General features: G+C 38.8%; 1 protein-coding gene across 2 annotated transcripts; it reads right to left on the bottom strand.

Moving 5' to 3' along the window:
* Positions 1–3,647: 3,647 nt before the first annotated feature.
* KIF5B (kinesin family member 5B) lies at positions 3,648–39,294 on the bottom strand. Of its 2 annotated transcripts, none has more exons than XM_035545564.1 (26): positions 38,882–39,294; positions 30,154–30,241; positions 28,878–28,951; positions 28,160–28,264; positions 27,755–27,803; positions 27,383–27,438; positions 27,192–27,279; positions 25,743–25,867; positions 24,264–24,368; positions 23,703–23,848; positions 21,594–21,742; positions 20,318–20,511; positions 19,456–19,524; positions 18,170–18,376; positions 16,881–17,024; positions 15,882–16,070; positions 14,895–15,012; positions 14,498–14,559; positions 14,296–14,405; positions 13,824–13,925; positions 11,805–11,865; positions 11,639–11,710; positions 11,400–11,504; positions 10,547–10,763; positions 8,617–8,749; positions 3,648–6,189 (listed from the first exon to the last, which is right to left on the bottom strand). In XM_035545564.1, exons 1-26 carry the CDS (start codon positions 39,005–39,007, stop codon positions 6,183–6,185), a joined length of 2,901 nt encoding a protein of 966 aa, XP_035401457.1. In that variant the 5' UTR covers positions 39,008–39,294; the 3' UTR covers positions 3,648–6,182. The 2 variants fall into 2 exon arrangements, with proteins under 2 accessions (XP_035401457.1, XP_035401458.1); XM_035545565.2 differs by having other exon boundaries at positions 15,882–16,067; positions 38,882–39,275.
* Between the last annotated feature and the right edge of the window lie 21,654 nt (positions 39,295–60,948).

Here is a 60,948-nt window from a genome sequence, read left to right as displayed (position 1 = left end):
ATTCAAACACTTTGCATCTCTGATTAGCCCATAACAGGCAAAGCACTTGTTTGCTGCCATATTGTCACTGAATTATCCTGCGCTGGAACTGGATGCCACTGCTTGTCACCATGGGAATGAAACATTAATTTTATGCTATCTGCATTTATTACACAGCCCATTGTATGGGCTGCCAAGGGAAACTGACAGTCCTCTAAAATAATGAGTGTGGGGGAAGGAATCCATTTCTCATCAGGAATGACTCTTCCCACCTCTCTCATGCTGCTCATGTGTCTGTGGATCAATGGAGACAAGTCAGCTGGAGATGAGAGAGGAATACAAAAATGTCTCAGAGCTTCACCTGTGAGTGCATTTGACAATGATTCACCCATTGCACAGATGAGAGTTCTGAGTTTCTGCATCTTATATCACTGCTTTGCAGCTCAAAGATACGAAATCGTGTGATGTTTCCAAATATGTTCCTGCAAAAATTGTTTAAATAAGGAGCAGAAAATGCCTAGAAGAATACTGCAGTGCTTATTCAGAAACACAATATGCAGCTTTTCACAATATTTTAATGTCAAGATTCAATTCTATGCACCTCTGTGGGACAGAAGACTTTTACAGTCATCACTTTACATAGAGCAGCGTTGAAAGAGACACACAGGGGCTGCTCCTGGAGCATTTATTTGTGACAAATGGCACTTGTTCTGCATGACAACAGTAGAGCTAGTTGAAAAAAAGAAATAGCATAAGTATGAATTCTGCAGGTTTGAGTTAAGTGACTCTGTAAAGGTCACACATCAGGGGATCTGCCTGACGCTGCACCTCTAGAAAGCCAATAGGGTTTCTCCCCACAGGTGGGGCGAAGGCATCAAGGGTAGCAACTGGCTGCACAACAGCCCTGCAGAAAAGGACATGGGGAGTTGTATTAGGTTTATATGGCAAGGTTTTGGTTGTGGGCGGCTGCAGGGGTGGCCTCTGTGAGCCCTGCAGCTGCCCCATGTCAGAGCAGAGCCAGCTCCAGCCGGCTCCAAAGGGGACCTGCCACTGGCCAGAGCCGAGCCAGTGAGTCATGTTGGTTGGGCCTCTGGGAGAGCGGATTGAAGGAAGGGGAAAAAAAATCAAACTGCTGTGCTATAGCCGGAGCTGCAGCCCGTGGAGAGGAGCCCACGCAGGAGCAGGGGTCTGGGGGGAGCTGCCGCCCACCCGTGGGGGACCCGTGCTGCAGCAGTTTGCTCCTGGGGGATGGACCCCGTGGTACGGAGCCGTGTGGGAGCAGTTCTTGAAGAGCTGCTGCCTGTGGGCAGCCCCCGCAGGCTCAGCTCGGGAAGGACGGCATCCCGTGGGAGGGACCCCACGGGGAGCAGGGGCAGAGAGGGACCATGAGGGGGCGGTGGAGACGAAGCGTCAGGGACTGACCGCAGCCCCCATTCCCTGTTCCCTGCTCCACTCGGGGAGGAGGTAGAAGCGGGTGTCGTGCTGGAGCTGCTGCTCGCCCCATCGGGGTGAAGCCACCACGGGGCTGGGGAGGACACGAAGCTCTGCATGAGTGAGCAGAGGGTGAAGACCAGGCCGGCTGCCAGCTGAGCTGGCCCAGGAGGCCGGTGGCAGAGGCCGGAGGAAGGCGGTGGTCCCCGCGCTCAGCGCCGAGGAGGCCAGGCCCTGTTTTCTGTCCCCTGCTGGAGCCTTCCCGGGCTCAGCTGCGCTGACAGCGGATTTATGCGGAGACCTTTGCGGGACGGGAGGGCAGGCACAAAGCCCAGCGCAAACCGCCGCCATCCAGCCGGGCACCGCGGACTGAGGCCGAAGCCGCCGGGGCTGCGGGCGGGGGCCGGGAGGCGCCGGGTGGGCGCCGCGCTCCCCCTGGCGGCACCGGGGGCGCCCCCGGAGATGGCGGCGGGCGTTTGGTGTCCGGACCTCAGCCCCAGCCTCAGCAGCCTCGCTGAGCTAATTAATTAATTCCCTTTTTAACACTGCTGCCGACACAAAGCCCAGCCAAGCACCCACCAAACAGTGTGAGTGGCTCCACAGCCATCTCCAACGCGGTGTTACCAGCTACAAGGCGTATTCTCCCGATAACCCCACACATGCAGAAAAGTCCGAGTTCACTTTCTGAACATTATCAGGGGCCCCTGGTAGGAGCTACTCGAAGAGAGGCCGCAGGGATGGCTCGCTGAGAGCTTGCTGCGGGGGGCACTTAGGAGTCCTCCACACCCAGTCTTCTGCATTCAGGAATGCCGAGAATTTGGGTTCTGCTGCTCTCCTTACTTGGTGGAGGTACTTATCAAAACTTCCCCCAGTTTCTTAGGTAGAAAATATGTGGTAGATTTAGCTTGATTCAGTAATATCAAAATGCCTGGTATACACGGGTATGACAGACTCCATGATGATCCTTATCTTCAAGGTATCCACGTCACAGATCTGCCACACCATGCTGCGTGGCCCTCCACCCACCCTTTTTTTCCCCTAGACAGCCATCACCCTCTTATCTTCCTTTTCAAAAATAAACTAAATACTGCCTTATACAACAGTCTCATCCACATGTATTACATTTTTCTTCAAATAATCTTTCCTCTCCCCATTACACTGCATAGCCTAGTCGATTGGTACCCTCTGCATTTTCAACTCTCAGAACAAGAGACTAAAAGCAGTTAAAGTTAAAACTGCACTCCTCCCAGTCCCACTTCACTTGCCCCTTCTCCCCCAGGAAAGATTGGCTGAAAAAGGGCTACTAAGATGGTGAAGGGCCTAGAGGGGAAGACGTATGAGGAGCGGCTGAGGTCACTGGGCCTGTTCAGCCTGGAAAAGAGGAGGCTGAGGGGAGACCTCATCATGGTCTACAGCTTCCTCACGAGGGGGAGTGGAGGGGCAGGCGCCGATCTATTCTCTTTAGTCACCAGTGACAGGACCCGCGGAAACGGTGTCAGGCTGAGGCAGGGGAGGTTTAGGCTAGACATCAGGAAGAGGTTCTTCGCTGAGGGGGTGGTCGCACACTGGAACAGGCTCCCCAGCGAAGCAGTCACTGCACCAAGCCTGTTGGAGTTTAAGAAGCATTTGACTTAGTCACATGGTCTGAATTTTTGGGTAGACCTGTGTGGTGCCAGGAGTTGGACTCAATGATCCATATGTGACCCTTCCAACTCAAGATATTCTGTAATTCTAGAATAAAGTGATTAAGGGAGGGAAAAGAGGGGAAGCTTAAGAAGATGAATCAGCTCAGAACCACACAGGCAAAAATCCTGATATATTCAGTCTTTATTAGTGATTTTTCAGATGTGTTTGCTGTGTCCCTTGGCAATGTGATGGATTTAAGTGATTCAAGAGAGCTTTACGTGTAGCATACCTTATATACAGTGATGCAATTTGACATTTACAAAAAAACAGTATTACAGCTTCTTGGTTCATTCAAAAGGGACGCTATCCCCAGCCCCTGGTTATAACAAACTTGGACAGACTTTGGGCATGTCCCTGTCCCTCCCTCAGCTTAGGCTGGGTCAATGAATGCCTGAGCAGGTTGTAGCTTGCAGATTTACTTGTTGTAACTGCAGATTTACAATGATCACAATTTAAGCAAAGATAGCTGGTCAGGAAACAAGTAAAAAGAATAAATAAATAAATCAGGACAATTTGACACACTGATGTCAAGACTGAATAAATACACAAAATTCAAAGATTTTTCTTCTCTTTATTTAAACACAAATACATTTACAGCATGCAGGTAAGTTAAAACTATATGGCGTCTTCCCCAAACCAATTGTTTTAAATGCATCTTAAGTGTACTGAAGTTAATTCATATTCCACAGGTAGACTTGTCCTCTCATGTCAAATTTAGAATTACGCACAGTAGTGAGTCAGCATTTAAGTTATGTAAATAATTTAGTTGTTCACCAGAAATAAATATTATTTCACTGAGTTCCTATCCTAAACCATCTTTAAAAAAAATATGATCTAGAGGAACATAAAAGTAAGAACCAAAGACTGCAAGTTGAAACAGCAGTGTTGAACATTCCCTGTATAGACTGAATATTAATTTACAAAAAACAGTAATTGTCCTGTCCAGCTGACCTACGACAGTCAAACCAGAAAACAAAAAGTATATATCTTATTTAACACTTTAAGAGGCAGTTCTTGGTAAACTTCATAAAATGTTTAAAATAAAAAAGTTTAAATATAAAAAGGTACACTGAGCTACAAGTTATCATTTCTTTATTTTAAACAGGAATTTTCAGCACCAAAACCCACGATAACTACCTACAGGAATAAAACCCCCATTCACAGGCATGAGAAAAAAATCCTGCTTCATTTGAATGCATTTTAAAGAAAGTGGGGTTTTGTTTTTGATTGTAAATTAAAAAAATCAAGGCCTGAAAACCTGCAGTTAACGTTGAGGAAGATAGACAGTATTGTTTCCATTATGAGAAATTTCAGTTGAAATAGTTTTTGCTGTTCCTTTTCTTTCTGCAGAGTGCTGTCTTTAGACATGCTGTAAAACAACTGCAAGTTTGGAGTGTTTGGCAGTCTTAATGAACAAAACAGTCTTAAAAGCTGAAAACTCCCAAATACTGAGATTTCCGACTGAAACACTCAACCATTAAAAATATCAAACTATTAAAAATTCAGTCTACTGTAGATATAGAAAACAAGTGGTTCAAGGTCTAAAATCTGACTACACTCCATCATAATATAAATGCTTTGTCTATTTATAATATAAAAGTTGAAAGTGATTTGCTGCCTGAATAGTTATAGAATCTCTACCGTTTCCAAAACAACTGATGAGTACCCATCAAAAAATTCAAACTAACACACAAAGTGGTATTAACAGGGCCTGGAAAGCTATCTAAATTCTTTCGGCAACATTAAATTCCTTCTTTCTCAAAGACCTGGAAACTAGTTTCTATCCAGAAGGAGGCTAAAAATTATAGTGGCTAAACCCTATAAATAAGTTAGGCAAATTATACTAGAAAAACCTAAACCCCAGATTCTGCTCAGTGGAAGTATTGGAGCTCAAAAACAAAAAAAAAAACATTTCATTTCATTAGCCACTTTAGAGGACTTTATTGCAAAGAGAAGAAAAATATTCAACAACTACTACTTTGGACATTTCATATACCTACTTACAAACGGATTACAAATACAATTCACTATAGTGCTTTATTTATTTTTATTTTAAACACACCTCTGGGATTTCCAGATCCATAGTTTTAAAGAGCTGTATCCTTTATAAGGTGTATCTGAAATTGTTGCTGAAATTAATTTTAATTGAAAGTTAAAACTTTAGCCGAAAATTCCAGTACTGTGTATGCAGTGGAATATCAAATTAAATTTTAGATTGTGCTCATTTCACTATTTTACAACAGCGAAAGTGAACCATCACAGATGTAGACAAATGGATAAACAGGCTCATCAGAATGAAGCAGAATGTTTTCACTCTACCAGACTATACTGTGTGTAGAATCAGGAACAGGACAGATGAGATAATCCATTGCCAGAGTCTTTTGTAAACTTCAGTTTACTCTTATTACTGTACAATATTTAACTCTAAATAACCCGATAAACGGGCATTTAATCAGATAACAGTTACACAGCCTTGTTCATATTGAACTCTTTAGTTCTGTGGTGCAGCGCTCGCAGTGCCTTATGGCAGTTGTCGTAAGCACACTTCAGTATTCTTACACTGTACAACGAAATTTAGTTCCAATGCTCTATGTAGCATTCCAAAAGAAAACCATAATGTAATGTAGAGTGCTGTTCTAATTCAGTGGGACATGTAGTGTTATGTGAAGTGATAAAAATGAAAATATACTTAAACACTGTTGCACATTCCCTAAGACAATGAAATGTACACAAATTAAGCTAGAAAAATTGAACTAAGATTTTCTTAATGTACATTCAGCTTGGCACAGTGCAAACTAAATTTAAGACATGAAAGACAAACCGTGTAATGAGCAGAGCTACACTTTAACTAACATGTCATTTTTCAAGACGCCAAAATTGCACTCTAGTTTGTTTTTTGGGGGGAATATGGGCAGGGGGTAGGAAATCAGTTAGCAGAATTTGTAGAAGGGGAAAAGAGCTGTACAGGCCAGGTATAATTTATACATTTTCAAAAAATAATCCTACAGTCCCCAAAGGGAGAGATTATTGTCATGGAATGACTCCCTCTATACGATATCCAAGCCTCCTCACGCTGCATTTACCGTTCAGCAACTGTAAATGAGAAAAATAAAGAAGTGTTTGTACCTCATAAACAAAGAAAGCCAAGCTATTTATATTTACAGTAGATCACATTCATTATTTACATCGCTTTTAAGAGCTCAGTTCTCAAACCACTTAGATAAATGCTAACACATCTGCTTCAGAATAAGACATTATGCAATGCTGGAAGCATTTAAGCAATGCTGGCTGTTACCAATACAAATTTACACCAAGATAAGCTGACTAATGCAATCAAGACCAGATACCCAAAGCAGTGAACATTATAATCAAGCCAATTACAACCCATCTCCATTTCTTACAACATTGCTACTTTTCCAGGGAAGGGGGAGAACTGCCTGGGTACCACGTACCCACCTAACACCTGCTGCAAAGTATTGCCTTGGCTCTTTTGGGAAGGTGAGCTGGGAATGAAAAGATCATTTGGCATTAATTACGCTAAAAATGTCTGATCTATGTGAGGAAATAACAGCTTTTTTTTTTTTAAAACATTTCCAGAATAATTAGTTAAATGGAGGTCTCCAAGTGTTAAACAGCACACCATGCTTCTACTGTACCAAAACTCCTACCCTAACCAGAAACTCCGATGCTTAGTATCTGTATTAATCCTCAGAAAAAAAGATATAATAGACACTACTACAGAGAAAAATGCTACTGACTGGTTACCTAAGTATTCACAAACTCAGAAGATACTTATATTTAATAATAAAATGAAGTTCAACAAAGTTTTGTTCCCATACTTCCATAAGGGAGAGATTCTTCCAAAACCAAAAATGAGACAGTTCGAATAAAGACAGAGCAATGAGCTTCATTTAAGTGCTAAACTCAGCTTGATTCTACAGCAGTGGGTAATGTGCCAATGCCAGTAGTAGGAAAGCTTTACAACTGCTTAAGGGATCCTGTACATATATAATGTAGTGGGGTTTCTGTTATTGTTGTTTTGTTGTTTGTTTTAAAAAGGGACTTTAGCCAATACTTATTTTTCACTCCCAGATGATTAATCTACAAATAGTCCAGAAGTCAAAGTGCTAAGTCTCCTACTTAAAATCCCAGTGGCCAACAGCGAAAGCTCCTTCTCCAAAGCAAGATACAAGCTCAAAATTGAGTTAGTTATCGCTGATTATATCAGCAATAAGTACTCTTAAAGACGTATAAGACTAAATAGACTCTTTTGCTGGAGTTGTAGGCAACATTATTTTAGCATGAGTTTCCACACGCTTTAGACATCTAAAAACATATTAAGTCAATCACACCTTCATATGCCTCTGCATTGGACAGCGGAGCTAGACTGATTTCATAGTTGAAGTAGCTGCAAGATTACATTCACCTTGTCAAAATAATAATCAGATGTTCATGAATTGCCAGCTGCTTGGTCATTCATATTAAACCTTATTCAAGGTTAAAGTACATAGCACTTCAACCTCTACTTTAAGAGAGGCTACTGAGCAGAACCAGGTACCCTAACTAGTTCTACGGCCTGATTTTCTTCACTAAATTGGATGGAAAACTTTGAAAAGACATTCAGCTAATAAAAATAAATGAATACAAGATTAATAAGGTGCTCTGGTGCACTTCAAAAAAAAAGGTGGCCCAGGATTTAAGCACCACACAATCGATTACTTTAGGATTATTTTCAAACTGAAGATGCAGATAACCTTAACTAAGAATTTCTAGAAGGCATTCATATTACAACACTCAAAAGTGAAGATGATGACAGACGATGCAGTAAAGCATTACTCTTGGGTAACTAACAGACCAACTACAACGCAGACATTAATTAAAAGACTTGATTCTGCAAGTAACTTACGTATATTAAGTACCTGACTCAGTGTAATGATTTATGAGATTAAAGAGAGATTATGAGACATACTTAAGAGGTATTCCCCATTTTTAAAGTGCACATATTGATTCCAATTAGCATAACTGTATTTTAATTAGGCAACAATTAAAGTTTACTGGATAAAGACATGAATTTTTCCGTTAAATGCTTCCAAACTACAGACACGTGAAACAGTGCACAAAGTTAGTAAGAACAACATAAGAATAGGGTCACTTTTTTTTATTTCATTGCTGAATGCTTTTTGAAGGGAACCATTAAAAAATACTAGCGAGACAAAATAAATTTGAACTCTCCAAACTCTTCTCAAAAATTAGCTATTTGCTGTGGCTGATAACGATATCCAATCGACTGTTTTTACATTTTGTTCTACTTCATCGTAACTCAACAGCTACCATTTTACAATAAATGCCAGTTTTCGAACAAAACCAACAGAGTTAGTGAGGTGCATTGTTCCTCTAGCTATAAATTCCTGAAATAAGTTAATTTGGTTACTCAAGTGATTTTATACAACAGAATGGACTGTAATAATACTAACAAAGAGTGGTCACACACTTAAAACAAATCCTACAAGCCAAACTTACACTTTGTCCTGCCGTCCTCCACCTCCACGCAGTGCAACTGGCTGGCTGTTTTGAGTGAACGCACCTCCCCCACGAATTGCACTTGGATGAGTTGGAGAAGCTGCTGGATGCTGGCCAGGACGGATAGGCTTAGCTGCACAAAACAAGACATGAATTGCAGATATGTACATAGCAATTTCATCTTTCATTATTCAAATTTACTAATGATTCATTTTACAGTGGCCTAGAAGTAATAATCAAAATTGAATGCACTTTGAATTAGAGGAAAACAAGCTTAGGAGATGGTATTCCAAGAACCTGTCAGATTAGTATCAAATATAATCAGCTCTGAAAAATAGACAAGGTTTTCCTTTTATTGTCCCTACTAGTGTTAAAGCTAACAAAGTTTCTGATAATGATTTTCCCCACATGTATTATCTACCCCACCTAATGTATTTCTTTGTAAGAGTCCTATTTCTTGTCAGTAAGAACTCAGACAATTCACCACTCGAGGTTGTGTTATGTTCCTACAAAGAACCATTATATCCTGCTGTTTCTCTCACACCTCCTCAATGATATGTCATTAGTTTATTTTGCTCTACAAGCTAGTTATTTTGCTCTATGAGCAGTTCTGCATACTGGTTACTCCACAAATAAACACCACTCCATCAAATACTTACCAGCATATATTATGTAATTTGCTATACTTTGGAATTCAAGTAGTTTTGACAGGAAATTCACAAGCTGCATATGCTTTCATAAATTGCTTTCAGTCAGTTTTGCACTAGCTCTTAACAAGACATACACAACTATATAACCGTAAGAGTTCCGCCACGTTTAACAGAAAATACATAAACAGATATTAAACTACAGGTAGCAACTACAGAGAAACTTCTCAACTTCTGCCTTGCAGCAAACTAATCTCCTGGAACACGTGTTCAACCAGACACTTACGTACAGGAAGCTTTATACCTGTGGTAAACTCACTAGAGAATTGTTTGTTGTCTTAGAGATCACTTGACAGAAAGATAAAGCAGGAATGCATCAGTTTTTGAGCTGCCACTTGAGGAGACCAAAAAACCCATACCAAAAGCCCTCCCAAAAAAAACAAAAAACGTTTTAGTCTGGAACAGCTCTTTACAAACCTATGGAATACAAGCAAAATTCAACTCCAATGTTCATTTCAGCTGAATCAGAATTTAAGGTAAGTATGTTGATTACTGAAGTCCTGATACAGGTGGATCCCATAATTACTGGTACAACAAAAACATTGTAACAGGCACAGGTAAGTCCTTCACAGGTCCCACACCCTCCTGGTCCTCAGTACTTGACAGCATAATAGCAGGTGGAAAGGAGGACCAAGAGTATGACTGCATTCCACCACACAAACTCTACTAGCTATCATTTTTGTTGGCTAAGAAGGGCTACTGAATATTACATGTTTTGGAACAAAGAACCAAAAATACTAGATTAAGGATTTTTGGATGTTAGTTGGGGGTTTCTGTCTGCTCCCTCCCAACCAAGATCTAAAGAAAGCAAGACAGTTTTTGTTGTTGTTCGTGAAGGCAATGACAATCTCTCACATTGCCTTGAAGCACCTACTTAGTCTTAGGAATTCTTATGAAATAATGTTACAGAGCTAAGACTCTGTATTCAGCGTATTGTTTTGTTCTAGGAAACAACACACATACAGGACAGAATCCTAGGTAAGACTTTCCCAGCTTGTAGAAAAGTCCAGCTATCAGAAGTCGGTCATAGAAGAGACCCATTTAATAAGAAGCACACAACAAAATGCGCACACAGTCTGACTAACCACAATATAACTCGTGGTTGAAAATACACCATGTTCATGCAAGTGAATACAACTATGGTTGAAAAACACACACATAAGAAGATAAAAAAAATCAGGAGAGAGAGAAATGTTTTAGGAGCCAAGGGATTCTCTACTAACCAATTTGTGCAGAGTGTCCTCGTCTGGCCATGTTTTTGGATCTTACAGCTTCCTTTATACGGTCTACTTCCTGCTGATACCGCTTGCGATCACGAGACGCATTCTCTTTGGCTTCCTTCAGTGCAGACTCCAAAGCTTTAACTCTTTCAGCTGTAGCCCTAAGTCGCTTCTCCAGTTTAGGAAGTTCACAGCGAAGATCTGCATTATCACGTACCAGCTACAAAAATTGAATCTATTATTTTCTTGGTGTCTCTCTCCATGGGGAGAACCAACCAACCAAAAACCCCCACAGGCTACTGCATATATACTAATGTGATAAAGTTTCATTGTATATATATATTACAGCATCACATTACTGTATCTGTATATTTATGTGTGTATATATATAAATATAACTGTATATACAGTATAGTCGGGCTACTATACTATGCATACTTAAGCTTCTAGTAAGTCCAATAGCTCAGCACTAAGATTATCATTTGAAAGCCCGTTACTGTGGAAGGGCACACTATCCAACATAGGCACTTGAAGACTACATTCTTATTTAGTCAGAGGGAAACAGGCAGGCATCCCTCAAATTGGAACAGTAACTCTAAATGCTAACTTTTGATCTTCCTTGATTTTAATGCAACTATTTTGTTATATACCCACATGCACTTAAAATGTCTATTAAATGAGTCTATAGGAAAACTTTAGTCTATTGTTTTATATCCAGAAATGCATTCCAGACATGAAAATATTTGATTATAGAACAGTTACTTTATGACCAATAGTTTTTCGGTCACTTCCATAATAACAAAGCTTAAGTAGCTTATCTGTTTTTAATTAAACTTGAAATTAAGCCTCATTGTACCTGCTTGTGAACCTTTGTAAGCTGTTCAAGATTATTCTCAAGGAAAGAAATCTTCTGTTTCTGTGCAGCACTGCCTCCTGTATCATCTGAGTCAATCTCGGCACTCTGCAGTAACAAAGGCAGAGGGAGGAAGAAAAGATGCTGAATACAAATCTGAACTTACGTGTTAAGTTGAGTTTTAAACTGAAATTTACACAACAATCTCAAAGACACCAAGTTTCTTTACAGTATCACTTTACCTTTTTCACTCTAGTGGCCAGATCTTGAACAAACAGCTTCCGAAGATTGTGGAGAGTCTGAAGTTCTTTAGCCTACAGTTAAGGAGGAGGGAAAAGACAAGAGTTATTTCTGAAGGAAAAAAGTAAGTATTGACATTTACTTTGGAAAGTATTCTGACTAACTTACCACAGTCTCTTCCAAACCCTTTAAATCTTGCCTCGCTTGTTCCCGCCTGTCCTGCATAACCCTAAAAGAGAATATATTCAACCTGAAGCATCTGAGCAAAACTGGAAATGTTTTAGGAGACTAGAGAGTGGTAAACACTATATGGTATAAATAGAAAATGTCTTTTTCAGCTGAAGTCCTCAATTAAGGGTATCACCAATGGATGACAACACTCAAATCCACATGAGGTGGGGGAGAAAGTTGCAGGAAGAAAAAAGAGGTAGTACTTTTAACACTGAAGGAATACAAACACGTACTTTCAGCTACATAAATTACGAATTTCTAAAATGGTTAAAGAAAGATTTTCAGAATCATGTTCAGGAATGTTTGGGAAAAATCTTATCCTGCAAAATGCTCTTAGCTTTGACCAACTGTGAAAGTGTTAATTAGTACCAAGGGATGGCCTTAGGATTATTATTTTTTTTTTTTGTTCCACCACCTCATCCCCATTACATTTGCCAAAGTTTGCATCATAAGCAGTGGAATCTCAGTTTCCAGGAATATAACCTAATGACACTACTTTTCAGAGCTGCTGTCTTCCTATTTAATGGGAAAGCACTGACTGCACCGCTAATGTTCTCTCAGAATTACATTGCAGTGCATGTCTTACTCTGACAGGACACAGGGAAGGGATTTGGACTTCTCTTTTTATGAATCAAGGTCAGAAAAAGGCGACCATGGACTGGATGAAAACGAGCCAACTCCTATTAAGTGGCCAGAATATTTGAGCCTCTTTTCCTCTTGAAAATTCTCCTCATCCAGTTATGTTACCAGACCACAGTTAAATGATTAAACATCTGAGGCAATAAAACATTCTGAAGAATGTCATTATCCATTTTCCAGACCTCACTGGAAAAGTCCTTTGCCATGCACATTTATGATATACAACGGAAAATAACTGGATTGAAGGGGGAGGACATTTTTAATGCTTCTTACGGGTCTTTGGAAGAGCAAGGTTTCTAACACAGCACGTGCCTTTAAGGGATTAACGCGCGCTCTCTCTCTCTCTCTCTATATATATATATATATACACACACACATTTTAGCCTGCAAAATGAAATGAAAACCACAAGTGCATTTATCAAATCTTGTAAGACAAGAAAATCTATTGTAATGGACACTGAGTAGCATAAGAATAAATGAGAATAAGATGGATTCACAAGACCAAAGCACTATTAAAATTTAAGTCACTTAAACCAACGTTGTATTTCATAGTAAGCCTACTGAAAAGAATGTGTTATTGGTTACTCGTACAGACCAATCAAGCCTGATTGTGTGAACTTTATGATTAAAAACCTGAAAGTTGTCAGGTGCTTCTAAAGAAAAACTATGTGCTTTTGAAAAAGTTAAGTATTCTTAACCTCTGTAAAGGTAAGTTTATATATGCCAGAAATGGGGTGCTACTGATAGTCTAGTAAAATTTATAGATTATGGTGAAATTTCTTGAAGTTCATAACTGCTTTTCAGCTTGACCTGTGGAAGCTTACCCACAAGTGGAATTCAATTTTAAGTTTTGCATTAACATTTCAGTCTCTATTTCAAGAAAATACATTATTTAGTTACTACATGAAGTACACAGCTGTTGAATCTCAACAACAGGCCAGTTTGAACCACCTGACTAGTTAAATTGCACAGAACCACAAAGAATAATGAAAACGTTGTAAAGTCAAGGTAAACCTCTTCCAGTCCTAGAGCATGCAAAACTTAGCTTTAAAAATGAAAAAGTTAATTGCTCCAGCTTGTAGGATATTAACACAACGAGATTGATTTGGCCTTTGTATATCTTTCATTATTTTAGTTCCAATTTTATATGCTAAGGCAGTGAAAAACGTTTTTAAAAAGTTGTTCAAGAAGGCGCTGGAGCCTCTCTTTAATAAGAATATCATATAGTGAAAGGGACTTCATCATCCTATCAGGTCACTTGTTTTAAAAATACAAATGTTCCCACACACATTTGTTTTATGCTTGATTATCACTTACGTAAGTTCATGGAGTTTTCTACTTTTTTCCTGATCAGTTGCTTTCAACTTCTCGTGCTCAACTCTAAGACGTTCTTGTTCAAGCATCATCTTCTGATTTTGGCTGAAGACAAAAGTAAATGTTAGGTGTGTTTTTAAAAGGACAGGAAAGAATAGGGAACAGAGCTGCACATCTTTGTGATATCTAATGAAATTAATCTAAAGCAGAAGAGACCTTTGCCTTCTCGCTCTCACCAGAAGCATCAAACAGAAGCCCACTAAGCTGCAATCCAAATCAAATTGTCAACACTTAGTAACCAAGGCTTCTGATACATTGTGATGGGTCAGTTGATTGAAACAAACCACATCCAGTAAAGCAACACTAACCACATACTGCTGGAGAAAACCTTAGCCACTTCCTTCCCACCCTACCATGCTTCTGTACTTGCACAGTTCAGATATTTCGCAGTACCAAAATGATGACAATTGCTTACTCTTGGAGTTCAGTGATAAGTTTCTCCTTTGCATCAACTTCATCTCTTAGGCTACTGATTTGTTTCTGATGTGTCTCACGATGGCTCTGAATCTGCTGTTCCACAGCTTGCTATTGTAAATAAAACAACCAAACATGTATTATATGCTTTCAGAAGTTGTTATACTTCATTTTGTTTAAGGAAACAAATTAAGTTAACTTACCTTGACTTCATTTGCAGTTTGAACCTTATTTAAGTGCTCTTTCTCCATCTCATGGACTTTTTCTAGTAGGAACAGGGGAGAAACGACATTTCAGTCAAGTAACTTCCATCTTCCCTATAATCGCCTAGTAATTCCCTCAGCCCAACACTTTAAAATCTGGAAAAAGTTATCTACCTGTCCCCACACGTACCAGCTGAATCAGCAGCATCTTGAATTTGATCATATCCTTAGCACTTCAAACAGCAAATATGCTTTTCTATTGACTAATTCTGTATGTTCAGTAGCAAAATGCTATCCTGGAGCTCTTCTCTTCAACCCAGACAGAAGGATTTCCTATTTATTATTACGTATTTAAACTTGGATGGGGCATGGACAGACTATAAAAAGCTATGCCTACCCTGTGCTCTAAGTTGAACTAGTTCTTCGTTAAGGGAATCCACAGACTCTTCCAGCTGTCTCTTCTTCTGTTCCACATTCTGAAGATATTCAGTCAACGACTTGATCTTGGCCTCATGCTTGTAGAGAAGAAAGATTCATTTACTTCAGAACTAGGTACCATGGAATTACTTCTGCATAAACACTTTATACTTCTTTTTAAAGAAGTAACCTGATCTCAAAACAAAAATGGTGCCAACTAAACTTTCTAAGAAGAATATGACTACTTGAGTAGATCTGTAATGTGGCTTGTAAGACAACGTCTTAAATTCATGCCATTCAATGAAATGAAGTAATTTTTTTGCTGGGAGAATAAATGCTTTTGAATGTTAAACACTATCAGAGGAAAGTGACTCACTGTATTTAGAAAACAGTACTGAAATACACATTTTCTGATATAAAAGATGACCATCTGTATGGTCAATATAGAGAAAATAATAATACCAAAATATAGAGAAATTAAGTTGTGTATGTAGGTCACAATTTTGGTAATTGTTCAAGAAGATCAGCAATGTGACTTCAATCACAGTGAAACGGCTGATCAGGCATTAGAAGCAAGTTTCATCTGCTATGCAAACCTACTGTAATACCACTGTGCTAATGCTACCTCTCCCACTTTCAGCTTGCTGCATTGGAGCAGAGTACAAGACAGTGCCTTCTGTAAGATTTGTATTTGTACAGGATCCTGTGACAGAGAACATACACACACTAGTATTTAATACAATTGCTGCAAAAGCATTATCAGGCTGCAGACATTGCAGAAATTCTGCCATCCTGTCATATAGTTACTCAGAAGGACCCAAACTGAAAATTCAGGACACAGCCAAGTCCTGTGGCTGTTCAAACGCAACTTACTTTGTTAGGTGTCAAAAACGTTACTGCAATTTTCTCCCCTTACAGGTTAATGGGATTCAAAAGAACATTTAGGAAGAACTCAAGAAATATTTACCTGTGAAATACGGAGCTGACAGGCAGCTAACTCCTTTTCATTTTCTTCCATTTTCTTATTGCTTTCAGCTTGTGTGCCTTCTAACTGTTTGCATCGTTTTACCATTGTTTTTACTTCTGATTTCATTTTGCTGATGTACAGTCTTGCAACCGTGAATTCTTCATCTATCATGCCAGTTCCCTCAGGCTGCTGAAAATTGTAGAATCACATTTAGAAAGCTTAGATACAGAAACAGAATTAAAGATGAGGTGGAACAACTTAGTGCCTAGCATCCCTACACCCACCCACCCCAGCTGGTAATCAGAGTACTTGGGCACCAAAACATAGCTTCACATTACCTAACATTATTCACATCTGCTGGGGAACTTAAATGAATAGCCAATGAATAACCTGGAAGTACAGCACACTTAAAAGATTACCTTCAATACCCCTTACGAGCTTAACACTTACAGACCTGACTCAGCCATTTATAACTTGTATCTGCAGGTTATAATCAATAAGTAATGACTGGTATAATAAACCCTTGAAAATAACTACTAGCTGTTGTGTCGTTCCCCTCCCCCTGTCCAAATGCTTTTGTTTGCACAAAGGTAGCGAGTTGCTTACAACACTGCTTATGTTCCTGTCCTACAGTCATTTTCTCGATTTATCTTTTATTTCAGTTCCATGTTCCATTTTTAAGGTAATTAACATCTTGATTGCCACTGCAAGTCCAAGATGATGCAGTTGAAACCGTCATGTGAAATGGTTCTAACAACAGTATGAATGAAAACACTACTTCAGAAATCATATCTGCTCTATCTTGTCTGTGCGCAATCAATTTCTATTTGGGACTTAGTAAGCCACAGTAGAAGCAAGGAATGACCTTATGCCCAAATTACTAATGCGTATGAGGGTTACTATGGTAGTTATTTTTACTGTACTAAGAAAACTGACCCTACCCATCCGTAATGTATGTGTCTGTGTGTGGCATTAAAAGTTTCATCAACTAAACCTTACCTTGACATCATTATTTCCTACTGCAATTCCTATTTCTGCAAGATCTTTTAGTAAGGAGGCCATCATCTCTGTTGCTCGTTTTTTCTGATGGTTAGTCATTTCTTTAAGTTTTTGAAGCTCTGCATCTATACTGGCTAAAGTGACCTACAGTAAAAGTAGTTGTATTTTAGTAAACAATACACATCTTTAAAACTAGTTTCATATTATTTAAAATAGCAATAGATATTTGCTACATTAAAACAACTACTGAAGTATCACATTGTTTTCAAAGAACATGTTTCAAAAAAATTTAACCGAAGTAAATATTCCACACAGTAAATACATAGAAGTTCTACAATGACACTATTTCTGAAAGAAAAGTTGCATACTGTGGACAGAGGCCTTCAGCTCACAAAATGTAATCTTACAACTCAGCAACAAAATTTATGTCAACTTTGTTAAGCAGTATTCAGAGTTATACTGGGTTAAATATTGCAGAGGATTGCATTTATAGGAAAAAAGGTACGTGGACAACAAGTCCGACACTTTTTGCTATATTGCTATATTTGTAGAGCTCTTAACTCTCTCCTGCTTGGAAATTAAAATATGACACCTAATTCTGAGTGTCCATAAGCACTGCAGTTACTCTAGAGTAGACTTACAGTTGGTTTGAGCTGCTGTGCTTGCAGTGGCTGCAGCTAAAGCAGCTTGCAAACACAGAAGTTGGTGGCTCTTTGCTGATCAGTTTTAAAAAACACATCTGAAGTTCTACAGCAGGAGAGTTCCAGCTAGTGATACAAAAGGATAGTTACTGCTTGGGTTAGCTGTGACAGACTGAGAACATTGAACTGTCTTTACTTTTATATCCATCTCTCAGTTCTGTCAGCTTGCATCAGCATTAAAACTGTGCAATAATCTTGGAATGTTATTGAAAGAACTAGCACAGTTGCCATGGATAGTTTCACTAGACCTGTAAAGATTAGGTGGCATGAAATAAACTGTCAGAGCAAAGATGGAGAAGACGGAAACAGATTTTGATGGGGCAAGAAACCTTTCGGGCCACATCAGCCAGGAAAGAATTCTCAGAGGTTTATACAAGGGAAATGAAGGGGAAAAAGAAAGCCGTATAAAAATTTTATCAGTCACTTAAGTCATCAAATGAGTTTTCTGGTATGAAACAGGTTTTAGAATTAAACTCACTTTCCCTCGTGAAAACCTTTAAATGACTCCAAGCAAGAAATACAGCTTGGAGATACAAAGCAAGAATTCTTTTATTGAAGACTCAGCAATTTCTTGACCCCTTTTCTTACCGATTTTTGATTGAGTTCATCACTAAGCAGTTCATACTCCTTTGCCTTATCTTCTACTTCCTGAGATTTCTGATCATAATTGACAGCTAATTCTTCAAGGGCTTGTAGCACCTCTTTCACTTCCTCTTTAGAGGCATCATTTTCAGCCTGAAGGCGATTCAGTTCTGCTTGCAGGTTGTCTTGGTCCCGTCTGGTTGATGCTAAAAGCTACAACATTGATAGAGATTTGTTTAAAACAAGTCATTACCATCAAGAACACTGCATGAACAAGTAAAATCTTAGTAATGCTTTCAACTACTGTAACTGCCTATATCTACATTTTTATGATGTCTAGCATAACAAAACAAGGACACCGAGGACAGAAAGCGAGGTACACTTATACAGAATTCCTCAGCTTCTGAAGTCTTTGCAAAATGGAAATGATTACGGACGAAGGCACTTAAGACCAGCAACTGGAAACGTGTATGGAAAACTGCAAAAAGGTCACCGAACACTACTCAAGTCTGAAATTGTCAGCAGGCTAGGGATTAAACTTTCAGCACTTTAACACCGTTAGTTGCTGACAAATAGCTAGAACAAAACGAGGAGTTGATAAAGACGCAGGTTTATTTATTTAAGTAAAGAGTAAATAACAGCTCCAACTTCCTGAGTCCTTAACCCATTTTCTTCTTGCCCTATACACCAAGATTTTTTTTCATTTTATTTTTTAGACTTCGTAAACAGAATTATTTGCTCCGATATCTTGGCTAACTGAAATTGCTAGGTACTTTCCCATATAATTAAGTTATATCACTGACAGCATGCACATACAAATGGTTCAAATATTCTAGCAAGTGCAGACTGAAGTAGCACTGAGATACTTCTCTTTTTATTAGGGACAATGAAATTCCACGCATATCCCCGCCCACCATCTGTCAGTACAGCAATATTGACCAGAGTAAACCACAAAACGTATTTCTTAACGGTAAACCAAGGTATCTTTAGTTTTGACAAACTGCTAGCTTTGTAAGAAGGAAACAGGAGCCAGTGTCTTTATATAAAAGATTTCAGTTCCTTCTGCCTTCATGGATACTCAAACCTGGCTACATTTGATTCAGCTTACTCAAGAAGCACAGCATGAGTAGGAAGAATGAATAAGCAGATCATTTCGAGTCTGATTTAAAGAAAACTATTATACAGTAATAATCAACCATCTTACTCCCTAGGCATAAACTACAACCTATTCAGAACATGTCCAAAAGAAAAGTCAATGAAAAGCAGTATAAAGATGCAAAAACAAAACTCACCTCCTCCTGATCCAACATTTGTGTTTTCAGTTTTTCTACTAGTTGGCTCTGCTGATTAATTTCTTCATCCTGCAGTTGAATTAAGACTGTGTTCAATACACTGACAAATACCACTGAGAAAAAATAATCTAAGAGAAGGCAGCATCAGGCATCTAACCTTTCTATATTCTGAGACAATTAGACAACTCAAAGCAATAAACTTAAGAAATATTTTTGAATCACAGGCTGACCCATTTAGTATCTTAACATATACACCAAGTATAAAACATGCTTCAAGGACAAAATTCTTATGTCTGTGCTTTTACAAGTCTTCTCCAAGTTGTTCCAGCTTCCATTAAATAAATCAGATATAATTTAAAGATTTTTTTTCCATATTTAGTACTACTGCTTATGTTTGAAACTATGTTCAATGTATGCATATCTTATTTGAAAGTAAGGGGTTTTACTTCCGAATACCTTTTTTATTCCTTTTTTACTCATTATTTTCCTCCTTTTGGTATAGAGTTAATCCAAACTATCAGCTTGGAATGGCATACACCCAGAAAGCAGAAAAGCTATTGAAGATTCTCATGAGCTCTTCCTTCTTATTTTTCTATCTTTTTCCCCCCCATATGCACTTTTGCATTCAGTACACTTTTTAGTACTTTCAGCAAAGTGGGGAAAGGATGCTCACTTAGTACCAGATCAAGCAATTTTGATATTTCTTAATCAGAACTTCAGAAATAGAATAAGCACTCCTGGCAAATATTTAAACAAGCTGTGCTAACAAATGAAGACTGACAAATTAAGCATTACATAACGTAGCTCAAGAAGGATTTTCAAGATGTCTTACATTAAATAAGAATGAATAAGAATGGCATACCTTGTCATCCAGTTGTTTGTATAGTTTGGCAATTTCCTCCTCACATTTTCTTCTCTCAGCATCAGTGAAATTGCCAGTTACTCCAATTGTGGTTGCTGGTTTATCATTAACAATAGTAATATCCTTGTCCACTGCAAAAGCTTCTAAGTTGGCCTTCTCCTTGTCGAACTGTTCATCAACAGGTACAGTCTCCCCTTAAATAAAGAAATACAAAGCATTTTTACTTTGATAGGTAGCCATCTTTACTGCTAAACTGATCTACTACTTCCTGTTTAAGAGTATTTGTTCAGTTACACTTTTATCCCTTTATGTTCATTACCCCTTTTCTGATGAGAACACTTGTCTAACTTTGCATAAAAAATGCCACACATTAGTTAAGGCACTTCTCTGGTAAACTAACCAAATTCTTTAGTGCCTAATTACAAAACACTTTATGCAGTCCTTGGATGATATGGGCTCTTTCCAACATTCCAGTATCTTGTGTCAATATTCTTAAAGCATTATACTTAACTTTTCAGGTGTGGCCTCACACCATCTCTACACAAGACATTAAAAGAAAAAAAAAATCACATCTCTCTCAACTTAAGTGAGACCATTTTTTTTTTTAAATTTACTTTAAGATGTGGTGCAGGAGTTGTCTGCATGATTGCAGAGACATCTTCTAAAGCTGCAAACTCCAGAACATATCTGTAAATAGTTTCCATGTTTCTCTTTTCCTGAATTTATGGTTTCATAATTAACTTCCATTTTGCCAGACACTTCAATCAAAAAGAACTCAATCATTCAGAGAGGATGGGCACACATTATCTACTGTTAGCACTATTTTTTTTTGCCTACAGAAGTGTAGGAGCTATAAACAAGAACAAAACCTTATGAGACTGATGTGAATTAGAAAGAAAACTTTCATCAGTATCTGCAGTTATAATTTTATATATATATATATATATATATATATATATATATATATATATGTATTTGGGACGTATGTATGAGGAATGATATGCATTTTTAATAGTTTACCTAGGTCCAGTTCTTCTAGTAAATCAAGCATTGAAAAAGCTAATACCAACATACTTTCAGACATATTTACCAGTATGTGATTATTAAAAGCTGTTCCAGTGAAAAACAGAAAGCTCCAATGTCAACCTAACATCCTCAACTTAATATCCTAGCATTAATATTCTTATTTCTGTCTGACATGGGGTTCTTCAGTACTTTTGGTATCCTAAAGACCGAGTATCAGCTTTTCTGAAGTTTGCATAGAATTTCTTCTTACCATTCCGCCATCTGTTGAGTTCATTTTCTAGCCACTGTATGGTGTTACGTAGAGTCTTGTTTTTCTCTTTTTCTTTCTCATACTTTTTCTTCCATTGTTCTGCAGTGAGCTCGACATTGACACAAACTGTGTTCTTAATGGTCTTTGCTCTGCATAGGAAGACAGACTTCTGAAACTGCGTGTTTGTTTTTTAATTATTATTTGAAAAAAGAATGTAAGGCTTTTAAGTGAAACTTTCACATATTGCTGGTAAATGTGTAAACAACTTCTACCTCTTCCAAAAGGTTGTCTCTGCTCTGTGCCAACTCAATATTCTTTCAGTTGAATAGATACAACCATTAATGGACAGAGTAATACAATAAGCTTTGAGAAGACTGAAAAATCTCAAGCTCGTTGAGTTAGAAAAGATTCAGCTGTATACTTTCACCAGAGTTGGGACAGTGCACATCTTTGAATGAAGGGCAGCATTTACCGTATCTAAAAATACATTTCTCCAACATAACATAATACTTTTTTTAGGGTATAAATAATTTATTTTAAGGAACTGCTCATTTCAACTAAAAATCCAGTGACTAGATCTCCACTAACCAAAAGAGGTATATGAGTTGTAAAGTTCAAATGCATTTAATTCAGGCGACACACGGTCAGGTAAATCTCATCCAAATGCATCAGCTCTGGAGACAAAACTACAAGCACTAATACAACTATGTGAAGTTAACACGTAGCTTGTACATCAGTGCTGTACCTTGCTTATCTCAGTAACTCTTACGTATAGCCTTCTACCACCAAATAGCCCCCTCCCCAAAGATGAAAACAGAAGAAAGCTTAATGGTAGTTAGGAATGCGCCCCAGCATCCAGTATTATGACTCCTATAAGCATCTTTTGCAAAGTCTCATTGGGACCAATTATTACTGAAAGGCATAATTTCCTGCTAAGTTACGTAATATTTACTTAACCTTCAGTTACTACTCCTGAGGGTTTCACCATAAACTGAACATCCCCAGAAGGCTGAGATAATATACCAGACTAATTATGGTGACTGATATAGAAATACACTCCTGCAGCTCCTCCGGAAGTCAAAAGCAAGGAACAGTGAATCTACAGAGCTACAGTTGGAAGACATTTCCTGATATCTCATGCTAGAAATACTACGAGGGAAGGACTTCCTAGATTCCAGCAGACCAAACAAGAATTCCACTCCTACAGAATACAGTCATTACTAACACAGCTATTAAGTGCCTATATTCTGCCAGATTTTAAGGAGTTCTAAAGTCATCTAGTCTACTTTCCATTAGCAAAGTCTCTGAAAAGTTGAAAACTGTATTGTTGAACTAAAATGAAAGAGGTAAGCTAACAAAAAAACAGATGAAGTAAATGAAATGCTGATAGCTTTTGTAATCTGCTCCAGTAAATGCCATGATTAAATCTAGCATTCAGAAACTGGAATATTAAGGTGGAACGTTAACAAAAGTGTGGCAAAGACGACACACCTAACCAAATATCAGATTTTGAATAGGTACTTAAAAATTCAGTTACAAATTACATAGGAATTTACAAGTTACAAGTATTAACTCAAATGTTACTAGAATGCTAAGACAGGAAACAGACTAGAAAATGTAATTCAGTACACTATCAAAGAAAGGGCAGCAGACAACAGGCTCTGCCTTATATCTTCCTAACTCCAAGACTATACATTAAACTGCATTTTGAGCCAAACTATATGTGGTTCTTCTTGAAACAGCGGCTTCAGGATCCTGTGCAGTTTAAAGATTTTTATATAGATCACAACACTTAGCCACGTGTGCACTGCACTGAAGAATTAAGGAAAGTAAACACTAATTAATTAGGTTTAGGAATCTTGACTGAGTAGCAGTAAATTCTGCATTTATTTCTGAGTTTAGTGAGAACAAAGTATTGAGCTACACTTACATGTGCAATCAATTAGCAGTTAAGATCTCAAACTACATGTTTTTTAAGAATGGACTTTGTTTATTTTTAGAGGTTTACTTTATCAGTTGTTGTTAGGCAGGATACACATACACAATGCACACTGCGCTTGCTTTTCTTGTGAAATTCTGTTTCTTGTCCCTCTTAAGTCATTTACTCACCTTTGGCCAAAGAGAAGAGTAGATTTAGTTTCAGATTCATTGTATGAAGACGGAGAACAGCAAATAACAATAGTGGTTCTGCAATTACCACCTAGTGAATCTTGAAGGATTCTAGTCATCTTGCTATCACGATATGGAACATAAGTCTACCAAGAAAACAGTTAAATGAATCAGTTACAGTTTTTCAGACATGTTATTTAATTTGTTGAAGAGCTATGTTTTATCTAGGTATAGCCTCATTAGAAAGATTAAATTCTACTTTAATTCATAAAGCATGCAGTTTTATGAATTCATGAAGTTTGTACAGGATGACAAAATCTTTTCACATTTGTTAACTTCCTGAGTACAAATAAATTTTTTGGTGTGTTTAGGTCCCTTAAATACAACTTTTTTATTCATCAGTGACAACACAGTACAAGAGTAACATTTGTTTGCAATGTATTGGTGTAACTGGATTAGTTTAAGAGACTCCACACACATCACTGAGATCAGTGAAGAAATTCTTTATAGTATATTGTACAGATACAAGCCTTTAACCTTGAAGCATAAAAAAACACTTACACTGCTTTCAGCCAAAGCTGAGATGACATTTCCAAGAGCAGATAAAGACTTGTTGATGTTCTTAGCTTCATCCAACACAGCACCTTCTGCTCCAGTTTTACTAACCTATACAATATTTTAGTAAGTTACTAGATACATCTGCAAGAAAATCTTCCACATTTAATACAAAACTTGAATAATTTCCTCACTTTTAAGTCAGTCTTCCTTACTTATAAGGCTTATGTATTCATAAGCCAGCTGCATTAGAATAAGCAAATTATTCCTCAAACCCCATCCCTGATTCACCCTTAGTCCAGTGGTCAACCTTAAAAAACAAGCCAAATGCCCATGAAAAACACTACCACACAACCCACGCTGAATATAGCAGGGCATCTTATTAGCAAGAAAACCAAAACAAAGCCTTATGAGAACACAGACTTTAAATGATGAATTTGACCTACAGGAACGCTCTAGGAACTTCTGTAGGCATCAGCAAAAACGTGGAAAAAAGTTATGTCCCGACAATTCTATTTAACTTAGCTCTTCTGCCTCACAGCCGAATTTGACTCATGGTTCTATAACCCTGCTTTTACTATTCTTCTCATCAAGCTGTGATCATGAACACAAATAAACAATTCTATTTGCTTATGGTTAAGGTAACCCAAAACAAGGCATGAAAAACTCATTTCTTTCAAGAGGACTTGCAAAATTGCAAAACAAAAGTTTGTAATATATGTTGAAAGGAACAAGGCTACAGAGAATGGAGATCTGCATCAGGAATGCAGCCTGATCCTTTAAAGTTTGTTTTCACTTTAGTACTTCCAGTTTCATTCTTATTAAAAAAAACTAAAACAGATGACCACGAAGAAACATTCAGAATAAAGAAAGGATCAAAGATGACAATGTTATAGAACAATGTCAAAGGCAACACTAAGCAGGACAGACTGGAGACAAATAAGAATAATCCCAGAAGGAAAGAAGGAATAACATCAAAAATTTAGGTCTTAAAAAGGTAAGTTACAGTAAGAAGGGTAACAGTAGTATAGAATAAGCAACATGGTACGTGATGTTTCCTTCCCTTCTTTAAACCACTAACACAGGAAAGCAATCTGTCATTTTAATGTTCATCAGAATTTCAAAATAAGGAACTTGGTACCACTACAAAAGAAAATGTAGATATCCCATATCCATAAATACCCTTTTGACTCCAGTACCTGTCTAGCCAACACACCTATACTGTTTTTCTTGCTCTCAGATACTGAGATTGAACTCTAGCCTACTTCACCACCCTGTTCCATATTTACAAGCCCTCACTCCAGAAATGCAAATATGCTTAGAGGTAGTATTTAACAGCCAGTAAAGACTAGGACCCCATTTCAAGATCAAAGTTAAAAAACAATTCACAGATGACAACTGAACAGTCAGTATTACATTACTGGAAAGTGTTCAATTGTGAAAAATAGATCATTCTTTAAAGCTGGAAAAGGAATGTAACGTTACCTTTTCACTACCTGCCAAATCCACAAGGTAAAGCTTTCCACTTAGCTTCTGTTCTGTTTGAGTATTCTCTTGTTTTACATTAATAAGAAAAATACTATGACTTCGAGAGCTGTGTTCATTCATATCTATAAGAAGAAATACATAAATTGTCAAAAATACTTGTACAACCACTCTAACTTCACTAAATAGTATCTTCCCAACAGAGAAGCAAGGAATTTAAAGCAAATGAAACTGTACGCAGTATTCTCCCCACGACAGTAGAGGCAGCAAGCAATGGTACCACCTAAGTGAGTAACAAAGATCCAGTCTCCGTTGGGCTTCTATTAATACCACAAACATGCTGATAAGGTTGGCTAGCCTGTCAACTATGGATGTCACACTTAATATACCGTATTAGAGCAAAAGGCACACATTCACTATGATACCACAGCACTTTGTTTGCAGTATATTGCATTTAATAGTTTCATGAAAATTTGAACTAGATGGCCAAATTCTCTCATCTCTTTCTGGTTTAAATACTTACTGCCCCCCTCTACTGTGAGGCATGCAGGGTAAAAACTCATATTGAACCTGAATTATTTTAAATCATTAACAAAATCTAAGCTGACTGCAATCTAAATGATGATGTTTGTCTACTTCTTCCTTTTAACTGTAAACCTTTCATAGGCTTAAAAGGACCAGCTAACTGATGCCACAGAAGCAGCTCAACATGAAAGAACACCCTTCTTTACAGATTTCTGCTATTTCTCTGTTGCTTAGCCTGGTCCCCATTTCAGAAGCTGACCACCTACGAGCAATAAAGCAAAAGAGAACTTTTGCATTATCAGATTTTTTTTAATTCCCAATTCTGAACCAAAGAAATGGGATTATTTTTTTTTTACTGCATGTTCTTTCTTCTCCTAAATAAATGGGAAGAATAACTGACAAACCTCCGTCATTTTCTAATCCTGATTCTTATGGAGTTCGAAGACCTATGACGTGACTCCTTGCAACTCAGCTGCATGCCTCAGGCCAAAAAGCTTCGGACAAAGGGATGCTGCTTAAATCTGCAGCGTGTCTGAATATATATTCTGATCAGCTCTTCTTAGAAGTTGCAACAAAATTGACGAACTGTAGTTGAGCCACTGTGCCTTACTTGCAGATACATAGGTTAATTGTAACTCCCCAAGCTGGTATTCTGCACTATTCCTAACACAGAACTAAACTTTTTCCTCTAATGATTCAGAGCTCTTCACTGATCACTTAACTTCTCTTCCCAATCCAAGCCTAAGTAATAGCATCTAACAAGAAACAAATTGAAAGACTTGTTTCTTAAGAGACATGCCGAAACTGCTTGCATTAGACCTTTAAAACACCATGATTTAGTTCACCATTTTAGTCTTCCCCACTTTTTGAGATATACCAGAAGGCAAACAATAAAGCACTAAAGGAGATAAGGATAACACTTACTTGTAACTGCTACATGTCGGTTTGACTTTCCTTCATCTATAGTATCCATAACTTCTTCTGGACTACATACAAAACGCTCTGTGCAACCCTTTAAAAAACAGCAAAACAAAGGGTAAAGTACCAACAAGCCAGAAGTAAAAGGTGTACACTAGAAGAGTAAGAGACCAAAATGGTATCAGACCGACACTAACCTTTACATAGGGAACTCTATTTTTGTCTTCATGAACAGAAAGATTGGTCTTTGAAACTGGAAGAGAAAAAGTTCTAAAGCTAAGGCATCTATGATTTTTTTTGCAAAACAAATGAGACATTTACTACAAGTCACAGATGTTATTTTTCAGCAACTTTTCAAAACTAAACATACATTAAACAACCACTACTTCAGCTTTAGTTGCATCATACAGATTAGCTGCATGCTTTCTCATTTTGATGTACCTCTAACATACAGGTTACTATTAGCACACCGCATATTTATCTTAGTATCACACTACAGCTTTTTTTTTTTTTTTAAACATTTCTCTCCAGACAGATTTACTTGCTATGTTCAATAATAGAAGGCTTACCATCCAAAAGGTCCCTTATTTTATCCAAGTATATTTCAAAATATGACACCTAGAAGTGTGGAGGGAAATAAAGATACAGCATAAGAAAGCAAAAAACACTTAACTTTTCAACCACAGAGATCCAGTATGATTATTATGAACTAAAATACACCTTTAGGAAGAAAATATTTTGATCAAAAGCTTCAAGCACTATCAGCACTTCCACTGGTTATCAAGATAACTACCATCAACATTTAATGGAAACGAGATTGAAGTGTTAACTCAGTTCTTTAAGAAGTGCCAGTTACTTCTGAAATAACATTTAGATTTTCCAAGTTACAGGCATTCAAAACAGATACAGAACATCCATTTAACCAGACTACTTCTAGCTGTAAGAGATTAAATAATTAACACAGGAAAGTTTACCTTAATATGAAATTCAAGATTCTCATCCATAGAGTAAATATAATTAAAAATGTCTTGCACTATTCTTGGAATAATTCCCATTCCATCTGGGTCGTGAAGCTTCCCCTTATTAGAAAGGAAAACAACAAAACATTCATACTTAATCCAACAGCACCACGTACTTGAAGGAGAAACAAAAAGTCAGACAAGCTAATTTTAAAATGCTGGCAGGTACAGTGTACTTATGTTATCTGTAGAGGAAATGTTTGACTTGCCATTTAGGCCCAGCTTTTGCCAGGAGCGAAAAGATCAGCTTCAGAAGTCTCCCAAACAGCTAAAAAGTGAGAAATCCACCACGAACAATATTCATGTGTTTCTAAAGCCAGCTACTGAGGGCTGAATAAATACAGTAATTGCCATTCCCAGTCCTGAAAAACATTTTGGGTATCAAAATGTTGCAATGGAAAGAAAAAGAAAAAGAAAAGGAAAGATCTGGATGCCCCATCTCTGCAAGTGTTCAAGGTTAGGTTGGACAGGGCTTTGGGCAACCTGATCTATTGGAAGATTTCCATGCCTGTGGCAGGGGGAGCTGACACTAGATGGGTCTTTAAAGGTTCCTTCCAACCCAAACCATTCTGATTCTACAAGAACAAGTTGACATCTCTCTAGGAAAATAAGATTATTGTGGTGAAAATAGATGACAGTGATATTAAGATAAAATTATTTCAAGATTTCTTACTTCCATAGTGTGTGTCTTTCCAGATGATGTTTGCCCGTAAGCAAATATTGTACCATTGTATCCCTCAAGTACATCTAGAGGGAAAGAGTATTTTCATTAGGGTTAATTTCCTTTAGAAGAAGGAAAGTCAAATGAAATAGAAACAGAAGCAGACAGTTTCTAATACATTTATCAAGTTAAATCATTCCATGTTTGGGAACTCAGTGTGAGATGGGGACGATGTTCCTCCCTACCCCTTTAAAAGTACAAAGCCACCACTGACTCCATTTTAGAAGTTTACTCTATTAGATTCCTTCAGCCATAAAAATCCAAGATTTCAGAGTCAGGAACAAAAAGGAAATCAATACCACTGCTGGGTTGAACAGATTGCCTTTGACAAATCAGAGGAAGAAATCATACATTAGAATGTTACAGCATTTGCTGCCTTCACAGTAAAGTTTAAGTGTCGGATCGTTAAGGCAATAGGCTATGCCCTAAGTTTCAAGCACCTTACTCTTCAGCCATAGGTTCGTATTTTACATCATGAATGAACCAACCTGAAGTTTTAAATTGAGGGGTAAGGCCGTTTTGTTTGTTTATTTAAAAGTCAGTTACTGTGGAATCACATCCAACAAGCAAACAAAGGGAAACAAAGATTAGATTTTTAGATGGAGGAAGAGGAGCAAAGGGGCTGGGTACAATTCTTCGTTAACTCCATTTTTTAAGGAACAAACTTCTGATCTAATCCTGATTACTATTTAACTCACTGAAGAGTTAATGTTTGCAGGAGCATGGATTTTTAACAGCAGTTTACTTTTCTGATGATTAATACGAGTCTGAAAAAGAATCACATCAAAAGTCTTCTTTAAACTGTGTATTAAATAAAAAAAGCTAAGAAAAGATCAATAATCTACACATGGTTTCTCAAGTTTCCTTTCATCTTATATTCCTCCAAACTAAAACAATTGTAGGATGTTTTCCAATATCAATAAATAAAAAAAAGCTACAAGTTATTTTCAAACAAAAGACACTTTTATTAATTTCATGCCAATTATTTTGAACAATCTTTTGCAGAGATTTTTAAAAATATAACGACAGGTAAATATTATCAAACATTGCAAACAACTGAAACAGCATTTTTTAGCGCTGACATAACAGCTCGACTACAGGATGATTTTATACTGTTATGAACCGTGTTGGCTCTTATTAAATAATCTGAAGGTAAAAGGAAGCAAGAGAAGTATTAATTTTCAACATCAAAATCCACGCAAATATGACACAGTTTGTTCCACCTTACCTTTGACAATCTTTTTAGCACAATCATTGTATACTTGTTCCTGTGATGTGTTTGACTGGAATACACGGTCAAATATATATGGCTTGGACTGTAGAAAGAGACACAGAAGAATTACTTAAAAAAAATCCTGTAAGTACAACTGAAAGGTGTTTGTTCATATAGTTTAGAAGTAGCCTATTCGGTCTCAGTCCAATCTTATGTTTTATTTTAAGCACTTCAAGGCTGTAGTGAGGAAATCGGCTTATGTATGTGTATGTGTTGCCTAACTCATCTCACGCTTGCCTACAAATAAGGCCTTGAATTAAATATATTTGGTTTCAAAGTGCAACCTAAAGAGTTCTCCAAAACTACCCTGCCATATGACTTCAACTTACTTGATTTACGATGTAAACCAATGCCTAGTCTGTACATCTGAGAACCCTTTATTGTCTTCCTTATTCTCTTCCACTCCTCTGGTAGTGTGTTTACTCTGGTAAACCCAAATTACCGAGAACAACTTACACCACATCACACAGAATAGCTGTCGTCATAATATTTGTTAAAAACCTCAAACCAAAAGAAACACTGAGATCACCTACAGTCAGCACAAGAACTATTTCTCCATACACAATAACCCTACAATAAAGCTCCATAAACAGAAGGAAAAGGCCATTTTGGGGGAAGGAAACCTTTCACAGAAGACTCATTTCAGAAGACCCCAGAAGAGGAAGCTCTGACATAGCTTTCTGAGAGGAATGTTGGATTTTTATAACAATTATAACCAGCTGACAGACCATTAGGATATGAATTATTATGCTGATCTTAAGCTGAAATTTTCATAGCATTTTTGGACCTTGATTTAGCATCTCCGCAGATAGCTGAGGTTTACACAGGTTCTAAATCAGTTTCTACTGCTAAGTTCACTGTAACTGATAAGTGCTCCATTTTGCCTAAATTTAATTCATCAACATCCTTTCCCTCCCCCAAGGATACTCTGGAACTGCCTCCCTGGCAGAGAAACAAGTCTAGTTTCCATCTTTCACCCACCCACCACATTCCCCAGCCTGACCTTCCATTTGCCTTTTAATAACATCTAGCAGAACACCAAACAAAGCTTGTTAGATCCAACGCGTATCCATCTGCTTAGAGGGCTTGAATTCAGATAGATGAACTCCCTCTTGGAAAAAAGAAAATAATTACAGAGTTCACAGTGTAAATATGCTTAAGAAACCACAAGACTCAGTGGGCAGAAACTATCCCTAAGGTGCTAAAGTCTGCCAGAACCTTTCTTTCACAGGATGGAAAACACAAGCCTTCCCAATTACTCATTTTAGCTTTGAACGCACCTCCAATTCTTATGTTCTAGAGGTAGAATAGATGCCACTATATACACTAGAAGACAAACAACCAACAAGTCCAAGTAACCCTGAGGTAAGAAAATAAAGGCTGAGAACATGTTATGTAAAAAGGTTAAGTCACTGCAGAAAAGATAGCATTAGTTATAAGTCTCTCTCATTAGCAGCTATAATTTCAGAAAGCCTTCAACTTCACTGCAAGTAACACTATCACAAAACTTTTGGCAGATTTGTTTCACGCTCAGGTTCATCTGTGTGTTTGTATGCACAGAAGTAATACCCATTTTGGAAGAACATGCTTACCGTTATACAGTGGAAAAATCGAGTGGGGAAAGCAAGCGCCCGACATCAGTGGTGCGGCTGATAACTAGCAGGAAGGGATATCACCCAGACAGACGCTGCCAGGCCATGTGAACCACGTTACATTCGACAAGGCCAAGCACCAGGTCCTGCACCTGGGTTTGGGCAATCACCAGTATCCATCTAGACCGAGTGATGAATAGGTTGGGAGCAGCCCTGCAGAAAAGGATTTGTTGCTACTGGAGGATGAAGAACTAGATATGAGCCGGCAATGCACACTTGCAGCCCAGAAAGCCAACGGTACCTTGGGCTGTATAAGAATCGTGTCCTGCAGCTCTGGAGCACAATTCTCCCCCTCTACTTTGCTCATTTGAGACCCCACCTGGAGCGCTGTGTTCAGCTCCAGGGTCCACAGAGCAAGACTGACGGGGGCCCGTTACCTGGAGCTGTTAGAGTAAGTCCAGAGGAGGCCACAAGGATGATGAGAGATCTGGAGCACCTCTCCTGTGAAGACAGGCTGAGGGAGCTGGGGCTGTTCAGCCTGGAGAAGACGAGGCTCCGGGGAGACCTTACAGCGGTCTTTCAATGTTAATCGGGTTAATAGGAAAGATGGGGAGAGACTCTTTACCAGCGTGTGTAGTGACAACACATTTTTAAACTAAGAAAAATAGCAGATTTAGATTGGACAGAAGAAATCAATGAGGGTGGTGAGGCACTGGTACAGTTTGCTCCGAGAAAGCGTGGATGCCCCATCCCTGGAGGTGTTCAGGCAGGCTGGATGGGGCTTTGGGCAGCTTGGTCTAGTTGGAGACGTCCCTGCCCACAGCAGAGAGCCTGGACTAGATGATCTGTATAGGTCCCTCCCAACCTAAACCATCCTGTGATTCTATGATCATTGCAAATAATCTGTGCAACATAAAATTTGTTTAAATCGTTAAATTCTCCAAACTATTACTCTTGAAAATATTTAGATAATAATTCCAATTAAGTTGCATCTTATTAAAATTTCCAAATATTTTAGAATAATTAGGGAACGTTCATGGACAGAATCTTCTGACGGTTTATGCAGCTACTATTAACAACACCATCTTCTCACAGATCCCAACACAACTTATCTTTGCTGTCCCCAACTGAGCATGACAGCTATGAGAACAGAAAAGTACATTGAAATGCAAACATTTTCCATATTATATGTATTTGAATGTACACACATTTTGTATATTACTACAGAATATATCCAATGCCAAACAGCAATTTTTTATTCCCTTCAAAGAAATCCAGCTAAAAAGAACTAAATGAATGAAACCAGCCCACTTTCCAGTACAGGAAGATGCCTTGTTTATAAAGTACAGTAGGCAAGAACTGAGCTGGTCTGTAACTATCCTGCAATCTACTGGTTCTGAAAAGCTTTGCTTCTCTAAGTTTTAAACACTGTTCAGAGGCAAGGTTCTCCCCCCACACATACACTCTTCTTCTGGCAAGCAAACGTTGAATGACTTACACTCTTCTTTTTCATCTGTGTAAAAGGAAAATTGCGTTTACTAACTCAAGACTAATCCCTAGACACAGAATACTTTGAGACTAGTTACTCTAATTCGGCTGTTCTCTTATGAAGGCATCTGAATGGTAACTTGAGAGTATCTCATAATTACTGTCTCTTTTGGTTTACGAAATGTTAATATAAAGAATAGCGCATACGATGAATGCCATAGATTAGTAAGACGAGGAAGTCAAGCTGCAAGGACCTCACGCAGGCAATAATGCCTTTAATTGGAATTTGTCATGTGCCTCGCAGCTTTCCCTGTATAAATAAAAGAGATCAATCTCCCTCAACAACCGCTACCAACTACAAAAATTAATTACAACCAAAAGAATCCTCAAAAACAGCCCTGTTCATACCCCATCCCTTGCGGGTGGTACGTGGTATATTTGTTTACATGCCCTCAGCATTACACTTTTCTAGATGAAGCTCGAATACAACTTCAAAGCATTCAAAACCCCAATTACATACTTTCCTCCCCTCCCAGACTGCAGTACATTTCTTTATCACACCTATGACAAGCCCACATCAGAGGTATGTCCCTACTCCATCATTACTGAATCAATACCTCACCAAGTAGGTTTAACCAAGCAGGTTCCTGGATAATTACGTTTTAAGAATAGAAGTTACTCCCACCTAGTGTGGTTTCACATCAATGACATCTGCATACCATGTCTTATCGCTGCTCTTACAGTCTACTTTCTGCTGTAAACAAAGGAGGAATAGTATCACACAGATTACCCTGCCCTAGAAAGCCTGGTCATTACCTTTAAGGGATTAATCAAGACAGATTGAAGTGTCAGATATTTTTTTTCCTGTATCAGATGCCTTTTCTTGCCCAAGAAGTAAACAGTTGGATGATACGAAGGCAATGAAAACACAGGAGGCCAAAGCAGCATTACCACAAGGTATCCACAGCGGTGGTAGTAATATATTGTCACTAGTGGGATATGATGCTGCTTTGACATACTCCAGAAATTTTCAGCAACCCTACAAAAAAGATTTAAACATGTGCCCTATAATTGACACAAAGCATCAAGCAACCAAGCAGAGCCTCTGACTTCCTCTCTCCAGAGAGGGGATTTAACACTTACATTCACTCCTTGCCTGGCGTTTGTTCTGCTATCAGCCACCAGACAGCTCTCGTAGCTCTTTGTACTAACGGAGGTTGTCCCACAGCAAGAACTTTGCGAGCACTCCACAGCCCTCAGAAAGTACCTCTGCCAACATGACTGAAGCGGTAGCTGAACTGAACACAGGGTTTACATTCAAACAGAGAGTTTTGCAGTTAAAGACCAGTTGTTTTCCTCCACTCGCTAGAACAGACTGCTGAAACACCGTCATACGTGCCCTCATTTCACCTTGGAGGGAGGCTGAAGCAAGAAGTAACGGACCTACCTCTCACCTTTACGTTTTGCAACTTTAATATTCTTCCCAGGAGCACAAAATACATGAAAAGAAAAGGCCCACACTGCATGATCTCTGGAAAGTATGATGTCAAATACCTGACTCAGTTCTTCCCATCGCTAAGCTAAGGTATTACTGCTCGAACACACCTACCAGTGCTTTCTTCTTGTCCTAGCTCTATGCTTAGGAAACTGCAGCTGATACAGAACAGTTAGTGAACCTCAGCTCTGCCTGCCCCATTTTTCTTATTTCTGTGCAAATATTGCAATTCAAGTATCAACATGAATACAGTTAATTTTTACAGCAGTTATTTATTGAAGAAGGACTAAAACATGAGATTTTTTTAAAAAAAAGTGACTGGAAACTCAATTTCCAGCACGAAAACAGAAGTTTTGGAACAAGAGTTTCAGCAAAGCTTTGCTTTAGCATAATGTTTCTTCTAAAGAGAAAAGTCCATGCTGCTGGCATAAAAACAGTCATTGAATTTCAGAACGAAAGATAAAGATGAGACAAGTGAGGTGTTTTAAACAAGCGGTACAGCAACCACTGAGCATCATCCTTTAAATATTACTGTAAGCTAAAGTATTTGCTTTCTGTTAAATTGTTACACACCGATATCCTCTGAAAAACGTCTCAATTATCCACCATTTCACAGAAGTATTAAAAAACAACACTGAAAGAACACCATTGTTTCAGCTACAGATAGTTATTTTCTATTTATGTTTGAAGTTGTACTGCAAGCACTAATTATTTTGTGTTTCTAGTTAAGCGTGTACTTTCTTTCACACTAGCAAATAACACAAAAGTTTTTTCAAGAACGTACTTTGCTTCTTGCATTGACATGGTCCAGCACAGCCTTTCCTGCAGCAATGCACATGAATTACATTTTCCTTTTGAATAATCTTGTGCCAAAAGCTCCAGTAATAACAAGTGATCTTCATTAATCTGATTCTAATGCAAGTTAAACCTAGCTTTGCTCTCATTTACTATCCAATATTAGTTTAAAAGGCAACAAAAGAGAAAGCTAAATGTCTCGAATTCTTCACAGGGGTTACAGCTTACCTCTAGAAAACAGTACTCTATACAAATATGAAAATACAGGCAGGTAAGTCAGATTTTTTTCTTAAAAACCATAGAAATAGTTAATATACTATCATAATGACTTGAAACATCTGGAGGGCAGAGGGATACCGCCTATTTGTGTGACTGCCCATAACACCTCACCGCTTCAGTCATTTGCTCTCAGTTTAGGTGTCAGTCCGAAAAAGACTAAGTGTGACTGTATTCAGTGATTTATCTTTTGGACAGTTGTAAGATAAGCAAGACTAGGTATAGAAATATTTTTTAAAAAGGTACAGAAACCTATGCAGAACTACAAAGTTATCCAGTCTCAAGTAGTTTTACATTTAAAAAAAACACAAAGGACAATCACACCTATTATAACTTTGCTGTTCCTCCTTGTTCCATCTTATTCAAAAGCCTGAAACTCATCAGCAAATTCCTATCAACTGTAGCATAAAGGTAGATTTATGATGTTTAACATAAACATCACATACTCATAACAAGCCACCTCATTGTCCATTTTAAAAGACGCCTTTTATTTACTTAAAAAGAACCATTTAAAAATACTTTGTCATGTATTAAAATAGAAAAAAACTCCTTTAAATTAATAATGTAAAAGCTCTTTACTAGCTTAAAAAAGAAAAAGTTAACTTGTGGAGGGATAGCAGTTTGTTCCAAAGTCTACTCTTCGGAACAGACCGACACCACACATCCCCTCAAATTGCTGCTATGCACTAGCCACAATTAAAACAAGCATTTTATCTAACACAGATGAAAACAACTCACTTGTCCAGAAAGACAACCATGCCGTAATTACACAGGAGCTAGGAAAAGAAGGGGGAAGGGAGGACAGATAGTTCAGAGATGACAGGGGAGTCAAGGAGGGAGGAGGGAAAGGGTTTGGCTATAGTCACTGATCTGCCTCCCCACCCTCCTCCACAGAGGAGTCAAATCCGCAGTCTGCTACACGCTCTGCTTCCACTGCCTCCTGGCTTCCACCTCCTATCTGCCATTCCAGGCAACTCCCAAATATTATTAAAGAAGTCCTCACTGTTTCAGCATAGACTTGAAAGGTGAAAGTCCTTTGGGCTACTCAGTTCGAGGCAGCTAAGGAAAGCAGCTATAAAAGTGGCTCAGCTGCTGTTCAACAGGCAGCCAAAATCACTTGCATGAATAAATACGGAAATCAATCAGCTGATGGCAACCAAACATTCAGCCTGTGGAGGAATGTTTTTAGAAACTGTTTCATGAGAAGACCTGTTTCTGCTACCATCCTCTCTTTGGCAATTCCACAACACACAGGAGAGGTGGTTGACTACATTGTTAAGTCGGAGGGTCCAAGACTTTACAAGCTCTGTCAACTTCTTTTTTAAAAAAAGTCCATGGGTTAAAGTAATTGCCTGAACAGTTTTAGATAATCTAGTTCCAACTTCGAGAACATCAATCTTGTCATATATCCACTATTATAAAAAAAAGTCAAAACCCACAAGAAATCAATCCTATATTAAGATTTTCTGAAATAAAATTCAAATACTGCCGCTGCTACCCAACCTAATAATTTTGGGTGATTATCTTTCCAAAGTCAGGCACAGCAAGTCCTGCATCTGGGACCACTGAAGGATTTTTTAGTTTTAACCAATGCAGAAAACACCAAAGGGAAATTTTAACTCTAAATATTAATTCCCTGCCAAGTCCCAGCAGAGAGCCCCACATGATCCCTCTGGAGCACACCATCAGACTGTTCTACACAGATTTAGAGCTATCTCAGCCTAATTTACATTTTAGATATTTTTTAAAGTGTATTTAAAGAGTATGTAAGCAATGTAAGTTTTTCTTGGTCTCTCTAGCCCATGAACTACTTTAAGAAGATGTGGAAAAATTGTTTAAAAAAAGTCTGAGAACATCAAGATTTCTAAAACTAATCTTGTATTTTAAGCAGAACATACACTGTCATATTGAATGGATACTCATTGATTGAAGTGAGATCACTTATTCTAATTAAGTTTTCCATTTTCCAGGCTTGGTTCCTTACTCTGAGGAGTTTACCTGTATAGCTTAAGTAAGAGATATACTCCAACACACTGACTTGCCAACTGAAATAAGTCTCAAATTACCTTATTTCATGAACTTGCTGCCCTTCTTGTAGCTCCAGACTCATGGAATTCTGTATTTTATTGACAATTTTGTTGAACTTTAACAAACTAATATTTAGTAATTGATACTAAAAAGGAGTACATTACTAGATTGCCTCGCTTCGACTTCAGGTACAGTGAAAAAGGAAGCTACTGTTGGGAGTCTCAAAAAACAGTATCCCAAAGACTAAATTTAAGTCTGATTGTAACTGAAGTCTCCAAGTTACTTTCTGCAATGCAAAACCGACAATATCTCTTGAGAGAAAAGTATTTCTATAAAAACACAAGTCAAAAGTTTGCAAAAATAAACACTGTGAATAAAGCACTTGCACAACGCTAACCAAACCAAGCAATGAACTCCCGCATTTTAAATTCTAGCTCCCCTCTGTAGCTAAATATGACACTCTGAACAAAAAGGAGAGGATTATCTTCTCCCCTGCAAGATTCTGATTGTTTTATAACAGGCCTCATACTTCACAAGGCAGCTTAATTAAAACGCATTTATAAGCGTGTAATAAGCCAAATGATCTCAGTTTATTCTGGTTTGAGAAAAAAAAAAAAAAAAAAGTTATCGGCCGATGACTGATTTACAGACGAGGAGCCCCGACGAGCTGGAGCCCGCATTGTTCCGCGTTTCTTCGCACAAAACCTCTCCTCAGGCGGCCGGGTCTGTGGCAGCAGCTCCGGTACTTGCACTTTGAAGGCGTTCGGCGGCCAAACCCCCTGCGGCCGCCCAGGCCAGGGGACACCCCGCAGGACACGGCGCCTCCCGGCCGCCCCGACGGCTCCAGCAGCGCCTCAGGGTGCGGGGCTGGAGCCTCCCCGGCCCGCTGCCCCCCGCCCGCCCCACAGTCGCCTCATGGCCGCCTCCTCCTGCCCCCTGCCCCTCCGTGCCCACCCCCGGCCCCCATCCCCAACCCCGCCCGACCCCCCCGTGCCGGGCTGCCCCTCACCGCGATGACGACGGTGTCCTCGCCCTGGAACTTGGCGATGTACTTGTCGCCGCGGGTCACCTCGGACTCGTTGAGGGGCCTGAAGCGGCACATCACTTTGATGTTACACTCCGCCGGGTCCGCCATCTTAGGGCGCCGCCGCCCGCGGGGCGCTCAGCTCGGCTCGGCTCCGCTCCGCTCGGCCTCCGCCGCTGTCCCCACCCCTCACCGCCACCGTCCGGCTCCGGGCAGGGTCTCTCAAGACACCTCCGCCGCTGGGAGGCCCGAGTCCGCCCGGGCAGAGGGGAACGGGGAACACGGAAGGGCCCTGGCCGGCCGCCGCCTCCCGCTCTCACTCCCGCCCCAATATGGCAGCCATGGCGGCGCCCGATGCCGGCGAGGCCCGGCACCGCCCCCTCCCCCCTCCCCTCCCCGGGCAGAGCAGGGGGGTGACGTCACCCTCCGCAGAGCCCCGCCCCACCGCCCTCCTGGGGGCGGGCTCGGGGTGACGCGGGAGCGCTAGGGCGCAGGCGCCAAGACTGCTGTGAGGGAGGGGCGGGGCTTCGGTGAGGGGCTTGGCTCTGTGAGGGGCGGGGCTCCCTGAGGAAGGGGGGAGCCGTGAGGGGGGCCTCACACGGGCCCTGCCCACATTTTGGGGGGAGTTGGGTTTGGTCAGGGAATTCGGAGTGTGAGGTGAAGGCTTCCAGCAGGAGGTGGATGTTGAAACCCACATCCACATTTCGTGGATCCTCACCTGTGTTTAAGTGTTACAGCCGCCCTTTGGTGTTTTCCGCGGTGATCAAACCAAAAAGTCCTTCAGTGGAACCAGGTGCAGCACTTGCTGTGTCCGACTTTGGGAAAACAAGGCTGTAGAAATGCCTTTTCAGCCCAATTAGAAAAAAAACAAAACAGTATTTTGTTTTGGTTGGTTGGTTTATTCCAAGTTTTATTTAGTACTGATCACAGCTCTAATTCTAGTCGACAGAAACTTATGGACCGTGGGCTAAAATGTTGTCAGGTAAACCCCTGAGATCAGAGATAAGAAGTACCATGGGTTTGCCACCATACCTCCTACATCCCGGAATAATGTGAACGTTCAAATTGGGGCAAAGTACGAACTCGCAGCTCAGATCAGGCTGCTTCCTGACAGAAATCACGAGGTATAATGGAAACTTCTCATATAGTCTTGAAATTAATAAAAAGGGAGCTTTTTTCTTAAATTAGTCAATGTCCAGAATGACTGTACCAATGCCCCTCCCTTTAAAAACAGTAAAAGAATGAATTTTAAAAGAGACCATCTGAAATCAGCCTCCATTTTCAGGGGCCTTTGCAGTTGAAGGATTTGAAGGGTGTATTTACATGTAGGTTAGGTACACAGTGTGAACATTGCTTCCAAACTAATCCAAGGGACAGAAAAATTACCTATTAATCTAGTTTCATCTACATTTTTTTACACTCTAATACAAAGAATATTTTTGTGTCTAGTTTGTTATGAGGTAAGAAATGTCTTCCAGATTGAGTTCATGTTGTAACAAGTTTATTTTTCTGCTGTAGTTAGTTCTGCAGGACTGTGCAGTCTTATTCAGGGCAGCAATAATTACACCTCCCAACCTATCAGTACATGTGCAAATAGTTGTCTGGTAAGGCCAGGGTGTTTACTTGGTCTTCAGAAGGTGCACTGCTGCTTCACAACACCTAGCTTGTGATATATGGACTTCTGTCTACAGTGTTTATCTGTATTTTCAATAAAATGTTTCAAACATAGTCATTGTTAGCCCCAAGATGTCGTAATGCCTATTTCTGTTGATTGCTGTTTTAGAAATTACAAATTTATATCAGTCAGTAAGACATATTAACATGTCTAATACAGTTATTTCTGGGATTATTCACAGGCTTATGGCGAGGAATGTTCTTATACAGCTGCTGGATTTGGATTGTCACGGATTTCCTATGATAGGAGGGTATTATTTTTATGAAGGGCATGTAACTTATTTATAATTTTTCCAATTCATTTGATTTCATTCATGAGAAAAAAATAAGTGCTGGCTGCAAAATCAACAGTTTTATGGTTACTGCTCCCAGAAGTGTTTCAGCTGCTGAGACATCCTTTCCTCCAGCCTATTTAAGAAACTTCAAGTTCTCATTATCCATAACCAAAGGGGGTGTATCGTTAGCTACCTTTGCTGACCTGTAATATCCAATGTATGAACATCTCAGTAAGGAAGAAACCTCATAGTGACTTGATTTGAAAGAAAATAGATGTTTGGGCTCACTTACCTTTTAAATGTTTAAACAGCAAACTTCACAAAGAATAGAAACTCATGAATAGGTGATTACTCATTTTAATTATGATGGAAACAAAAAATACCAGGAAGTGTCAACTATGGAGAAGAAACTGCCCACTTCTAGGCTGTTGGTTCTAGGGAAGCTCATTGGAGAACTGACTGATGGTCTTTTGTATACTGGCTGTGAGAGGCCTTCTTATATGAGCTCTGTTGAACTAAACAAGCACGTTCTCATATCCATTTCAGGTATTCTGGTTTGAAGTTCCTCTTCTGTGATCAGCTGTTCAAAATATTCAGCATCCATCGTTTTACCAGACCTACTTTAAGTCTGACATGACACAGCGTGCACAAATAGGGCAGGATGTGTCTCTGTTGGCTGTAACGTGTGACTCTTTTTTACAGATGTGGTGTCATTTTCTTGAAAACAGAGCAAAGACCAAATATCCTGGTAAATTTCTCATTTTGTCACAGTTACAAAAAGCTCCTCCTTTTCAACTGGAAATATATTTACTATCTTCCATATTGCTACGTAATGCTTTGTCTGTAGCATACATTTTGGTAATTTACACTAAGAGACTATTTAAAAGTAATCTATTATAGTGAGAAAAAAATACGTATTGATTGTCACAAAAGTGAATGTTTCTGTTTGGTATTTAAACCTAGTGCAACCTTATAAATCAAATACATTTTCAAAAGAAACATTTTATCTGACAAGTAATTTCAGTAAAGTTTCTCAGTAAAGACCAATGTATGTTTCTTCTCATTTATGACCTGGGCAATAAACCTCTGGATTCTTTAATGATTTGCATTCCTTTAGATCTCTGGTCTATCCCAGCAATAAAAGCATGTTAAACAAAGAGAATTGGCAAACCTGAGCCTTACTGTGAAACTGTATCTGGATAATGATGTAATTAACCAAGAAAATTGTTTCGGTAGAGTAAAATGATTTGATTTGATCCTAAAAAAAATTACCTATTTGAATAAATCTTTAAAACAGGTGTTTCTGGAGAAGCAAAATAAAGCTGCTTCCTCCTGCCTTTTTAAAGAATTAAATTCTGAAATTCATCAGTTGACAGTACTTGTTGACATTCAGTGTTCCTCATGCAAACTCAAGTACTCTTCTCATTTTAATTTGCAGTGTGCTGGAAAAATACAGCACATGACTTTTGAGAACTTAAGGTGCTTTCCAGGTCAAATTTATTCTGAATTTGCAAATCAATTTGTACAACAAAAGAGGGATTAATATGCCTGCAGGATATGCTGTACCTTGGACAAAATTTTTTGTTGCGTGTAACACTCTATCTAAATAAAGGCTATTAAGATGATTTATGTACTCTAGAGACATTGTCTGACACTGGAAAAGCATAATTAAAACTAACATAAAAATATGGCTCAGACAGCTGATTCTGTGATTCTGTGATTTTACCAACAGACTGTGACTGGTCAATTCAGCTTAGCTCAATAGCTAAATAAATTACTGAGACCAGCAGAAAATTGGCAGTTGAAGTTTAGTGTCCTAAGATACCATTGAAGTCAAACTAGATTATCTGAAGCTTTCATGCAGTTATGAAATTATAAAGCTTTTTTTTTTTTTTTTTTCATTCTAATAAACAGTATGATGCGGAACATATCTCCTGTACCAGGCAAGTTTAGACTTTCATGTGGACTAGAAGGATGAAACATGCTTTGAGGATGCATCTGCTGATATGTGAACAACTTCTTGTCCTAAATACCAGTAGTTCTACAAAGCAGTTTTATTTTTACTTTTTTACTGGAGATGCATCAAACTCAGAAAAAAAAAAAAGTAAAAAAAAAAGAAAAGAACTTCTATCTTATTCCTAATCATCAAGATCATATTTGATTATTTCTAAAAATGTTAGACTAATTAGAAGCAAAAGCAAGCTCTGGGAATAATGTCACATTTTAGATGTTTATTTCACCTTCTTTGTGCAAATTAACACAAATGTTTTGTAAGCTGACTACCTAAAGCATCGACTCTGAATTTTCCTTGAAGAAGGAACCTATTTTTGGACTGTGTTTATATTTTAACCATTAAAAACATGTGGCATGTGTTGTCTGAAACATCCCATCATAAATCCCTATTCTCAGTTGCTTTACATTGTTTATAATCCTTACTAATCACCACTGGATTGTATTTTAGCTTGCTTATTCCTGCCTGAACCACTTTTTTTATATTCATGGCAAAAAAGGCTTAGCTGTTTCAAAGAGTGAGATTAGATGTGCATTGTTTGCTTAAAAAAAAAAAAAAAAAAAAAAAGCTCTGAAAATTATTTCATGTGGGAGCTATAGCAGATATAGCAGAGAATCTAAGGATCAAATTTTGTTAGGGAAGTCCATGTCAGGGCTCTGCTTTTGATTATCTAAAACCACTCAAGATTTTTTTACTTTTAAATGGCAAAAAATAAAAATAAAAATTAAGGGACACAAGTTACATGGTGAACTTTATCCAAAGATCATGCATCCTTTAAAGTGTCAGTCACAGCTCCCCACTGATATGACGTATAGATCACCTTGCTTTAATATTCTAAGTGCTTTTCTGTGCCAAAAAGCATCGCTCTAATATAATCCCAGTTAGGTCATAACTAATTTGTCTTACTTCTGACCCCAGACTCAGAGAAAGTAGAGAATGGAAAGTCGATTGAATGACAAGGAAATGCCAAACTATGTATTATGATCATATATTTATATGTTAATTTCTATCAGAATACTTCGGTGTTATATGTCGTGTACTTCAAGGTATATATTGTGTGCTTCAAAGCAGTGTCATCAGTGGTTTCATATAGCTAGCTATAAGGGCGTCAGAAATTGTATGCAGTGCCCCATCATTTTGAGAAAGAGAGAGAGAGCACTTCAGTCTCGTTTTGTACAGGGCATTTAGCAAGATTTTATGTTCACTGATTAAAAAAACTTCTGATGGTCTTATGAAATCTTCTCTGACACTTTGCCTCCACTGGGATTAAGTGTGGTTCATCAGGCACTTGCAAAAAAAGTCTGTATTCATGTGTTTTACTGAATTTTGATTTACAGATACCAAAGGAGTAAGCAGACTACTAATGTAGCTTTTCAGAAAACATCTTTTCATATGTTCCTTTAAAAAGATGACCACACACAGCTTTTTATTTAGCAAATAAGAAGTATGGTTGTATTTAAAATCATGCCTGAAATCTATTGGCAAAAATGTATGTTATTAATCTCTACTTCATAAGCTTTGCAGAAATAAGCTGGAGGAGAGGAATCCAAAGCTTTTTCTGGGTCTTTTATCAACAGAATTATCTCAGTTCTGACGTTTATTGTTGGTGACAGCACATGAGATATACAGACCAGAACTGACTTTCAGCTGGAAATTGCTAGGCTGAGAGCACTTCTTAAAGTTGTATGCAGAACAAATTTCTCTGGCGATGGTAAACAAACCATTCATGGGGGGTGAGAGGATGGGAGAGCTGTGCATCCAAATAAACCTTTTGTATTATCTTAATTTCCTGCTGACCTCAGACAGACTCACCATCCTGACTTCTCATCTTCCCATAAATGGATGCGTGCCTCGCATGCAGAAAAGTGAGTCTTCGTTAGCTGGAGAGCTGCCCTAAGCAGAGGGAGTGGGGCGTGTGTGTGTGTGTGCGTGCATGCACTTGTAGTTGTCATAGTGCAACCCGTACAGTCTTCTCCATTTCCTTCAAGTCATTTCTTCACCAAGCTCTTTTATCATGCCGTCCACAGGATACAGTAGAGAGGTTTCATCAGCTTTTCAAGTTTTTAGTAAAAAGTCTTCTTTTATAATCTGGATGCTTGCCAGATGTTACGACATGGAGATGCTATGTGGAAAAGCAGCAGTTCTTGGTGGTTATTCGGAAGCTTTGGTGCCAAAATGCTGACTTAGCACACTAAGGAGTGGCCGAGTTTAAAAAAAAAGAAGGCAAGGAAGGGATGAGGCAGGTACTAATCACTTTCTGGCAACGTCTGAAGAGCTTTTGTCATCCTAAATAAACTCCCATCACATCCGTATTTCATTCATGGAGGCAGTCAGTTTCAGCTTTTTTATAGCCATACCCTGCCTATCCAGCCTTGTAATGGTTTTCCTTGATACATTTTTTGCTTTATCAATGTCTAGCAGACATCACAGGCAGTTCAAAAGAAGTATAGCTCTTAGTTTAATCTTTCTCACCCCTTGCTCTAACCACATTTAATTTTCTCTTCCTTAATTTGCTGTTCCTCTTCATGATCACTCCTTCTATCATGACGCCTACCAAAAATGGCGAATAGCATGCATGAAGACAAAGGAACAGTGAGAACAACTTATGAGAACCCTTTTATTTGTGATATGAAGAAGACATGGATTCATCCTCAAAGCAGACCATGGTACTTCTAAGTTCTTCACCAGACATCAACAACCTTTTTGTTTTCCTAATCATCTGGAGAATGTTACAAAAGATTGCCAGAAATTAAAAGAAAAAGTGGACTAGTGGAACTGAAATTGTGATTCCCATGCCTCTTAAATTGTTGTATTCTGATCTGTCCGTATGAACCTCTTTCAGAAACAATAGTATCTTCACAGCTGGCAAAGAATGCTTCCTTCCTCGGTTACAGCTGTGAAGACAGGGTTTGTACTTGCATGGAAAAATACGGAAATTATATCCTCAGTTGATGAAATCTCCATTTTTGGAATCCCTCAAAAGCATCGGACTTGCTACCAACTAAAAGAGGAGGAAACAGAGATTTCAGTAACATTTATGTCTTTTAAAATGGGAAATAGAGCCCCTTGCAAGTAGCTGAGAGTTGCATTGCTTACCATGAGTAAAATTAGAATATTCTGTATCTCCTTTATGCTGGCCATGCATTTAACAAGCAGCACACAAGGGTACTAATAATTTCTTCATTCCTCCAAACAGGATTTAGTGATGTGGGTTTAAGGGTTTGCCTTGAAGGGTATGTGAGTGTTGAGATAAGAAGAAGGAGTTGAGAGGGAGGAAGCTGAAGCACATGGTTCATTGGCCACTGCAGATTAGCAGATCGGCCTGTAAAAGTTATTTATTAAAGCCACTGTAGATATGAAGTCCTGTCTCTACCAAGGAGAGAGCTCAGCAGGTCTGCACGGACCTTATGCCATCATGTTGAGCTGTCCAAGTTAGCTGCTCTTCACATACTTGAGGTATGTATGTACATATACATATGCTCAAAGCGTGCAGTGATGAGCACTGATTCTGAAGCCTGTTCAGAAATGGAATTCTTACAGTGACAATTTCATTTGCGTAAGGAGTATCTTGTTTTTTTCCTTCCAGTACTGATATCTTGTATAGATATGAACTCCCAAGGGGATGAAGGCAAATTGGAAATTCTGGAAAAAAATCGAAAAGAAATTTTGATGGAAAATATTTTCAGTCATCATAATCAGTCAAATGATTGTAGAATAACATGTAAAATGTTTTTACAGATGCACTTCAAAGTTCTTCAGAAGATTTTCCAAGGTAAAGAAGTATTAAAATTAATTGAGACTTCTAGTGTGAGACATCAACAGTTCTTGTATGCTGTAGGCCAAGTTTACATTTTTCTTAATGCTATTCAGAGTTAGCAGCATCATAAGTTTCTGTGTGGGTGTCAGGGTCCCTTTTAAAGTGTTTTCTCTGGAACAGACCCTTCCTCCAATATTACAAAATTCTGTCTCTGTGTACCCGTTAATTCTGAGCCTCATCAACGTAATCTTCCCTTTCTCTTCTAAGTCAATAATATTGGTGCTTTTCATTTTCAACAGTTTTATTCCTCCTGTTTTCAGAGATATCATCACATAAACAAAATGCTAAAGTAATTTTAGCATGGAAAATTTCCACTTCTATTATTATGTGCATTTGTCACTATTCAGAAGTAAATAATTCATGTGTATTTACTTTGTAAACTTATTACCATTATTTCATGTGATAACCAAACCACGTATATTTTTCACTGTTAATAAAAGTAAGTCCAGATGTTCAAGTACCTAATGCAGATATGATTCCCCAAGTTCATTTAAGCATGAGAGAAGAAAGAATACTTTAATCCTTTCCCAATTTCTGGAAATCGTCCCTCTCTAACCATTGCTACTTATCAGTGTTTCACGGTTCACAGTGGCGTAGGTGAGTACCAGACCTACTAAGCTTTGAAAAATGTATGCATATATGTATTTTGCTTTTAATCTATGATTTGCAAGGTTAATTGTATCAATCTTTTACATGTGAATTGACTACCTGGAGCAACTGTCCTTTCTGAGTCAGGATGTATGCCGATTACGGGCGCACCAGTCCTACTTCCTTTGCTGGAAGGCCTACAAGAAACAGCACTGGATGTTATTATTTTAGACTTGTGTAGTACTTAACGGAATAACATAAGGGTTAACATTCAAGTTCATGTTGTCTTAATAGTTTTTGAAAATGAATTACGTTCCTGTTGTATTCCCCACGGCTAGATTTCCCTGGGAAAAGATAGACAACAACGGTAATTGTTATAAAAAACTGTAAGTGTTTTAAGATGGAGGTTGATAAGTTTATGGACGGGGATCACAAAACAAGAAGAACACTGAAGTTGGAATTAAAACCTGAGATAATTGTTCTTTTGTGTCCAATTTGTTAGTAGGGTAACACCTAACTACCTGCAGCAGAGGAGATTTCTGTGCTCGTGTTTTAGCCTCACCTTACAGGACTTCTGTTGCTTAGCTCTGGGAGTCAGGTAAGGGTGGTGGGCTTGGGGCTTGGCAAGATGCACTGCTGCTGCTTCTGGAGTATCTCGGAATATCTTAGGAGCTTTTGGACAATTTACTTCTAATTCTTACTATCGTAAGGATGTTGGGAAATGATCACTCCTGCTTTCTTCTTACGGCCCATCAGAGGTGCAGCTCTTGTCCTTTGTGCCTTCGTGTCTTGTTTCTTCGTGTCTTAAGCCTGTACAGGCAGTCAGGAGCGGTGTGCACTCTGAGGTGTGGGACTGGTCATGGAGCAGTCATGTGGCTCTCCTAAGACTAAGCATCCATCGCGGTGATTCTTGGACTGCCTGGGACATCATTCAGTGACCCAGGAAGTCTTTCTCAGCCCTTTGTTGCTATGTTCTAGACAGTGCTAAGATGTGAACCCAGAGAATGAGAAGCAGTGCTTGTAAGCTTGGAAGACTCTTTTTTAACTCTGAATGGCTTAGAGCTCGTCTTTCTTGGCCAAATGAAAGATTTCTTGAGAAGTCCCAGCTGAGGATTTTGTGGCTGTTGGAAGTGTACCAAGAACTTTTCTGCTCTGAGTACGAAGAATATTTTTGTTTTCTCTTATTTGCATGTAGACTGGGGAAGCATTTCCCTAGGAGGCAAGCATTCCCCTTCTTTCTGTACTTCACAGCTCAACAGGATGACTTGGTCTTCAGAAAAATCAAGTACTAGCATGCTGGTTAAATTGCTTTAGAATTAACTAAAAATTCCAGTGTGGTATAAATCTTTATTAAGATCACTAGATCACTGGACACCTTATAAGATATAGAAGATTTTACAGGAAACTCTTTCAGAAAAAGTAATTTGCATTAAGTATATCGGAGTGCTAACACCAGTGTGTTCCGGTACATAAAAGGTTTTTTAAATTTAAATAACATTTCTGTTCTGAGAAAATAAATTACATGAAAATGGCAGATTTTTACTTTGCAAATCAATTTATTCTCTTTTTATCTGTACACACAAGTGACAAAAGTAATATTGCTTTGCTTTTATTCCTGTGAGACATGGTAATTACGTGGTGGTAGGTCATAAGTTGAATTTTATACCTACCTATATACATGGTCAACAGAATTTACTGTGTTGCTAACAGGTATATTTATATAACTTAATAAAGAAAAAGAAAAGGGGGCCAAGGTTTTTTTGCTTCAGGGAGGCTTCTTATGAGATTACCTGTGTTTGTCACTTTGATCTCTCCATCTCTCCTCAAGGTTCAACATTAAAGTCAAAATAAAAATAAACAATAAAATAAACAAAATAATTTAAATGAGACTTCAGAGTTACTGTCAGGTGACTAATGGATTATTAATTTCTCCAGATTAGTTTGCTGCCACAGAGAAAAACACAAAAACCAGTCGAGCTAGGACTAAAGTCCATCTTTTATTTTTGGGAACACTGTTCTGCTCCGAGTGGATTTTTTTGTAGACATATCAAAAGAAAACAAATTGTCTAAGGAATCATCATATCCCGCAGCATATAGGATTCTTTGTATTCATGTTTCGTAGTCCAGATGGTGTTGAGGATAATCTCTTCAGCATTTTGACTGGGGACAGGTGAAGTTCTGCCAGCTGGAGAGGTGTTGCATTCTTTATTTGACCTTGCCTGGGGCAGGATGCTTCTCAGAGTATTAAATAACCAGAATAGTTGAAACCTAGAACAGTTTTACCCAACCTATCATAAGCACCTACAGTTAAGTCCAGCACCTAGTCTAGTCATCCTGGTCTCCTCTTATAGTCTGTGAACAACTTTAAGTACCCCGGAGGGTGATTTATGTCACTGCCAGATAGATTGTCTCTTGGAGAGGCCACGTAGACTCAAGAGCCCAAGTACACTGCCTTTGCTTTGGACAGCCACATCCTGGATGCCTAAAGCTTATCTAGGATGGATGCTGAATTGCATCCTCCTTAAGCAGTAGAAGCTTTAGTCAGATACTTGAATTTACTCATGGAGCTCTTAATTGCAAATTAGAATCCACCTTAATGAGATTTCCATAAAAATGCCTATAGTAACAATGCATCAGTCTCAGAACATGCTTTTTAATTACACGATAATCTCATGTGTGCCACACATATTTCGTATCCTTTTGGGGACAGTTTTCCAAAGCAGAATCTGTGTGTGGCACTCGTTTGAACCAAAGTATTCAAGTGACAGCGAACCAAATCAGTTCTCTCTGTATTTTGCAAAGGTCAAACAGAAGCCATTAACATGTTATAGATTCAAACTTTGTATTGAAGTACTCTCTGTAAAGAGCTCTGTCATGAGCCCTCTGAAAGGCCTTATTAGACTCTAACACGAGCTATTAGCACACAGAAGATGCAGCCACCAAATGGTATTCATGTACAGGAGTTAGCCAGGGACAGGACCGGACGATCCCCAGAGCTTGCTTCCAACCTCAACTATTCTGTGATTGTGTGATAACGGCATTGCTGGCACACACGTACGTGCAGATCCTCCCCTCCTCCCTCTGTGCCAGGACTTTTCAATTGTTCCTGTCATCCCTAGTACTGCACTTTCTCTATTAACAAAACAAACAAACAAACAAAACCCACCACAAACTCTGAATTTGGCTTTGTAAATGTTTTAAATTAACATTTTGCTTCTATGTCAGAGAGACAGATGCCTGTGATATACTTGAAAGAAAAAATAATGAGCAAAATGTCTCTCTTTAGAGTCTCTCTTTAGAGACTGACTAAACAGCCTGCCAATGATGGGCTATTGTGCACCTTTCCCACCAGGTTCTGGAGACGTTCTTGTCAATGACTGCAGGTTAAGCTGAATGATGAATAGAGTTAATTTAATGAAAACAAATCCTAAGCATAGAATTGCGTATTGAAATTATCTGCCCACACGGTGTTAAAAATGATTTACTCTTGTAGTAAATATATTTAATGGACACTTTGCAAAGATCAAAATCCAACATTTCACTGACAGAGCACAGCATATGATTTTCCTTTTAATTTATAGATTGTTTTACGTGGGTATCAGAGTAATCATCTTCTTTGGATGGAACAATAAAGGCAATTGTGTGAAAAATAAGCTACCATGTGTTATTTCTGGGGACATTTTTGCTATTTTCTTTTTGTCCCTAAGTACACAATTCATTTTCATAAACTCCAGTTTATTAAAGGGCCCTTATTATCATTTAATGCATTTCAATAATTAAGAATCAAACCACAAAATTGTCCACATGTGCAATTAAAATTAAATTTAACTAGTAGAGCAATATCAATATTTTGCAATATTTCACTGTTGCAATTGAGTTATGAGTAAACATAAGGAAGTTCAAGATGTGGAATTTGAAGATAGGAAATGGTTTAGTAGCCTATCTAATACCAGACTCCTACATCAGGTAATCACAGTCTGACTCATCTATATGCAATATTACTCATTCAAACAATACGTAGGCATTTTTGTCTAGCCTTAACCCTGGAGCAATGCTTATGATTTCCTAAAGAATTATTGAGGGGGCAGGGGCTGAGAAAAAGTTGATGAGTAAGACTATGGAAATTTTATTTGCTGAAATCAAAATATGGAATAATTACTTTGATTGAATGAATTTCCTTTTGATGATTTTCTGCTTTGCCATACCATGTTTCTAGGTGACTCGAACTGATGAATGAAGAATAAGGACTTAACATTACCTGCATATGATGACACTGCCAAAATTCAAGTTCTTTGACTGCCTTGTATTTTCAAATAATGTTAATGGAGCTTAAGTGCTGTCACTGAAATCATCAATTAGATGATGGATATTTGTCTTTTAACTGTGCAAAGGAATGCAATGGATAACTATCATAAATGTTTTGGTATTTCTGAGGTTGTCGTAGCAAAAATATCCTTTTCAACAGAACACTTAATTATTTTGTTAGAGAAACATGTATCTTGTTGACAAAACTTGCAGCATTTGTCCCAACAAGCTGCATCATTTTAAAATACAAACATTGGATCTGTACAACTGACTGTATTGTATTATTTTCACAATATACTGTTTACCTGCTGTATGACAATCTACAATAAACAACTCCACATAAACTAGTGAGAGTCAGTACAGAAAACTTTTTCATTCATTTTGCAAACTACTGTTTTCTTTTCTTAAGGCATGTGCTTTGTCTTCTCATTGTGAAATTGTCATCATCATCAAGATCTTGCAATTCAGGTTGGGAATGTAGCCAGGTAAACTTGCAGAAAGAATATGTAGGCGTTGCCAAACTCATAGTCATTCTGATCGCTCTGTGTCTACTGGAGTTTGTACTAACAAACTCCACGTATTAGCTTTTTACAGCTAGTGGTTAGCTTGGGATTCATATAAAATAAATAAATAAATAAAAACACTTTAAATATCAAAGAGGTTAATTAATAATAATGCTAGCTGCAGATCTTTTAGATCAGTTAGAGCTATTTTGCAGATACATTTTAATCTTACCTTGTATGTCTGTGTAAAGTTTGTAAAGAAACGTAGAGACCTTCAGTGTTGAGGCTGCTTCAGTATTCACTGAATCCTTATTAAAAAAAAAAAAAAAAAGCCAACAACCCCACACTCCCAGTGCCCATGCAAAACAACTGCTATTTACATAGGCTTTAATGAACCTTTCCAGAACTTTTCTCCCTTGCATGCCATTTCTCTGCCTGGGTTACAAGCGCAAAGAAAAAAGTCCCAAGAGCATGGCACAACTGACAAAGAACCAAATGCAGAGCCATACCTCTGATCTCTGTTTCAAGACACAGATCATCTTATTGTAATCCATTTATTGAAGTCTCATACTTTTACAAATGAATTCTTTCTTCATTTTTCCATTTCTTCATAATTTTCTGTTCAGCAAGGTAATATCCAAAGCTGTAAGATTTCAGGAACAGCTGCAAACAGTTCTGTTGTATTTGATCTGCAAATACAAACCATTAGACATAGGGTTTGTTGCTTGTTCGTGGGGTTTTTCTTTGTTTGGTTTGTTGTTTTACATTTTGTTTTACCTCCTCTTTTCTACCTTTTCCTTCAAAAAGCAAAATATCTACATTATCTAAACAAGCCATGAATTGAAGGAGAAAGATTACACACTGGCTGTATGTAGGTCAGCTGCATGTGAAATACAAGTGACAATTCTTTATTCTGATCTATTTGTTTTGATTTGCATTACTTCAAGTTTTTTCAAGAGGCGTTGAACAGGAATCAGCTCTTGTTAGGACAAAGATTAGGCTCTCCATTCAATAATTGAAATGAAAATAGCAGAGGTTTCAGCAATTTCCTCTCATACTCAAACACTATTAAAAAAAATAATAATTAAAATTTCTCAAATTCCCAGGTGCTTTGTAATGGGAAGCATAATCTTGCACTTCTAACACTTCTGTTTGACTGTCCCACCAGTTATTTGCTTGGGGACACCAGTTATTTGCTTGCTGTTCTGCAAGAAACATTAGGCCACTTCCCAGCACAGAGATATCTTCAGCACTCACGGTATGTTTTTTGTCACATGTAAGCGCTCTGTGCAGCAGCCAGTGATGAAGGAACAGAAGAGTGACAAACATTTGCATCCTACCAGAGGTCTTTTCAAGTTAGGATTGCGATTCTTTAGCAGTGGGAGAAAACTTGTGTTGCTGCTCCCTTCCGTCACACAATTGCAGCTGTAATTCCAACGAGTGCAAAAGGCCCACACGGAGTATTAATAAATTTCTCTTAGCTCTTCGTTTGGGCGCAGTGGGACTAAAAAGAATGTAACTTCACAATGTGCCTCAGAGCACAGTACGGCGCCCTTCTAAGGCAGAGTGCTTTTGCAATTGTCCTCTAAAAACAATGTTCTCCTTCTGATTAAAATCCGGGCTAAAATACTGTACCGTCTTGGATGGCATTTTTCAGCTGAGAAGCAGAATGAAACACTAGAAATTCTCATTGTATTTCCCTTTCCCTGTCCTATCTTCATCCAAACTACACCCAGGGACTTCACTACCATAGACAAAAGCAGCAGGGTTACTGTCCCGCACTCTGAAAGGAGCACAGCATTGCTAGTCTGAACCTGACCAAAGTAACTCAGAGAAGTAGTCAAAGCTGGAGCTAATTTTTAATTGAAAGAAAAACAAACAAACAAACAAACGAAAAAACAGTTACTGCTTCCTTGGCGACAGGATTATTCCTCTACCATAATGCTGAAATAGATTTCAAGGAAAATGCATGTAGTTAATTCATTGCAGGTAGAGTTTGGAAGCCGTAAAGAGATCTGGTTTTGCTGACAGCAGAGACACAAGAAAAAAAAAGAAGTAAAAATATCCCGAGCAGCGCGTGTGGTAATTATAAACACACAAAATAAGCTTTCCATCACTATCAGTCCTGCCCTTGCCAACCGACCCATCTAGGCACTGTGAAGGTCTTCTCATGTGATTTCTGTGTGGAGTGCGGCGGTGTTCTCGGACTGCTAAAAACGCCCTCCTTGTATGCCAAGCAGAGCAGGGCGCACCCTCGGTCAGCTGATAGGGTTAACCAAGAGAAACCCTTTTACAGGTTTTTCTGGGTTGAAAGTTGGAGGAAAGGTTATTGTGAGATTTTATAAATCAATGTTTTTGGTTTTTTTTTTCTGTTCAACATGAAAAGGAAAATTGACTATAAAATCAGTAGGTGACATTTGAAGTGGATATATTCTAGCCCCTACAAAATTTCCTGTAGTAGGGATTAATTCATTAAAAGAAAGATAATTCTTCCAACTGTATCACATGCTTTTTCCCTTTACAGACACAGAAATTTCATGTGCTTTCTCCAGTGAACCCAATATAATGACATTTTTCTCTAGGAGTGCTCAGGGGCTATGAATTCACACAGCCCAGGTGGCACCCCTCACCCTTCATGGGAGTGAAGACACGAGTGACAGCCAAATAGAATAGAGTCTAAGGACTGTCACTGACCTGTACAAGTGTCCTTTTTTAGAGGCCAAAGGACCTCTAGTACTGAAGGCTGGGTGCTACAATAACCCTACATCCCCCACTGCCAAGGAGAGAGAGCAGCCAGCCGGGTGAGGGTAAGGATACACACTGAGCTCTCCCACTGGCCCCACACCTCTCCTAGGACTGTTTAGCAAACAGCCAAAGTTAGCTGGGGACAAATGCTTCTCTTGCCCACAGCGTGTCTCTCATCCCCACCCGCCGAAAGGAATCCTGCGCTTGGCACCAGAACCCCACCAGCGCGGGATCACTCCCCTTGCTCACCCTCAGCCCATTTCAGTGCCAGCCAGAGCAGAATTCATCCAGAAAAATTCAGATTTGGAAACTAAGCAGCAGTAAGTCAGTGTTTTGTCTCTACCCGCCAGCAAATAGGTTTTTTTGTTTGTTTGTTTTGTTTTTTGTTTGTTTTTTCCTAAAACATGGGTGGTTTTATGTTGTTGCTGTTATTTTTTTTTTCTTTTTGATTTTTGCCTCAGTGTCTGGTTAGCAGCAGATTTCATCTGTTGAGGATCTCAGGAACTCTGCTTGACCTCAATTAATGCTTTGGGGAACTAAGCTAATAAGAGTTTGAGACATTACTTTACCATCACAGAAATATATATATTAGAAACATGTGCTTTGCTAAAATGGTCTTGGAACAACTTCTACATGCCTTTGTCCCCCCTTGGATCATTACTGCCATTCTTTCTGTGCTGGCATTCCAGAGCTGCTGATTCACAGACTACATCTGGTTCTGCACCGTTCTTGCCAACTCAAATCCTGATGCACTCCTTGGACACTTCGCTTCTTACAGTCATTCTCCCTCTATCACTGACTTGTTTGTTTCAACATCCTCTGTGTTATAAATACATTTCTGCAGGGCCTTTCCGCATTGTATTTGATTAGACTATTTCATTTATCAGAAATGAAGTATTTTCTTTCTTTATTTGTTTCTCTCTCTTTCTGTCTTTCTTCTCAGCTGTGCAACAGAGGTTAAGAGGACAGTTGCTGATGCACATAAGTAGGCCTGCTGACTTCAGAAAGGTATGGGGTACATGAAGAAATCTGCCTAGGAAGAGTCATCAGGCCCATGATCAGGATCCATTTCGATGCTGGTGATTTAAAAAACAGAGCTTTCCAGCTCTCTACTGTGGGCAGTCACTTGGGATTTTTGAAACCTAACATTAAAATGTTTGTAGACTGACATATACCCCAACTGTCTGATGTTGAATTGTAGCTGTGTTAATTCATTTATAATTATCAATGAATTTGAATCTTTCTGTCATGTAGTACAACTCAGACATCAAAGACAACATGTGCAATCAGACAGCAGCTGAGGTTTCTACCTAATTTATGGGTTATTAAGAGGCCGGGAACAATAGAGCAGTGACTACACTCCACTGTAAGCATGTTGGGAAGGATGCCTCTTGCTCTTCTTTAAATTCCTGTACTAAAACATATGTAAAGTTAAGTGATTTGCCATCCTATGGAGTTCATCTCTTCTCCATCAGAAGTGGTTAAGATTCCATCCTATTAAAATCAATGAAAATTTGCAAGTAGTTTCAGTGGATCTAGGATTACTTCCAATAAAAATATAACCCTTGCATTTAAACAATGCTGTTTTTTTCTCTCCAGCAAATTCCATGAGAGTTCCTCATTGGAAAAGCTGCTTAGGGCATGACTGACTTTTATAGAGAGGTTTCTCCACTGCAATGTTTAATATGGGTAGCAGCTGTGCAGCCCTCTTCATCCATGGACCTCACAACTCTTCCAGCCTTGTTAAGGGATGGATGTGAATTTGGTCTCCATACCCCTTCAGTCTTTTTGTATTTCTGTTGAAACTTAGTTATATTGCCAAGGTGGTCACACATTTGGTGATAAAGGCACGGTGCACTGAGAACAGAATGGGCGACCTCCTGAGCCATTTCATTAGGAAACTGCTCGTTTGTACAATGCTTTCAGTGACTGGCAAGGTCTGAGTGCTCGCTGTTCTCCTAAAGCCAAAACCAGCAGTCTTTCAAGAGCCCCTTCTGTAAACTGACACAGAAACCCACCATTACTGACTTATAACAGGAGTCATTTTATATTTTGAATGGATGGATATGGGCTAGACACTGGCTATAATGGTCATTATCAGTAGCACAAATAAGCAACGAATTGAGGATCAAAAGGGTCCTGGGCTTCTTCAATAAAAATGTTATCAGCTGCCCCCAGTTTACAGCAAGCTTTGCAACACCAGTTGCTTTTTCTTTTCTTTTCTTTTCTTTTCTTTTCTTTTCTTTTTTCTTTTCTTTTCTTTTCTTTTCTTTTCTTTTCTTTTCTTTTCTTTTCTTTTCTTTTCTTTTCTTTTCTTTTCTTTTTCTTTTTCTTTTTCTTTTTCTTTTTCTTTTTCTTTTTCTTTTTCTTTTCTCCAAACCGCAATCCTTTTTTGACAGATCTGTTAGAATTTTCACTTTTAGGATTTTTCACTTTCAGGAATTTTCTTGCTAGCAAGTATGTCTCAAGTCTTTGAAAAAATGCAGTACACTTTACTATCTCAGGGCCAAAGGACACCGTCTGTGTTTTTTCTTTTTTTTTATTTTATTTTCAGCCTGTCGCGACTTTTTTCATTGCTTGAATTCACAATCTAAGAACCAAACTGATGGAAATATATGGTAAGATCTGTTCTTCAAGTGCAAGCTGTTTATTGCAAGTAAAATATATTAACTAAAGCAAGAAACTGATTTAAAGATCCCTGGTCCAGTGCCTATGAGCTTTACATCTGTATGGTGTCCTGCCTCCTTTCTTTGCTTTTCTCTCCCCTGAACGCCTGTCCTCAGAAGCTTGAAAGCACCAAAGCTAGATTTCTAGTGGGTCCTAGCCAGCTGGTCTGAAGTTATCTCGGAAATATGCACTGCACTGCAGGCAGGCCCTGCAGTGGCTGAGTTTCTCAAGAAGCCCTTCCTTATGTACAGGAGGGAGTAGGGGCTGAGCGCAGGTTTTCTTCTTCCTTCTAGACAGTGTCCCAGGTCAGGATGCTACAGGAAACAATATGATTTCCATTGCGGGCATCTCTTTGTGAAATTCATCCTGAATGTTTCCAATCTGAATTATTTAAAGCAATAGTGGCATTACAGCCAAAAATAATGTCTCTATCAGCAGATAGAGCTGAGCTGAGATCACAGAAATCCCATTTGTCATATCCTGAATAAAAGCCTTCATGCTGAAAACAAAAAATAGTACATGAGATACTTCTTCAGTGCTGAAAACAGCCTAGTTTAGTGCTGGCTATAACTGGCAAGGCAGCTGTGCTTTCTGAACAAATACCAGGTTACAGAGTTCAGTGCAGCTACTCCATGCAGTAGCTTCTCTATTGGAAGTGTCATGAAATCCATGGTGTCTACATGGGGAAGGATAACTCATGAAGACCTGCCACACAGCCCTGTTGACCAATTCTTTTCTTTCTGTGGAGTAATCGCTACAATCAAATGATGGAGCTCCGTTGCCGACCAGCATAAAGTCAATCTGGCAGAAAGCCAGTTCCAATTCACGTCTGAGTTGTGTTCTGAATATTTTTTTCTCATAATCTTTGTGCTTTTCTGGATAGAATTCACTTTTCTGTACTCCCACTGAAGTCTTCTCAAGCCTGGGGCGGGTCAAACAGCCATGCTTACAGTGAATTACTAGAAATTTGTACCAGGAAACGGAGCTGGAAGGACAAAGAACAGCAAAATGAACCCAAAATGCCTAGTGAAAAGAGGCATAAAAACCAAACTAAGTAAGAGAGAGAAGGCTTCTGGATGCCAAACATGCCATCACTGGAAATCTTCTAATAGTTATGGTATTGGCATTTTGAAGATACTTGGGGAAAAAGTCAATAAGTGGAGCTAGATACCAAGTCACTGTAAGAAAATATAGTAAGAGCCATGTGAGAAAGGCCACTAAGTCCAGTGGCATGGATGTAATTCACTCCCAGGCACTGTGCCAACTCAAGGCCTAATCTCTGCCGAAGTATTTTTGGGCCTGGTCTCTGTGGTTGTTGATGAATCTGTCTTTTTCCATCTTACTGTAACAGGGTGCTTAGCCACAGCGGACACATGAAACTGAACAAGCAATTTATTTCAGGGAATGGGCTTAATGTTCCTGACAAGATGGAAAGTTACCAGCTGGGTTATCTTCTGCATCTAGTCCAAGTCAAATGTTTTTATGATAATGTCTATTAGACCAAGCATAACCGAAAGGTAGATTTTCCCAATATCCATAAAACTCTGTAGCAATTAAAAAAAGGCCATATGTTATGTCTTATATTGTAGTCTGTATCTAATAAGGCACAAAGCCTTGGCAGCTTTCTACACACTAGTGACTGCAATTTTAATGTTGTTTTCATAGCAATAATCTCATCCTTGAAGGCTGTTTGTTCAGCTGGTCTGGCAGAGCTGAGTATGTTATAGGAAAGACAGATGATGGGATGTCTCCCTGAAGGGTTAAAAGTAGAAGTCTTGCTAGAAAAGTTAGGATATGAAGATATTCAGCACCTCCAACCAAATTGCTCTTGCTGCTGAGGAATGACTGTGCACAACATTTTGAAACATCCATCCGATTTCTTGCAGAATGATCTACACTGGGATTATCGCTGGCAGCAGTGTAAAGTGCCCAAGTGTTAACAAGATTTTTTCTGCTCTCTTAACAAATTCAGAGTGAAGTGTCATATGCAAAGAGGGTCCTAGTCCTGGTTAGATTATTTTGTTTTCTGGAATTTCAGTATTACGTAGAGTTTTTGAGCATGTTATTTTGCTTATGGCTTAGTCCTGTTGCATGCCTCTTTGTGTAGGTCTCTTCTGAGAACGTATCTCTATGGGGAATTCCGTAGAATAATGCCTTATCACTCTGATTCACAGGGAGTGAAAAAAAGTATTACATCCCTGACAAATCATCTTTATCGACACTTGACTTACTCTGTAGGAAGCTTTTTTGATGTCATCAGCAAGGAGGTATTTACACAGCTGGATTCAGTCTATATGACCCATCTTTGTGGTGGCAATACTAATGTAAAACAATTTTTTCCTAGACCTGCTTGATGCAAAGGTGCAAGCTTCCTTTATTACCATTAAATGTGAGGTGGAAAACCAAAATGCAGATTCCCATTGAAAGGAAACTTTTACTACAGCAGAGCTGTGATGATATATCCTGTGTTAGTTCTGTTGAAAACCTAATCTTCACTGCAGAGCTTTGAAGAACATTTTTATTTTTTACTTTTTTTCAGGACTGAAATTGTGTCATGTACCAAGCCATTTACCTCCTTCATGTGTCTGCTTACAGAGGTCTAAATTAATTGCAGTTGTGGTGATTGGTTTTGTGATAATGATCAATGTCAGGACCTGGCTTGGGACCAGTTGTGCACTTTTGTGTTACCAAACAGCTAAAAGACATCCTTTGTTAAGCTCTGGCCTGTGCTGGAAGCAGACAAATGACCTCAAGGCAAGTCTCTATGCCCTATTGCAATGTATTTGTGCCTTCAGAAGTCTTTGGACCAGACACCTTAACTATAGTAATTTTGTTTATGTCAAAAGAAACAGAAAGGTCAAGCAGAAGGGCAATAGGCAGCCTGGAACAATTGACAAAGCGAGAGGAGCAGCAGGGGGAAAAAAAATGTTGATGATTGGTGAGCAGCTTGGGATGGCAGCTCTATGAACCATGCCCCAGGAGAGAAACAAAGACGAACAGTTTGATACCCCAGATATAAAAACGCATGAAAGTGGGTTTGGCTGATGACAGCTGATTGCTGTCACCAGCCAGTCAGGCATTGCTCCAAAGCACGAAGCGTGGTCTGACAAAGCGCTTATCCCAGCTGCTTGCCAAGGCTGTGCTCCGGCAGGAAGAGCGTTGGCGCCAAGGAAGCTGCAACGGAGGCTGTTTATTTTCGTTTGCAAGGTTTGTTCAGTGTTTACCCACAGCCATCTCCACATCCTGGGGCAATCTTCTCCTCCTAGCCTCTCCCCACAACCCAGGAACAGTGACACAAGCCTTCTGCAGAAGGGACTCGGAATTATTTTGAGTTTGCCAGCCGTGCCCCTGAGGGGCAGTGGTTAATGCTAGTGCTTACCCACACAGACATGCAGAAGTGTGTGCTGGTGCAGTGGTTAGCACAGGCATTATGGCTATGGTAATGCTTACCCACACGAATATGCAGA

This window comes from Cygnus atratus, chromosome 2, assembly GCF_013377495.2.
Source record: "Cygnus atratus isolate AKBS03 ecotype Queensland, Australia chromosome 2, CAtr_DNAZoo_HiC_assembly, whole genome shotgun sequence".
NCBI lineage: Eukaryota > Metazoa > Chordata > Aves > Anseriformes > Anatidae > Cygnus > Cygnus atratus.
The sequence above is the reverse complement of the archived record's forward strand: the minus strand, read 5'-3'. Positions and strand labels throughout refer to the sequence as shown.

Coding starts and splice junctions, on each gene's coding strand:
- KIF5B (XM_035545564.1), bottom strand. CDS start 39,007: ATGGCGGACCCGGCGGAGTGTAACATCAAAGTGATGTGCCGCTTCAGG. Junction 19,525..20,317: donor ACAAACAACTGGATGACAAG/GTATGCCATTCT, acceptor ATTCAACTGCAG/GATGAAGAAATTAATCAGCA. Junction 10,764..11,399: donor TTACAAAGGTTCACAAGCAG/GTACAATGAGGC, acceptor CAATTTTTGTAG/CTGGTACGTGATAATGCAGA.